The sequence below is a fragment of the Vigna umbellata genome, chromosome 8 (genome assembly GCF_029865625.1).
Source record: "Vigna umbellata cultivar VRB3 chromosome 8, Vumbellata_1.0, whole genome shotgun sequence".
Lineage (NCBI taxonomy): Eukaryota > Viridiplantae > Streptophyta > Magnoliopsida > Fabales > Fabaceae > Vigna > Vigna umbellata.
In genome coordinates this window covers 9,185,351-9,257,439 of record NC_142172.1, presented here as the reverse complement: position 1 = coordinate 9,257,439, position 72,089 = coordinate 9,185,351, and the positions used below count along the sequence as shown (strand labels likewise).

Genomic DNA, 72,089 nt, shown 5'->3' with positions numbered 1-72,089 from the left:
GATCGATCCATATGGAACTTAACTTGTTACAGAGGTTAATTACAAGAGTTGAGTGTCCAACTTAGAGTAAAAAATCAGTTCATACAAACCAGAGATTGTTCCCATATAGAATCTAAACTCAGTCCTTGATAAACCTGAAGTTGGCCTGAGAGCTTTATACTGTCCAACATGCTTCATATAACTTACATAACTTAATTATCTACAAGCTTTCTTTAAACAATCTCATGCTATGGAGTATGGAGCATAAATAATGAACAGCAAGGTAGGTGATGAATAACTAGGAAGAGGATAGGTGAATGAGAGGGTTCAGTTGTTGTTGTTCTAATCCTCTCTCACGAACCTTCACGGGAAGGCCAAACCTAAAGGTAGCAGTGAGTCCAGGGGAGAAATAAGGGTTTCCACAAGATGATTCCACCAACTGGATGTGGAACTTTCGAAGCAGTGAAAGTGCCACAGTTTTGAGCTCCATCAGAGCCATTTCCTTCCCCAAACAAACCCTCAACCCTGCTTGAAAAACCGGGTACTTGAACGGACTTTCGGGGTGGAACACCCCATCCTTCAACCATCTTTCTGGCCTAAACTCCGAACAGTCACAGCCCCATATTTCCTCCAACCTTCCCATCGCATAGGGATGGTAAGTAACCCTAGTTCCACTCTCCACTTTCGTCCCATCGGGTAACACATCCTCCTCCAAACAAAACTTTGAATCAAACTGGATCGGTGGAAACAGCCTCAGACTTTCATGCATCGCCGCTTGCAAATAGTGCAATTGCTTAAGCTCTTCAAAGCTCGTGAGATCCTCATGAGGCCCAACCACTCGATCTGCCTCCGCACGAATCTCCGATTCAACTTCTGGATTTTTCCCTAACAGATAAAAGAAGCTGGTGAGAGCCGAAGCCACTGTGTCACGACCCGCCAATAAGAAGCTCACAACAATGTCTCGTAAATACGTGTCATCGTCGTGGACCGTGCTCATGAACCGCGACAACAAGTCCTTGTTTTCAGAGAAACCCATTTCGCGCCTTTGCTTTATGACCTCCCTGGCCAACCCGTTAATCACTTCAACCGCTTCCCGAAGCCGTTTCTCGCTCCCCACATTGAAAAACCTCTTCACCTTCCACACATAAGGCGACAACGCCATGGCTCTTTCCGCAGAGAGCTTCGACGCCAAGTCAAAGCAAACCGCGAACTTCGACATCGGCAAAGACTTCTCCAAACACTTGGGGTCCAGCCCGAAGGAGAAACGGCAAATGCTATCGAAGGAGAATCTCCGGAACACGTCCTGCAGGTCCAAGACGGCGCCGTTTCGGGTCGACGCGTGAAGGAGCGGGAGGAGTCTGTCATGGATTTCGCTCTTGATGATTTCGAAGGCGAAGAAGGTTACGCCGTTGTTGTTGAGTTGGAGGGCGGCCATCTTCTTCTGGAAGCGCCAGGTGTCGCCATCGACGTTGAAGATTCCTTTGCCGAGGAAGTCACCGAGGATGGTAGAGAAGGGTTTACCCTTGGGAAAGTTGTGGAACCTGGTCTTGAGAATGTACTCAACGTTTTCCACGTTGGCGGTGATGGTGTTGCGCAGCACGTGGATGTGGATGGTTTTGGTGGGGGAGGTTCGGAGGAGGTGGGTGTACCAGTCGCAGAGGTTGTGGAAGTATTGGGACCAGCTTGAAGTGAGGTAGGCCTGACATGTTTCGCAGCTGCAGAGGATGTTCTTTCGGTGAGAAAGACGCGCGATTGCGATGAGAAGAAGGAGGATGGTGAGTGAAAGGAGAAGAGAAGAGAAATAGACGTTGTTTGTGAAGAACTGCAATAAGAGTTGGAGTTCCATTGATGGAAGATTGACGATGAAGGAGAGAGAAAGTATGAAGAGATATGCAACGAGAGGGGACAAGTGGGATTAGCGTTTGCTACAATTCTTATTTATTCTTTGGATCACTTTTCATCACATCAGCTTCAATTTTTTCCTACCTAAAATCAAGAGAAGTATATATGTGGAATTAACTTATGTTTAGTATTTATCCAAAATTATCCATCAAAATAATGGAAACACTTCTCAAGTTTATTAATAGAGATTTTGGTAAAAAAAAAACATATGTCAACACATATTTTTGAATAATATTTATCCGTGTTATTTTCTTATTAGATTTAGAGTATTTCAGTATAATGTCATATAAATAATAAACAATTAAGAAATTGACATGTGAAAATGTTATAAAAAATATGTTCAAAAGATCTTATTTTTAAAAAAATAAACTATTCCACCTTCATAAATAATGCTAATTATTATAAGGAAAAAAAATGTTATTTGACATTTGACCACTTTTATAAAAGAAAAATGATTTTATCAAAAGTTAATTTTTGTATTTCTGAGAAAAATAAATACTAATTATTATAAGGAAAAAAAGTTATTTGACATTGGACAACTTTTATAAAAGTAAAATGGTTTTATCAAAAGTTAGTTTTTGTATTTCGGAAAATAATAAAGTAAACCGTAGTAAGTAGTGTCAAATTGTATTAAAAAAAATATGGAGTTAAAATACCACTGTCCTTATTATAACGTCACCTTCATTCTTGCCACATGTGAATTTCTTAGTTTACCGGACTTTTGATCCTCGGTAATAAAACTTTGTTATGATAAAGTATTCGAATATGTTGTTTAGTGATGTAATTAAATGTGTTTAACCTTTAATGATTAACATGTTTTTTCATTAAGAGAAAAATTGAAACTAATATATTAACACGTCAGACTCAAGTAAGGATGCTATATAAACTTATGCATGTGAGTATTTTATGAACCTATTATAATTTTGATAAGAAATTCTAGTATTGATGGGCATGAAAATGATTATACTCAATTTTTTAAATTAGATATAAGGTCAAGAATAAGTTTATGCATGTCCGCTCCATCTTTTTCTTATTTAAAATTATTAAAACACCATATGGTAGTTGAAAAAACTTATTTCATTGTTTTATTTGATTTTTTATTTTGTTTCTTTTTAAAATGAAACTTTCACAATTTTCAATTCTATCTATATGGTTCATCTCATTCAATATGCACCAAGTTAACTTAAATACATAAGGTATTTTTCCTCTCGTTATAACCTTAGTTGCTTTTTTTTTTCCTTTATCCGGACTTCAAATGATGCATTGCACCTCAGAAAATGTAAACTCCAATTTATTAAATTAAATTATATTATATAACACACATTTGATCATTTATGCTCTTTTGTGATCTTTTTAAAAGAAAATATTTAATTTATATTTAGAACAATTAACAAACGAGTATAGGCGTGAGCACAAGTATATTTGTTATTCAATAAGAAAGCGAATGAAACACAAATTTCATACTTGATGAGGATGGAAATTACATGGATGGATAGATGTAAAATTTTACTTTTGGTATAGGGATAAGCACAGTCAAAGCTCCACTTGCCTCATTCCATTATTATTTCTTAACTTTATTCAAGTCAAGCTAGGCTAGTACCATTTCTAGTTGGTCAAGATAACCTTAGATTTGGCTAAGTTGAGTAGAGACCATGTCAAGTTGATCTAGATGAGCCAAAGTTATGTTGTGAGGGATCGAGTCCAATCATGTCAAGTTGTGTCAAGTTAGGTTAGACTCATGTTGGTTGAGTTAGGTTAGGTTAACTTGCCAGGCTTGACTCAAATTAGGCTAAAAGTTGGACCTACGTTGGGCCTTGTCAAGTTAGGTTGAGTCTAGGTTAGGTTGAGTTAAACTTAGCCCAAGTAAAGATGGGTTGGACTTAACTTAAGTCAAGTTGAGTTGGAATGGATCAAACTCAAGTTAGGATTAGTCAAATTTGGTGAAGCTTAAGTTAGGTTGGCTGAAATCAAACTAAATTGTCCTATACTGAGATCAAATTGAGTCCTATCAAGTCCATGTTAAGTTGAGTCCAATTCAGGCAAATTTAAGTTGGATTAAATTGAATTTAAGTTAGACTAATCGAACTAGTCCTGAGTGGGTTAGGTTGAAGCTCAACTTTGTAATTAATTTACGAATAATAGAAAATAATTAAATATTATTTTGCAAAATAATATAAAATTAAGATATTTTAAAAATAGGTTTAATACATCATTTGGTTCCTACTTTTGGGGGTTTGGTTCAAAATGGTCCTACCTTTTGAAAAAGTTCAGTAAGACCCCATATTTTGTTTAAAAATGTTCAATTCGGTCCTTTTCGTGGACGCCGTTAAAAACATAATGGTGTTGATGCCATTGTGGCCAAATCTGAGGGAGGTGTTATGTTGGATGATTACGTGGCACTGTAAAGTGAAGTGTGGGTTCTTTTATTAAAATCAAAGAAAATTCAAATCTAAAACCCTAACGTTTTAAGAACCCTAAAGTGGAAATTAGAATCAGAAACCCTAAATTGGGAAAAAATCCCCAATCTTTTTATGCATTTTTTCCTTCCTTCCTTCTTCACCAACAGTGCATCGTACATCGAACATGGCTAATCCTTTCACACTTTTAACCCAGTGATCCATGGGTTTTTCCTCTTTCTATCGTGGGTTTCATAAAACCCCAATCTTGATCCCTTTTCTGGTGTGTCGCCATGTTTTCTATCGTGGAGCTCTCGCAAGCAGTGGTGATCATTGGAAACATAATGATTTTTGGTTGCGTTTGAAGTGATGATGGTTTTGATTCTGGTTTTCTTACAGGTCTGGCGAGGCACTCTATTTCTTCTTTTCCCTAACAGAAGCTCCCTCATACATTCACAGCGGAGCTCTTTTTCAGGCAGTGACGTTCCCTTGTTAGTGGTCTACGATGGAGTCGTGGTGGCTGTCTTCGAAAAGCACTTGCGACGGTGGCACCTTCGTAATGAAGGGTCGTTCTTTCAACAACAATGACTCCGGACAACTTCGGGGTGATTTATGATAGAGTTGCGATTGTGAAGCTTGTGAGCGACAACGACTCAAACACATCTTTCTTCTCAAGATTTGGTGGATTTGCACCGGTAAGGTTGTTTGCAACAAAGTGATGGAGATCCTGATGAACAAATATGGTTTTGGGTATAGTGGCCTTCGTTGTTCTGATTTGGCCACGTAATCATCCAAATCTGGTGAGGTTGCTAGCACCAACTCACTTCACTTCACAGTGCCCCGTAATCATCCAACATAACACCTCACTCAGATTTGGCCACATTGACATCAACACATTTATGTTTTTAATGGTGTCCACGAAAAGGACTGAATTAAACATTTTTAAACAAAATATGGGGCCTTACTGAACTTTTTCAAAAGATAGAATCATTTTGAATCAAACCTCCAAAAGTGGAATCAAATGATGTATTAAACCTTAAAAATATTTATGAGTTGATCGATGTGTTCTTTTTAATGTCATAGTATGTTAAATCCATTTTAACTCTATATTTATTAATTCCCTTTTAATTCTAAATCTATCTCATGCTATGTGTACAAATTTTCGGAGTTGAACTTTTCTTCACCCACTTATTTAATAGGTGAATAAAAAAGAGTTATAACGTGACTAGAATTGCTAGATGAAATATGGTGCAAACAAAAACATGCTTCACATTTCTAACTTTTATTGATATACATTAATTAAAGCATTGGCATATGATTAACATTCTCTATCCCTTTACCGATTGTTCATAATTAAACTTTATTTAAAGAAAACGATTTATTATATGTAATGGAGTCTCCCCTCTTAATTATAATTTTCTTACCTACACAATTTAAATTCATCATGAACTTTCTTAACGTGAGAGGATATTATAATTTCGAATGAGTTAATCTTGATTAAATAATTATAAATTTATAATAAGTGAATTATATAAATTAACATAAAAGGATTATTATTATTATTATTATTTATAGTTATATTTTTAAAAATTAATTGATACCACCTTTCACGAGATATACACTGGATATATTAAGTGAAACACGTTTTTTAATTTGATTTACATTAGTCATTGAATGAACATGCAAAGTACATTTATTGATTATAGTTAAAATCGAGATTTAAACTGTAAAATTGTAAGATCCTTCAATTTTAAGTAGTATCTATGAGCTAGATTTCACACATAATTTTAATATAATAAGATAGGTAGGATTTTCAAACAAAATCGAAAAATTGTATAAATCATTGTTTTTTTTTGTTTCTACCTGTTGTGCACCTTCGATAAATGTATTAAGTTTAAATAAAACCTAAATATAATAAAGTTTAGTGTAATTGAAACTTTATTAATACGTGTATTATTAGGCAAACACCTTCCAATAAAAAGTAAATGCAATTAAAATTCAACTTTTTTTTTGCATATATCCTAATTAAAATTTAGTACAATTAAAAGTTTACTTGTTGCTATAGTCCGGTGCAACATCACATTCACCTTCTTGAATGAATTTGAATTAAAATAAAATTTAATTAAATTGATAAATAATATTTTAATTAAAACAAAATTTAAATCTAAAAAAAATTAAATATGTTATTTTCTGCACCATTCATCTTTAGTAAATTTCAATAAATTAAAATAAAATAATATTTTTTGTTATACTCTTAAAACTCTTATGATTAAGATTGTAAAGGATTCACAAAGTGATTAATTTTCTAAACTTAAGTTTGGTAAAGTATTGATAAAAAATTAATTTTAAATTAATAATTTGTCATTTTTATTAGAAAATAAAATCTACAAGATTCATGTTAACAGATTTTACAGATTTATGATTTTATGAACTCTTACTACCTTAATTAACCACAATATCAATTATAACTACCTTAAATAGTAATAACTATACTCTTTTAATTAGTTCATAGTTGAATTTTTTGTACATAAATTAAAGTCAGTAGTTTCTTTTTTTAATAATTGAGAGTAATACATTTTAACTAGGCTAACTTAAATGGATAAGTTCTTACATAGTTCAGTGGTAGACAAATGCTGCAACAAAAAGTGAATGAACTCAGAAGAGCATAAACAAATAAGTTAAAGCAAGCTCGATGAACCCGTGCGCTAGCTTGAACAGAAAACTAAGAGCATAAACTACCATCGGAAACATCCTTGCTGCATCGTCCATGATGTTTTGTATCGTAGCTCCAAACTACAATACCACATCACGTGCTCAATTTTGAGGACACCAACCAACACATCTTCTCTGACAGATTTTGTTCCTTCATTACTTCGGATAATTTATATATATATATATTTTTCTCTCTTTCAAACTGCATTTCCTCTTTTTTCTTTTGGTGACATTCTAGGAGTACCTTTTAATCAATAATTCTTTCATCTTCTAATAATGTGATACAATTATTAGCACTTTAATTATTTACATGATAGGTTTTTGTTGCTTTCGGCTCTCAATTCCAGACTTATTCTTAATTCTTAATTAATAATATAAAGAGTATAATGTGTGACTTTCATCACGTGTGATTTGAATAACATTTTGGGTGAAAATTAGTATGACCAAATCTAGTCTGTCTTTATTAGTTCTGAGTTACTATAATATAAAAGAGGGTTTTGGAATAGTTTATTTCTGCATTCTGCGTCGATTCTACATTTTAGAAAGTGAAAACTTTCTTTATTAATATCAATCGACGAGAACATATTATATTAGTTATACCATCAAGGTAATATATTCTTTTTTTTTCTAAAGAAATATAAACCTTTCTATATCAGTTGCATAATTTTTTTTAAGAAAATTATTTATATTTTCTTTTATAGAGATTTGAAAGACTAACAAAGAAAATCGAGGAAAGTTCAAAAGAAACTATAAGTGCAAAAGAGTAACACCAAGTTAAGCTTTGTGACTTTATTCTTGTTGTTTATGGATGTCTATGGTCTTGAATGAGTTTGGGATGAATAAAGTCATAGTCTTGGCATTCTTGAAAAGGTTTGGACTTTTTGTTTGTCTTTTTCTTTTTAAGAGAAATCCAACTAAGGTTTACATAAACTATAGGATTAGTATTGAATTAGGATTTACGTACACTAGTTTAAAAATCACTTTTTATAACAACTTTTTATACTAGTTATAATCCGTCTACTATAGTAAGTAACATGGTGACAAAATTATAAATAAGATAACACTTATGCCAGTTATAACTATAATCAGTATAGAAAGTGGATGTGTGACATTTTTGTAATAAAGAAAAAAACTTTCTACACAATTTTAGTTGTAATTGGTATAAAAGGTGGACGTAGTGACACTTTTGTAATAGAGAAAAAAATTTTCTATATCAACTTTAGTTATAACTAGTATAGAAGTAGTTTCTTACTATTTTTTATTTGTAAACACAAACATATATAGAGGTTTATCAAATCCCTAACCCTCATTCTCATCTTTCTTCCCACTCTTCTTGCTCTGAGCGTCCCAAATCACAAACACTGTTTGTCTTCTCTTTTCATCTCTTCTATCCCTATTTGTATAGTCGATCTGTTGTTACTTTGAATCTTCTATACTGGTTCTGTCCTTAATTGGTATAGAAAGTGAAATTTTTTTATACCATTTATTTCTATATCAGTTCTGAAATTGGTATAGAAATATATGATTCAAACAACACTTGAAAAACCTTTTTAAGGTATGAAAAACCTTTTTAAGGTATCAATTGATATTGAAATAAATTACAAAAGTAAGAAAGAAATACATATAAAAATGAAAACAATAAAAAATTTTTGTCAAATAATTTATATATATTTACAAATTGAAGACTTAATAAGAAAGGGTAACTTTTATGCAAGGACATCTTTTCGCAAACAACATACAATTAAAGAAATAGTTGTGTGAAGAGTCAAATGATTATCTTATCAAACTGATGAGGAAGATGTTATTTCTGAAGATTAGAAAACAATAATAATCTCTTTAAAAAACTATATAAAAGGACAAGCTTCTTGGATGAACATAACGAAGAGAAACAAACAACACCTACATTTATAGTTCTTTGTTTTAAGCTTCTATAATACTTTCTTTGGTTGGAAAGTGTTACGTCTTTGTAATATTTTCTGACAAAGTTACTCAGTTGTGAAGAAGCCTTTCTTTCGTATTATCTTTGATCTTTCATTGGTTTATCTTATCTAGATTGTAATTAGAAGTGACAAATAAGAATACTTGTTTTAAGTCTCAATAGAAGATTGAGAATGGAAAACTAGGAGTGGTTTGTTTTTCTAGTTATCAAAATTTTGAATATTAAAACTTCTTAAATTTGATTTGAAAAGAGGACTGCACATAATTCAAAAGTTGCAGCTGAACTAATATAAATGTATAATGTATTTGTTTTTACTTTGTTATTATTTGTTAGATAATGTAAATAGTTTATGAAGAAAAGTCTTGAGACTATGTATTCAATCTCATTCTAGAATCTGCTTACTATTTTGCTCGAAACTAGCAATCAAGAAATAATTTATGCTTGAAGGATGACTTCCATTTACCAAATATTATTTTAACATGGGAAAATTGGTATTAGGAGAACTATGTATTTTAAAGAAGAATTTGAATATATTATCTTTTTATTCTCTAAGAAATATGGAAAATTTATTTCAATAAAGAACACTGAATTGTAATTTGAATTATTATCACACTAATTAATATTTAGACGTAAATTATCTCATACGGATAGACATCCGTCTAATCCTTATAACTCAATGAAATCTTCTTAAGAGAACCCATTATTTTAATCATAACAAATAATACTAAGTTTTTATTGATCACATCTACTTTTAAGTGTGAATAAAAAAAACCTTTTTAGGATAAAAACAATTTGAACCCAGAGAAGATCATTAATCTATCTAAAAGCACAAAACGTAGTATATAGTGTGAATCAATGAGAGTTAAACTAGATATATTTTTATTCTTTTATAAGCATTTAATATTAATAAATAATAAAACATAAAATTAAATAAAAGTATTTATTAAAATATTTTTTAATTTTCTTTCATCGTCTTTTGAATTACTCACTAATTATACTTATATCTTATTCTGACATTTTTTTTTTCTGAAAAAGAAAAGAAAATTAGACACAAATTTATTATTTATGCTCTAATTTATTTATAATCTATTCTATTCCATTTTTAAATAAATAAAAAAGGTAATTCTCTTGGTCCCTTGATAGTGAAATATTAGTTTTATAGTATTTTATTTTTATTTCATATACGAATTTTTTGTATAATATTTTTTATGAACCTAAAAAGAAAAGTTATTTACTATGCGTGTTTCGATAATATTTTAACTGTGGCTTAATTATTATAGATTTTTCTTTTAGTGATTACGTTTCTCGATTTTTTATTAGATGTTGATAAATTATTTAAATTTTATTTTTAATAGATATATTGATAAAAAAAATAGATCTATTTTTGAAAATTGATAAAAGGAAATATACGAAGGAGTTTTCTTCTTAATATTTGAAAAATTATAAAACTAGACAAATATCCATTTTTCACATATTCTAAAATATTATATTAGTGATTGGTGTTTTTTTTAATATTTTAAAAATTACGAGTGAGGAATTTCATATATAAATTTTATTATTTTAGTGATAATAATTAAATATATAGATTTTGAATGTATTATTTTAATTTCTTCGTAATTATTGACCATGATCTGCTGTTGATATCACCTTGTACCAGGTTTTAAACGTTTTACACCACCGTTTTTTGTGAAAATCTTTCTAAATAATTTTCTAGCTATTAGACAATCACCCCTAAACATCTCATCTACGTTTTACAAAAATATTTAAAAACCTTTATTAAACTCCTTCTAGAACTAAGAGACTCTTTTAAAAATGTTAAAGTAATAAAATTATAATTGTAATTGAACAAAATGATATGAAAAGATCTGGAAAATTACATCTCAGTTTAGAACCTTTTTAAGTAAAAATAAAATGTGAGTGTGGTAGCACATCAATTTCATGTCTACCAACCGGTCATGTTTGGAATTCTTTGCCTCACATACCCTCATCGTATTTCTCCAAATTTGATAATTGCTACGTTATCATGCTCAAATGTTATGATGTCATGGATGACATCTTTTATGCTTCTCTTTTCTCTTCAACACGTTGCATTATTATTATTATTATTATTATTATTATATATATATATATATATATATATATATATATATATATATATATATATATATATATATATATATATATATATATATATATATATATATATATGGATTTGCTAACATATAAGTTTCTTTTAGTTGGTATATTTTAACAAAGTGTATTAAGTTTAGTAGACAAAAAAATTTTCATTCATTAAAAAGAACATACTTTAAACATATGGTATTTTAATGATTATTATTTTTAATTTAAAAATAAAATAAAAAAAAATAGAAACAATTACCTAATCGTAATTCACCTTCTTCACTTATCCAATTTATTTCTCTCTCATCTCTATCTCCTGTCTCACTCACTCACAACAATCCATGACACCACAATTTGTTGTTCTTGCTTTTTGCGTTTATTTATTTTCTGATCATTCGGAGGAGAGCCTGAGCTTTTGGAAGGTTCCCGATGCGAAAGGAGGTCGTGGAGCGTGGATTTGGTACCCGCGTAGATGAAGTTGCCATGACATTGAACGACTGCCAACATAGAAGGTTCGAGAAAGACGTTAACATCAACCCATAATAGTTATAAAACATTTAGTTTCTTAATAGAAATTTTGATAAAATCGTAGAAATAAAAGGAGTAGAAGTTAAACTATGATGTAATAAATTTGTTAAGTTTAAATTCCAATTTGAAATTCAGTGCGTTTTGGTTTTCTTAATTTTACTTCTACGGCAAATGATAATTCAAAATGACAACATTATGTTTATATCACTAGTACAATATTTGGTTTTAAAATCGCACAATATACATCATTTCATGTGAAAACCGCTGTCTATCAAAACGCGGTGGCAAAAGTGAAATTAAGAGGACCTTATAGACCTCGGGTGCATACAGGACTGAAACAGAAAAGTGCTACGACCTCGGTTGCAGAAAGAACCGGTGCCTAAAACCCACCTACCAGTTGATATACCTCGGTTGCGTACAGAATCGAGGCATAAAGCCTCTGTCACACCTGCAACTCACGCATTGAGCACGCTTCTACGACATCGGTCCCTCTTGGACCCGGTGTCAAAAGCTACTTCGGCCTCGTTTTGACCGAAGCATATAAGCCTTGGGCTTGGACATCCGAAACTTCTCCCCAAATGCTCTTTCAAGCCATGAAAACCCAGCATACCTCTCCCATTTTTCTATACGCCACAATCATTCCTTGAGCTGCCTGCCCCGTCGCCGCCGGAGCCACCACCATCTCAGATCTACAGATTTGAAGAGTAAGCGATGGCCAGTAGCGGTGAAATATCTCAGATCTATAGATCTGGCCCGGCTTCCGCCCGTAAAGACCCCTCCTCCATCCCCAACGTCTCCGAAGCCATAGCCTCACTCAACTCTACCCCAGAAGCCAACTCCCCGAGAGAGAAACGTCGTTGCTTCTTCGCGCCACGTCTTCGCCGAGGCCAGTCATCGGAGCCGCCGTTGCTCACGTTGGAGGAAGTGACCACATGTTTTGTGCTTATTGGTGATTTAGGGTTGATGACGGCGGTGCTCTGTGGTGCGAAGGAGAGAGAGAGAGAGATTGGTGGAGTCGTAGTGGTTCGGTGCGAAGGAGAGAGAGAGAGATTGGGGGAAATATCGCTGCGGCGTCCTGGTTTTCTGGTGGTTCTGTGGTGGTCTGATGCCTTTTTGTTTCCCTGTTTTTGGTGCCCTCTTTCTGGTTCATGTTTCTGATTCCTCTTTCTGGTTCCCTCCTTTCTATTTCTTGCAGGTTGCATCTGGAGAATGTCGTTGGAGAAGAACTAAGATGGAAGAACTAAGATGCTGGCTTCTGAGGATGGTCTGTTTTGGTGGTCTGTTTTGGTCTGTTGATGGAAGAACTAATTGGGGATTAAGGGAAACGTTTGATGACCGAAAAAATGGAGAAGGTGAAAACTCAAGAATGGGAGAAGAACTAAGATGCTGGCTTTTGAGGGTGGTCTGTTTTGGTCTGTTGATGGAAGAACTAATTGGGGATTAAGGGAAACGTTTGCTGACCGGAAAAATGGAGAAGGTGAAAACTCAAGAATGGGATGAGCAATGCGGGCAAATTGGCTGTGGAAAAAGCACATGAATTGAGAGTTGAAAATATGACGATCTCGTCGGCGGTGGTCGGCGGCGTCCTGGGGAAACCAGGAAGACCATACTGCCTCGGTTCAAAGGAACCGAGTTCTAATCCTATATTGCCTCGGTTCACAACAATCGAATCATAAAAATGCAGACTTTTTACCCCGTCCATATATGCTTCGGGTCAAGAACCGGTGCCTATAGGCTAAAGTAACCGGTGCCATTGCCTCTGAGTGCACTAGTGTATTGACCAAACAAATTGGAGATGTGAATTGTTTAAAATAAACTTAAATAAAGTAATTTTCTGATCCAATTGAGACCTAGCAGGTTCATTATGAATAGTTTACTAATTTTTGGTTGATTTTTAATTAGTTGGTATATCTATGGATTTCTTGTTGGAAACTACTCAATATTCTGCAATCTACTCAAATCTAGAAGATGTGTAATTTGTTAGAATATTTTTATTCTTTTTACAAAAATGAAATGAAAACATGCTTATCAATCTGAAACATACAAAAGGAACGATCAGTGGTCTCTTCTCTGAATAAGAGGACAAAATCAACAACAACAATTTTCTCTACTCATAACTTTCTTCAATAATTTGTTCTTGTTAAATTATTTAGTACAATGTGAATGAGCTTCATTTTCTGTGGGCATTTTGTTCCACCCGGTATCAAACCACCCATTAATATTCTATTCTCACGCTCGAGATGTCTATACCTTGGTGTGAAAGAGGTGTGTTGGAAGTCCCACATCGACTAAAGATAAGACCAAATTATAATATATAAGTGGGGTGTAAACCTCACCATACAAGCCGATTTTGTAGGGTTGAGTTAGGCTTAAAAACCACTTTCTAATATGATAGCGGGTGGAACATAATGCCTACATAGATCTCACCATACAAGCCGATTTTGTGGGGGTTGAGTTAGACTTAACCTTAAAAACCACTTTCTAATATAGTATCATAGCCACATCAACTAGAGATAAGGTCAAATTATAATATATAAGTGGGGTGCAAACCTCACCATACAAGCTGGTTTTAGAAGGTGAAAAGTATATTCCGAAATAATGTTTTCAGTGACGGAAAATATGTTTTTAAAATTATTTTTAAGAGCTGACTTTAGAAATCTATTTTCTGGACAATGACTCACCCCTTCCGGAACTCCTTTCTGCAAAATAGTTTTTCTCTTTTGAAAAATATTTCCAAACAATGTAATAGTTAAAGTATCAAACCTCCCTGAAGATAAACTATTTACTTCTAAAATTTAAAAACGAAATTTAATAACAATCAGAAGGAAAAAGATATAACACAATCCTTCAATAAAAATTAACCTCAACATCATCAATTATTTTGTTATTAAAATGACAAACAAATAAATGTACAGAGTAATCGCAACCAATTCGCAACCAATTCGCAACCAATTCGGTGTTGCAGTGTGTGGGTGTGAGAGAAAGGATATTCTTTCCATCTTTTTTTTTCTCCCACTCCAATTCATCATGCAATAATAGGGTAAATAAATTTTATTTTCATTAGGAGTAATATATTTGTATTATTTTACTTTTAGTCAAATAAGACTTCAATTTTATAATTTAGTTTATAAACTTTATTTTTAAAAATTTTTTTTGTTCAAAAAATATATGTCACGACTTTTTAGGTTAATATAGAGATAAACTTTACATAATTTTTAAATTTGATGATTAAATTTATTAGTATAAAATATATAGAAGTTGATCAGGTTTAGAACATATAATGACTTAAAAACAATTTTTTTCTAAGCATAACAAAAAAAAAAAAGACAACCCTGTCAAGGAATCATACAGCCAACCACCGATTACAAAAAAAAAACAGTGTCAAACTCTAGTCAGAATAAATCATTAAATTGAGAACAATTCTGTCCCACCCAAACTACAACGACGGGTTGCTAAAATTCCATTTATAATAACCTAAAATAATAATATTTTAGTTATATTTATTTTCTTAACATTAAATTTTAATATATATTATTATATTATTAAAGTGAGTTTTAAAGTGGGAATAATTTTTGAAGGTGTAAAAACATAATTTTTCCGAAAACTAAATACACCGGCATACTTTATAGCAAGGTCGAGCAATCTAGTGCCAAATCGGCTTTACCAAAACACAGCAAAATGACAAGTGCCCTTGAGTATTTTCTTTTCTCAGCCTCAATTTTTAATTTTAAATATTCACTAGTGCAATCAAGGTATACCGCCTCGGTCATTTTCACTTATAGACACCGGTTCTACGACCGGTGCATATTCAGACGAGGTAAAAAGAATGATTCTTTTGGCTCGGTTCTAAACCGAATCAAAAGGATTTAGATTCTGACTCGGTTCACAGACAACCAAGGCAGTAAAGTTTTTTAATTTTTTTATTTTCAACCGAGATCAGTGTTGTTATTATGTTTGTTTATTCTCTTTGTGGTTAAACTTCTTTCTCTTTTCTGCAATTTTTTTCATCCATGTCTTTGGACAAAATTATTTTGGCAAACAAACTCAGATGTCTAAGAAGGGGGAACAGGAAGCAGAAAGAGCAGACGAGAGATCCAAACCAAAATCAGAGATCCAAACCAAAAACAAAAAAAAAGAGATCCATTTCGCCATCCACCTGCAAAGAAACAGAACTAAAAACCAAAAATCAAAACCCAAAAAATGCAGAAAAGGGTTTCCGCCATTGCAGCCGCCGTCGCGGGCTGTCTCGCCGCACCGTCGCGGGCTGTCTCGCCGCACCGTCGCGGGCTCCCGCCGCACTGTTGCGGGCTCTCGCCGCACCGTCGTGAGCTCCCTCGCCGCGCCGTCGAGATCTCTCTCGCCTCGCCGCGCCGTCGGAGCTCTCTCGCCTCGCCGCACCGTCGCGAGCCATCTCGCCTCGCCGCACCGTCGCGAGATCTTTCCTCGCCGCACCGTCGCTGCACCGTCGCGAGATCTGTCCTCGTCGCACCGTCTCGTCTCATCACCGTCACCGCCTCGTCTCATCTCGCCTCGTCGCACCGTCACCGCACCGTCCTGGGGATGCAGAGGGAGAAGTCATCTGGTGAGAGAATGATGGAGTTGAGGGAGAGGGGACTGGAGAATGGGAGGGGTTGTAGGAGAGGAGGGAGGGGTTGGAGAATGGGAGGGGTTGTGTGAAATGGGAAATGAGAAATGAAACATTTAGAGGAGAAGTAAGAATAATGGAAGGGTTTGAATGGAAAGCCTGGGTCACTGAAAAGGTGCAACACGTTACGCCTCGGTTCTGTTATTAACCGAGGCCGTAGCTCTTTCTGTTAGATGGAAACCCTGCTTTACTGGAAAACGTGCAGGTCCTTGTGCCTCGGTCCTGCATCAACCGAAGCAGTATCATATCCTTATGCCTCGGTCCTCCATCAACAGGTGTCGTAAACTTTTTATGCCTCGGTTCTTTGTATACCCGAAGCATATAACTTCATCTTAATTTCCAAACTGCCACCGCGTCTTTAAATACTTCGGTTTTTACAAAACCGCGGCATATATCACGAGTTAAAAAGGTGTTTTTTTACTAGTGATTTAAAAATTTTCAACTGAGTTACTGTTTTCAAAAATTAGTTTTGAATTTAAAATATTTTTACTTTTACAAATTATAGGATTTGTTTTTCTAACATTCAATTCTAAACAAACGAGAATGATAGGTGTTTTAAGTGCAAATACTAGTCATAATTTATTTAGTAAAATACATCCTTTTTTTTTTTCTTAAATACATTGTAAACAATTGTTCTTTTTTCATCTACATGGTTTCTTCTTGAATTTCCATTGGGTGTGTAAAAGATAATAAAATCCTCCAAGTACAATATTGTTTCTTTACTTTTTTTTTTATGCAATCTAGATTGTTTGATACGTGAATTTCTCATACCGTGGAGTTCGTAAGTTATTATAGATATTGTAACTTATAACATTTTTTGAAAAAGTAATATATTTTATATCGTGCAATATGAAACGCGTTTTTAATCTAAATATATATATATATATATATATATATATATATATATATATATATATATATATATATATATATATATATATATATATATATATATTGTCAACACTCAATTTTGTTCGGGTTGTAAAAAATGTGTTTTTTATTCGTTTTTTTTTATTTTTCTTTTATTTTATTTCATCTTTTTGTTTTATTATATTTTTTATGTATTTAGATTTTTGCTTTTAATTCAATTTCTATCTGCAATTTGTTTTAATAAAGTCAATTAATCAAAATAGTTAAAAAATAAAAAAAATAAAAAATAAAAAAACGGGGGAAATGGGTATGTGAGACGTGTCCGAAAGAGGGGGACCGGGTTTGTTAGAAAGGATTTTTCTAAGATTTTGGAAAGAGAAAAAAGGGGACCAGGTGGTTAGAGGGGATTTTGGGGGCCCGAGATCTTTGGAAGGAAAGAGCGGAGAGAGCGATTAGAGGAGAAAAGAAAGGTTTTAGAGGGTGACGGGAGGAGATCATCGGGGGGAGGCAGAGGAGATCTGAAATGACGAATACCAGAGGAATTCTCAGGTATGTAGCTTATCCTTTATTCTCTTTCTCATGAAGTATGATAAAATTAGAATGATAACGCAGACGAGGATTACCTATAATCTGTTCAAAAACACTATGGTGTGTGGTCATCATCCTTCTCCATGACCGCTTGCTATCATAATCGGTCAGCTTGATTCCATAGTTACCATATACATACATCATACTCTCGTTGGAAACTCAGTAAAAATCACTGCCAAAAAATGCTAACCCAGTAATATCCACTTTACTCATTGCACCATTTTTCGTGAAACCCTTACGTCACAAGACTCAAATGGACCCTCTGAAATTCGAAATCTCCTCCACTGGATTCGCTCTTTCGGTGAGGATGAATGGGACGCTGGAGGCGATGGCTTAATACCCCTACTTTGGGCAGGCTTGAGAGGAAAGGAGTGGCTGGTTGTTTTGTGGTTGGCGGTTTGGAAGTGGTAGTCCGCTGTGTGATGGTGACTGTGTAGGTAGCCGTGGAGGTGGCCGAGGAGGAGGACGAGGATAGGCACGGGGAGCCTTATTGTAGCAGTGTTTGTGTTCGTCATGGATGGTAAAAGTTGATGTTAATGGGTGATGATGACACGAACGGATCGGAGATGAAGGTGGAGGAAAACCCTCCCTAAGAATTGCTGGTTTTCGAAGAGAGAAGAGTGGAGACGGTGGTGTCTTGGCTGACGGTGGTTCTGGTGGCGCGAGGTATCGCCGGCGAGGCCAAGGCGCGTTCTGTTTGAAGCGTCGGTGGCCGGCTATGGCAGAGGTGGCGGTGAGCTTGTGGTGTCGAGCAGGAGACCTTGGGTCTCTAGAGAAGGCGTGAGCTGGGGAGTGGGAATGAGGATGAACCTCCTGAAACCCTAGGAAATTCTAGGTTAGAAACCATTCAACTGGGCCAGGCCCAGAATTGAACGCACGTCCGGGAACCTTAGACACTTTTGGAACGCTCGTTATTTAGTCTCGTATTCAAACGTCCGTTCGGACATTTCTTGGACGGACTATTTGTTAGCCATCTCCCCAACGAACGTCCGTTCGTCATTTCCGATAACGAACGTTCGTCATTAGGCTACACTGTTTAAACGTTTGTTCAATAACGAACGTTCGTCCTTAAGCTTACATTTTTGAACGTCCGTTCGTCATTTCAATAACGAACGTTCGTCCTTAAGCTTACATTTTTGAACGTCTGTTCGTCATTTCAATAACGAACGTTCGTCCTTAAGCTTACATTTTTGAACGTCCGTTCGTCGTGTCAATAACGAACGTTCCTCCTTAAGCTTACATTTTTTAACGTCCATTCGTCGTGTCAATAACGAACGTTCGTCCTTTAGCTTACATTTTTGAACGTCCGTTCGTCGTGTCAATAACGAACGTTCGTCCTTAAGATTACATTTTTGAATGTCCGTTCATCGTGTCAATAACGAACGTTCGTCCTTTAGCTTACATTTTGAACGTCCGTTCGTCGTGTCAATAACGAACGTTCGTCCTTAAGCTTACATTTTTGAACGTCCGTTCGTTGTGTCAATAACGAACGTTCGTCCTTTAGCTTACATTTTTGAACGTCCGTTCGTCATGTCAATAACGAACTTTCGTCCTTTAGCTTACATTTTGAACGTCCGTTCGTCGTGTCAATAACGAACGTTCGTCCTTAAGCTTACATTTTTGAACGTCTGTTCGTCATTTCAATAACGAACGTTCGTCCTTAAGCTTACATTTTTGAACGTCCGTTCGTCGTGTCAATAACAAACGTTCGTCCTTAAGCTTACATTTTTGAACGTCCGTTCGTCGTGTCAATAACGAACGTTCGTCCTTTAGCTTACATTTTTGAACGTCCGTTCGTCGTGTCAATAACGAACGTTCGTCCTTAAGCTTACATTTTTGAACGTCCGTTCGTCGTGTGAATAACGAACGTTCGTCCTTTAGTTTACATTTTGAACGTCCGTTCGTCGTGTCAATAACGAACGTTCGTCTTTAAGCTTACATTTTTGAACGTCCGTTCGTCGTGTCAATAACGAACGTTCGTCCTTTAGCTTACATTTTTGAACGTCCGTTCGTCGTGTCAATAACGAACGTTCGTCCTTAAGCTTACATTTTTGAACGTCCGTTTGTCATTCCAATAACGAACGTTCGTCCTTAAGCTTCCATTTTTGAACGTCCGTTCGTTATTTCAATAACGAACGTTCGTCATTAAGTCACTGTTTAAACGTCCGTTCAATAACGAGCGATCGTCATTTAGCCTCCCCGTCGAAACGTCCGTTCGTTATATCTCTAGACGAACGCTCGTCATTCAGCTCACATTTCTAAACGTTCGTCCTCTCCCCAACGAACGCTCGCTATTCTGAATACTGTCCCCAACGTCCGTTCAGCCTCTCCCATTTCTTTTTTTTTGTTTTGGTTATTTATTTTATTTTGCTTTATTGTCTTATTTTATTTTGTTCTATTTATTTATTTTAAACATCTATTTATCCTTAAATATATATGTAATAATACAATATTTTAAATAAAAGAATTTGCAAAAAAAATATTTTAAAGGTTTAAGCGCACGTGTGACCGCTCGCGTCGTCCTTGTGCTAAAAACCTCTTCTTCTTTCTTATAAAAATTATTACAAAAATATTTTAAAGGTTTAAGCGCACGTGTGACCGCTCGCGTCGTCCTTGTGCTAAAAACCTCTTCTTCTTTCTTATAAAAATTATTACAAAATTTTTTAAAGGTTTAAGCGCACGTGTGACCGCTCGCGTCGTCCTTGCGCTAAAAACCTTTTCCTCTTTTCTTAAATAAAATTTACAAAAAATACGTTTTGAAGGTTAAACACACGTGTGACCGCTCGCGTCGTCCTTGTGCTAAAAAAGCCTTTTCTTCTTCTTAAATAAAATTTCAAAAATACGTTTAAAGGTTGAACACTTGTGTGATCGCTCGCATCGTCCTAGTGTTCAATACTTTTCTCTCTTATTTACGTAATATTAAACGAGGGTATGAGTGCTCGTGCGATCGTCCGCATCAGCCTAGCACTCAATACTCTCAAGTCTTCCTAAATAAGTAAATAACGGTATGAGTGCTCGTGTGATCGTCCGCATCGTCCTAGTGCTTAATATCGTTATTTCTTTTTTTTAAAAATAATTAAACATATTTAAATATCGTTTTAAAGGTATGAGTACTCGTGCGACCGTTCGCGTTGGCCTAGTATTCATTACCTTCTTTTTCTCGAAAATATTAAAAACATAAAATCTCCAAAGATTAAAAACATCTGCTTTTCCAAACAACAAACAATCTCTTACTAGAACTACGTAACCCCGATTTCTCATTTTGAATGAGAATACGTAGGAGCAAGGTCAATCCTTGTCGGGCCCAAAAAACTAAAAAAATATGTTTTGTTTATTTAGAATTTTATTTTAGGGGATAATTAAACATTTTGAAAACCACATCATATTCGTGCATTTAGTTAAAGGTACTGCCTTAGGGTAGGCGTTGTGGGGTGCTAACACCTTCCCCACGCGTAACCGACTCCCGAACCCAATCTTTGGTTTTCGTGGACCGTGCTTTATTGTTTTGAGGTTTTTCCGTAGTTTTCCATAATAAACTATGGTGGCGACTCCAAATCTCTTTTTGAAACCCGTTTCTTTTTGGATCGTCGTCCCGTCGCGATTCCGGTTGCGACAGATGGCGACTCCACTGGGGATGTTTAGAGAGTCGAGCCATTTAATTAGATGCGCGAATTTGATGTGGTTTTGCTTTGTGTTTTTCTTTCCCTTTTCTCTATCTATGCTTGATGTTTGGAATAACTGCAATAACTGTGGAATATTGAACCCTAGGGTAGACAATATGTTTATATCTGCCTGGGAATTTTTCTGGTTGTTTTGCAGGTGAGGGTTTGGGTGTGCATAATTTTCTCCCTTCACACACACACTTTCGGCATATCATGAGTGGGGCCCTATACCCGGGTCTGAGCGTAGCTTAGAATTAGAGGAGTTGTGTAGCGGTGTCACTCTGGGATGTACTTCCTGTTTGGCTATCGTGAGAACTCCAGCTAGAGTCTGTTCTCTTCATATGTGTTTCCACACCTAGTTGATTACTCGACTGTTGTGGAAATGCTATGAAGGGGGTCATAGCTCTAGTAACCTTTGACCTTTAGGTTCAGGGAACCATCCTTGTGAGATTGCATATACTTGACCTTGAACTCAAAGCAGTGAACCTTTGTTAGGGCACGATGGGAGTAATATGTACTTCTGTAACCCTCACGCTGTTCATTTTTTTTTTATGATATTACATTTCATACCATGCATGTGCTTTGTTTCGTCATGTTGTTTTATTATCATGCATCATATTCATACATCATTTAGTAACATGTTAATTTTAAGGGAAATCACAGGTACCTACTTGACTTCATACGAGATGGATGTTAACACAAGATCCGATGCTACACGGCATACCGACTCTTCTGATTTAAGAAAGAAGTATAGTCTAAGGACCCATGTTGGAAATTTGACCGGGCTGATAAACTTGGGCAAAAGGCTTAAGACTATAAAGAGAGAAACCTTTCAGAGAAGATATGGAAATTTGTTGAATTTAATGGAGGTTGAAGTACAAATACCCGCTATCACAGCCTTGGCACAATATTATGATTCTCCGCTTCGATGTTTCACATTTCAAGACTTTTAGTTGGCGCCAACCATAGAGGAGTTCGAGTATATCTTGGGTTTGCCACTGGAAGGCACCACTCCCTATCAACATTTAGAGCATCATGCCTCTATACCCACCATTGCTACCATCATGAAGTTACATCCCAAGGAGCTTGAAGACAGGATGATGATGAGGAATCAAGTGCATGGGTTATCACAGGGATATCTAGAGCAGTATTTACATCACTTGGCTGATAAAGAGGATTGGGAAACTTTCATAGATGTATTAGCCCTTGCCATATATGGCATTGTCTTGTTTCCAAAAATAGAAGAATTCCTGGATTACACCGCGATAGACGTCTTCGTGGCGAGTAAAACCAGATCAGAGAATCCTGTAACAGCAGTTCTTGCGGATGTTTATGGGACCTTGAGTTTTTGCCATGAGAGAAAGGGAAAGAAGATTCTTTGTTGCTTACCGGCGTTGTATACATGGATGACAACGCGCGTGTTTAAGGAGATGGTCGACGTTAAGAGTCTGTCGGAGACTTTGTCACATCAAGGGCTTAAAGGTAAAGGAGGAAATGATTGGGCTCGATTCCTTGCTAGCTTGAGCGAAAGAAGTATAAAATGGCGCCTTGCTTGGCTCGGAAATAAACTGGCTATACAGCATTGTGGTAGTTTTCCTAATGTGCCTCTCATAGGTGCCCGGTACTGTATCAATTACAACCCCCTTTTGGTGCAAAGACAATTTGGGTATCCCATGAAAGGGGCACCTTCATCAGATTACCTTGCTACCCTATTCATTTATTACGAAGACAGGCATTTCATCGAACTGTTAAGAAAGGTTAAAAGCGCCTGGGAAAATGTTGTTCGAGCAGAGAAGGACTTGAGGGATGAAGTAGTGGATAGCAGGGTTAGTTATCACACCTGGATTCTGGAGAGAGTGAAAGTAGTCAAGTTGCCTTTCAAGCCAATCAAGGATCAACCACCTAGTGAAAGACCATCTCAAGCCCCAGAAAGTGAAGAGGTGCAACAATTGAAGGCTGAGATGGAGAAATTGAAGGTGAGAAATGCTAGGTTGGAAAACGAATTACAAAGGGCGCGTAATGATCTTGTGGATATGAGAAATGATAATGAAGAAAAGTCGCGAGCTTATGAAAACATTATCAAAAGCCAGAAGGCTGAGAGGGATTATACATTTCGAGTAAAACAGGATCTAGCGACCGCGAGTAAGGAATTATCCATGAGGGTAAATGAGAAGAAGGTGGCTTTAGAAAAGGGAAAGCAGTGGAAGCACCTTTACGAAGAAGCCAAAAGAGATAAGCGAGAAGCCCTGAAGAGACTAAGAGAAGCGCAGGTTCAGGTAGAAAAAGCGGGGCATGAGATGAAAGAGATGGCCATGTCGTTTGAGGCAGATATGAACCGGGAGCGTTGGAAGCTAGCAGAAGCAGAAGAAGAGCATCGAACTCTGATAAAACAAATGGAGGAATATATTGAGGAACAAGAGGAGCGATGGAGGTCGATAGAATTTGAAGAAAGGCATCAGGCCTTGATAAAGCAAATGAAAGAGCACATCGCAGAGCAAGAAATGGCTGTAAAGCACTGGAAGGAAAGCTTCTCTCAGTTGGCTGCTTTGGCAAATGGGGCAATTGAAGAAATCCCCAGAATGGTGTCGAATGCTGAAGCTAGTACTCATTTTCGTAATTCACCAACGGAAATAGAATTGTTTATTAATCATTGTAAATGGTTGGTGGGAGAGATGAAATCTTTCATTGCCCGGGCGCGGGATTGATGTACATCAGAATTATGTGTTTTATTCCTTAGACTATGTAATGGATCAAATTTTCTTTAAATGAAAGATAAGGGATGCTTTTTTGGTATCGGCTTGTGTTAATTTTCCATCAATATTGTCGTCGTTATCCTGTGATTTCCACTTATCACTAGCATGCATCATGTTTTCTTTTGTTTTGCATTTTCATCCTTATCTAATTTAATTTAATAAAAAAATAATCAGCAGTACAAGTGAGAAAACAACGGCAAATTTTCCACGACATCCGTACAGGACCAGAGCTAACTCGAAGGTCATGGAGAATTGGGAGCAGTCACACGAATCTATTAAGGCTGATGTCACCCAGTTGAAGGATCAGATGGCCCAGATTTTGGCGGCTCTCGAAGCCCTAAAGACTACGGGAGGGACGACGCCTGCGCAAGTTGAGGGAAGTGCTCAATATTACCCTCCGGTGTTCAGTTCTGGAAGCCAATCTGTTCCGTTCCCAATGTATGGATTACCTCCAGGTTACACCCCACCTGTGGGAGAATACACAGAAGGGGAGCAGGCTTCATTCTCTTTCCCTACCACTGTCAACATACCGCCAATCAGTACTCAGGGACCTGTTGTAATGTCCGCACCTATGGTAAATGAAGGAATGCATGCAAACATGTCTGATGGAATACGAGTAACTCCGGTGCCACCTGTGATTACCGGAGAGGGCTTTTCTACAGGGGCTGCACTACATACCTCGTTTCAGGGGGTAATTAGTAATGTCGACGGAGCAAAGGATAAACTTGAGAGCCTAGAGGCAAGATTGAGGGCTGTTGAGGGGTATGAAAGTTATGGATTCGGAGATGTTGCCAGATTGAGCTTGGTTCCTGGTGTCAAAATACCACATAAGTTCAAGGCGCCAGATTTTGAGAAGTATAAGGGAAATACGTGCCCTAAGAGCCATCTGACCATGTTTTGCAGAAAGATGGCTGCATATGCTTATGATGAGCAGCTGCTCATCCATGTTTTTCAAGATAGTTTGGCTGGAGTGGCATTAAACTGATATACCCATTTGGAGCCGACTCGAATTCGTTGTTGGGCGGACTTGGCTGATGCTTTTGTGAAACAGTACATATACAATACACATGTCGCGCCAGATCGTTTACAGCTGCAAAACATGTCGAAGAAAGACAACGAAACTTTTAAGGAGTATGCTCAGCGGTGGAGGGAATTGGCTGCACAAGTTGAGCCACCTTTGTATGATAGAGAAATGGTGGCAATGTTTGTAAATACGCTCCAACCACCATTTTATGAACATATGGTGGGAAATGTATCTTCAAATTTTGCCGATATCATCGTGATAGGCGAGCGAATAGAGATCGGGTTGAAAAATGGGAAGATTGCATATGGCTCGTCGGCGGGTGCAAATTCCAAAAAACCCAATTTCAACTCAGGGAAAAGAAAAGAGGGAGATGTGCATGCAACATCTGCAACCCCCGTGTGGAGAGGTCAGGCTCCCACTCATAACTATCGACCATACTGGGGTCAACATTCACATGCAGCTAACGCGTCATTTGGTCATCAAATTAGGCCTCAACAACAACCAAGGTACTATCAACCACAATACATCCCGACGAATAATTGGAGGGGAGGGGAAAATGTAGGTTCCAATATGAATGTGGGTCCAAATACTTATCCAAGAAGGAACCAAGAAAGAAATTATGTTAATTTTACCCCAATTCCTACAACTTATACGGAATTATTGCCTCATCTTATCAAACAAGGTTTAGTTGTTGTTTGTCCCCTGAAGCCTTTGCAGCCTCCGTACCCAAGAGGTTATGATGCAGATGCAAAGTGTAGTTATCATGGAGGGGCCGCCGGTCATTCCACTGAGAGGTGTCTGGCTTTCAAGCATAAAGTGCAGACTCTAATTGATTCTGGGTGGTTAAAGTTCCAAGAGGATAAGCCTAATGTCGAGGCCAATCCTTTATCAGGGCATGGAAGTGCTTCCACGAATGCTGTCGAAGTGAAAGAACATGAGCTGGTGAGAAATGTGAAAGAAGTCAAGAGCTCTAGGAGGTTTATTTTGGAGGCGTTGCTGAAAGTGGGTATCTTGAAGGGTGATTATGATGAGAGTATGGCATGCGCGCTCCACCCATATGCTGAGCACTCTATTGAGGAGTGTATTAAGTTTGAAGAAATTCTGCAAGACCTGCTAGATCGTGGCCTGATGCAGGTATGCTACAAGAATGAGGAGGGAGATGTATTTGCACAAACTGGTGATGAATCTGACATGATTTTACCAGAACCATTGGTGATTCGTTTCACTAAGACTACCTCTATCCCACCAACTCAAGGAAGGTCGCATGTAGTTATCCATGTACTAGCCCCTTTTCCTTACAAGAACGAAAAAGCCGTCCCATGGAGATATGGGACGCATGCGTCAGGCGAAACGCAAAGCGTTGACCCTGTCGTCAAAAACATATCAGGGATAGGGGGAATGACTAGGAGTGGTCGAATTTTCACATCACCATAGTTGGCTCGAGAAAGGGTTAATGATAATGAAGCAACGATGGCCGCGAAGGCAAAATAATTCTTAAAGGGGAAGGGTGCACAGACAGAGGAAATCCCCGACAAGGAAGAGAGGAGAGAGGTTTCTGAAGAGGAGGCTTGTGAATTTTTAAAATTTATACAACAAAGTGAATATAAGGTGGTGGAACAGTTAAACCGTATGCCTGCTCGTATATCCTTGTTAGACTTGCTCATGCATTCGGCATCACACAGAAAGTTGCTAATGAAGATACTCAGTGAGGCTCACGTGGAGCAAGGTATTTCGTTGAATAAATTCGAGGGTATTGTTGGCAATATTGTTGCTAATAATTATCTCACCTTTACGGATGAAGAGATACCTGTTGAAGGAAGAGGGCATAACAAGGCTCTTCACGTCTCTGTGAAATGCTTGGATCATATTATAGCGCGTGTTTTAGTGGACAATGGGTCCTCTTTGAATGTTATGCCGAAAGCAACCTTGGAAAAGCTACCTTGCGAAGGAATGCATATGAGGCCGAGTTCAATGATTGTGAGGGCGTTTGATGGTAGTAAAAGAGAAGTGATGGGAGAGGTGGAATTACCAATGCAAGTTGGCCCGTGTGTCTTTCAAATAACATTCCAGGTTATGGATATCCTGCCAGCTTATAGTTGTCTGTTGGGGCGCCCATGGATCCATTCGGCTGGAGTTGTGCCTTCTACACTACACCAGAAGTTGAAGTATGTGATGGGAGATAAGCTGGTGATAGTATCAGGAGAAGAAGATCTTCTTGTGAGTGGGCCATCATCCACGCGCTACATCGAGGCGGCTGAAGAAGCTCTCGAGACAGCCTTCCAATCGTTGGAGATTGTGGGAAATGCTTGTGTGGAACCGTTTCCAGTAAATCCTCGTCTATCATGTGCTTATATTATGATGGCCAAGATTATGCTAAAAGAGGGCTATATATATGGGGAAGGTTTGGGAAAATATCGGCAGGGGCGAGCATTCCCTCTAGAAATCGTTGAAAACAAGAACAGATATGGCTTGGGGTACAAACCTACCAAAGAAGACAGGAAAAGGATGATTGAAGAAAGAAAAGAGCGCAGTCTGGCCCGTGCTGAAAGACGAGGGCCCAGAGAGAGCAAAATTCACATTGTTGACATCAAGGAAAGTTTCCGCAGTGCTGGGTGGATCAATACTGGTGAGGTAGCAGTTGTGGAAGATGAAGAAAGGCCTCAAAGTTTGAGCTTTGTGTGGGCTTGCTCTCCTGATACTCAACTCGACAATTGGGAAACACTGGATTTACCTATGATGCTTAATGTGAACAAAATGTAATAGTTTTAATTAAGCTTATAGTTTCGATTGGGGCTTTAGAACTGAGGTTTCGCGGATTGATTCTTTTTACTTTTCACTCAGCGTGATAATAAAGTTGCATTTCATCATCATTTGGCATTTTTCTTTGTTTATCTTATTTATTTATACTTTTTCATAATTTTAAATGATGCAGATGTAACAATGATTGTTTTGAAAATAACGATATCAATGTTCCTAATTTTGAGCACCCTATCAATAATACGGAAGATGATTTCGAAGATGATGTGGAACCCTCTCCAGAATTGTTGAGATTAGTGGAACAAGAATCTAAGGAGATAAAACCCCATCAGGAGGAGATTGAAATACTCAACTTGGGAGAGAAGGACGAGATAAAGGAAGTGAAAATCAGTACTAGTATGAAAACGGAAGTGAGGGAAAGATTGCGTGCCCTATTGAAGGAGTTTAAAGATGTGTTCGCATGGTCTTACAATGACATGCCGGGTCTGGATACCGATATTGTGCAGCATAAGCTCCCACTCAAGCCAAAATGCCCTCCAGTCAAGCAAAAACTAAGAAGAATGAAGCCGGAAATGTCACTAAAAATTAAAGAGGAGGTCCAAAAGCAATTTGACGCAGGATTTTTGGCTGTGGCAAGATACCCACAATGGGTAGCGAATGTTGTACCAGTGCCTAAGAAGGATGGGAAAGTTAGGATGTGTGTTGACTATCGTGATTTGAATCGTGCAAGTCCGAAGGATAATTTCCCGTTACCACACATCGATACTCTGGTTGATAATACAACCAAATTTTCGTTATTTTCGTTCATGGATGGATTCTCGGGATATAATCAAATTAAAATGGCACCGGAAGATATGGAGAAAACGACCTTTATCACGTTGTGGGGAACATTCTGTTATAAGGTGATGTCTTTCGGACTCAAGAATGCTGGGGCAACATACCAAAGGGCAATGGTGACACTTTTTCATGATATGATGCATAAGGAAATTGAAGTTTATGTGGATGACATGATTGCAAAGTCTGAATTAGAAGAGGAGCATATTTTCAATCTAAGGAAATTATTTGAGAGGCTAAGAAAGTACAAACTCAGGTTAAATCCTGCCAAATGCACGTTTGGAGTAAAGTCTGGAAAATTGTTGGGCTTTATTGTCAGCCAAAGAGGGATAGAAGTTGATCCTGACAAAGTAAGAGCGATAACGGAAATGCCTGCGCCCAGAACAGAAAAGGAGGTTCGAGGTTTTTTGGGAAGATTGAACTACATTGCTAGGTTCATCTCCCAATTAATTGCTACTTGTGAACCAATGTTCAAATTACTACGGAAAAATCAGGCCGTAGTCTGGAATGAAGATTGTCAAGTTGCTTTTGAAAAGGTCAAACAATACCTGCAAGACCCTCCTGTATTGCGTCCACCTATGCCAGGAAGACCGCTCATTTTGTATTTGACTGTATTGGATAATTCAATGGGTTGTGTATTGGATCAGCATGATGAAGACGGGAAAAGAGAGCATGCTATATATTACTTGAGCAAAAGATTCACAGATTGCGAACAACGATATTCGTCGTTAGAGCGAACTTGTTGTGCACTGGCGTGGGCTACTCATCGTCTAAGGCAATACATGTTGAGCCACTCTACTTGGTTGATATCCAAGATGGATCCTATCAAGTATATTTTTGAAAAGCCTGCTCTCACTGGAAGGATAGCTCGATGGCAGATGCTATTGTCAGAGTACGACATTGTATATGTTACTCAGAAATCTATCAAGGGTAGCGCTTTAGCGGAATATTTAGCCCATAAACCCATTAGTGATTATCAGCCGATGCAACCTGAATTTCCTGATGAAGATATCATGGCTTTATTTGCTGAGAACAAAGAGGACAAAGATGAAAAAGCATGGACGGTATTATTCGATGGGGCCTCGAATGTAATGGGGCATGGAATAGGGGCAGTGCTTATCTCTCCTAAGAATCAATACATTCCAATGACGACAAGGTTGTGTTTTAATTGCACGAATAATATCGCAGAATATGAAGCCTGTGCCATGGGTATTCGAGCAGCAATAGAGTCTAAAGCAAAAATTCTGGATGTATATGGAGATTCAGCTTTGGTCATCCATCAATTGAAGGGAGAATGGGAGACTAGGGATACTAAATTAATTCCATACCAAGCTTACATCAGGGGATTAATTGAGTATTTCGATTCCATCACGTTTAATCATATACCGCGAGAAGATAATCAATTAGCAGACGCATTGGCTACCTTGTCATCGATGTTTGAAGTTGATCAAGATGCAGAATTGCCAATGATTGAAATGAAGAGTCATGCGAAGCCAGCGTATTGTCATTTTATCGAAGAGGAGGTAGATGGTAAATCTTGGTACTTTGATATCAAGCATTATCTTAGGACCCGAGAATATCCAGAGAAGGCATCAGAAAACGATAAAAGGGCGTTAAGGAGGTTGGTTGGCAGTTTCATTTTGAGTGGGGATATTCTATATAAGAGGAATCATGATATGGTTCTCCTTAGATGCGTAAATGCAAAAGAAGCCGAGCTGATACTAAAAGAAGTACACGAGGGTACATTTGGCACGCACATGAATGGGCACTCAATGGCCAGGAAGATACTGAGAGCGGGGTATTTTTGGTTGACTATGGAAAATGATTGCTGTACACATGTGAGAAAGTGTGAGAAATGCCAGGTATACGCAAGTAATATCAATGTTCCACCCACGACCTTGAACGTGTTGTCTACACCATGGCCCTTTTCGATGTGGGGAATAGATGTCATCGGAGCTATAGAGCCAAAGGCGTCAAATGGACATCGTTTCATATTAGTCGCAATCGACTACTTCACCAAGTGGGTTGAGGCCGCTTCTTATGCTAATGTGACCAGAAAGGTGGTGACCAAGTTCATAAAAAGGGAGTTGATTTGCAGATACAGGCTCCCTAACAGGATCATCACTGATAATGCCACTAACTTGAATAACCAGATGATGACAGAGTTATGTGAGGAATTCAAAATTCATCATCTTAATTCTTCTCCTTATCGTCTAAAGATGAATGGGGCAGTGGAGGCTGCTAACAAAAATATCAAGAAGATTGTGCAGAAGATGGTGGTCACATATAAGGATTGGCATGAAATGCTTCCTTTTGCTTTACATGGTTATCGCACTTCTGTACGAACATCGACTGGGGCAACGCCTTTCTCGCTTGTATATGGAATGGAAGCAGTACTTCCGTTTGAAGTGGAAATTCCGTCCTTACGAGTTTTAATGGAAACCCAATTAGAAGAGGCGGAATGGGTTCAAGCTCGTTTCGACCAGCTCAATCTCATCGACGAAAAAAGATTAACAGCAGTATGCCATGGACAATTGTACCAAAGAAGAATGAAGAAGGCATTTGACAAAAAGGTACACCCAAGAGAATTTCATGAAGGTGAGCTGGTGTTGAAGAAGATTCTACCCATACAAAAGGATCATAGAGGCAAATGGACTCCAAATTATGAAGGGCCATTTGTAGTGAAGAAAGCATTTTCTGGTGGGGCACTAATTCTCACGAGAATGGACGGAGAGGAGTTACCATTGCCAGTTAATTCTGATGCAGTAAAAAAGTTTTACGCATAATGATTCCGTGATAGTGGTTGCTATTAAAGGGATGTTGATATTATCTTTAAAGCTTATTGTACTCTGTGTTTTTTCACTAAATAAAGTTCACGTGATTTCATTCATATTTTGGTTGTTTGCATTCCATCTGAAATATTGCATGTCACGCTGAGCTGTTAAGTAGTTAAGGGGAAATGAAAATGAAAATAAGTAAATGCGTGTTGATAAAAGCATCACAGGTATATCAGGTTGGCGAGCTCGGTCCTGGAGGATGTCGAAAAGGAAAAACGGAAAAAAGGTAACAAAAAAAGAAAGGTCACATGTTGAATTTGTTGATAATAAAGTTGTCAAGGACATAGTATTTTCGAAAAAAATTGTGAAAAATACAGTTGGTGAGTACTTCCCTGATTCGAGGTTTTGGGAGTAACAAGTGTTCTTTCTTGATAAAGCATCTGCATTCACATTACTTGAACCCTAATTTTTTTTTTCGTTTCCCGTAAGATGAAGGATTTCGCCATACGCCTAATATTGGGGCAGTTTTCATTATGTTACATATCACCGATAATCCGTTGATCAGGGAGATACAAAAAAAAAAACAAAAAAAAAACAAAAAAAAATAATAAAAAAAAAAGAGGAGAAAACAAAGGAAATAAAGCAAAAGAAAAATGAAGGGGATGTGTCAAACACTACATAGTTTTGTTTCAGGTTTAAATTCAAGAGAAAGTCAGACAAACAAGATTCAGAGTGACGTGTGGCCATTTTTTCGTTATCCAATCGTCAAAAGCAGTTCATCCAATTGCACCCCTTTTGAGCCAAAATTCATAATTGTTTTCATCACCCTAGACAAGAATCATTAGCATATCGACGTCAACTTAAAAACATACATCATAAGCATCCAAAGTTGAGGAGGAAATCTCTAAAAGGAAGAAAGAAAAACGAAACAAAAATGAAAAGGAAAGTATCATAAAGGACCACAGCAGGGGCAACAAAAAGAATGATCCAAAGGGAAAGAAAAAAAACAACAATAAAGGATGCCTGAAGTTCAAATCTCTAAAGACAGTTGACTGGGCACCTTGCAAATGATTCTTGTTTAAAGACTTTAACCGTCAAACACTTATTTGGGCCTTCATTATCCTTTCTTTCAAAACCCTTTGACCTTTAGCCACGGTACAAGTCAATAAAAGTCCACGCTGACTGAAGACTGTTTGTCCTAATCTTTCTCACGAATTTAACTTGGAAATAGAATGATGTGGTGAACGACGCATTCAGTTTAAAAAAAAAAAAAGAGGATCTCCCTGTCAATCGAAGGTTATCCAATTTGGGGGAATCTTTCATACCCAAACCTTTTCGCTTTTCCAAAGCATACTTATTGTGCAAAATTGGGGCAGTATGGGAGCCCAACATGTTAATAGCACTTTCCCCCAAATAAGGGACACGCATACGTTAATATTTGCTCACAGAAAATCATTATTCATCTGCTTTTCATAACCATTCTTCCACATCCTATAGGGTTCAAGTTAATTTGGATTGCAAAAAGCGATAAAAAGAATTTTAACTCAGGGTTACACTTTCTTCCTGCTCATCAAAGGGTTGTACCCCTATCAACGTTGTTTTTAAGGAATGCGTTTTGAACGTACATCGTGTTTGATGACAATATTAACAATGGATTCCAAGCATGGAATTTTCAAAAAAAAAAAAATAAAAAAAAATGATGATGATGAAAAGCGAGAGCAAAAAAAACAAACCAAATGAAAGTCTCATGTGTCTATGCATCCACGCATCATCATGACATAACATCATCTTAGAGGAAGCGAGGAGAATTGTTTGCAAAATCTTCATGTTTTACTCGGCATTTATCAACTTTTCAAAGCTGCAAGTCAGGTTTTAGTTTTCTGTTATCGACCCTCTGCATGACAATGGTCGGATTTAAATTTCTGTTCTATGAGTTTGGCCCTCTGCGAGGCAATGGTCAAATCCAAGTTTTGGTTTTCTGTTATCGACCCTTTGCATGGCAATGGTCGGATTTAAATTTCTGTTCTGTGAGTTTGGCCCTCTGCGAGGCAATGGTCAAATCCAGGTTTTAGTTTTCTGTTATCGACCCTCTACATGGCAATGGTCGGATTTAAATTTCTGTTCTGTGAGTTTGGCCCTCTGCGAGGCAATGGTCAAATCCAGGTTTTGGTTTTCTGTTATCGACCCTCTGCATGGCAATGGTCGGATTTAAATTTATGTTCTGTGAGTTTGGCCCTCTGCGAGGCAATGGTCAAATCCAGGTTTTAGTTTTCTGTTATCGACCCTCTGCATGGCAATGGTCGGATTTAAATTTCTGTTCTGTGAGTTTGGCCCTCTGCGAGGCAATGGTCAAATCCAGGTTTTAGTTTTCTGTTATCGACCCTTTGCATGGCAATGGTCGGATTTAAAATTCTGTTCTGTGAGTTTGGCCCTCTGCGAGGCAATGGTCAAATCCAGGTTTTAGTTTTCTGTTATTGACCCTCTGCATGGCAATGGTCGGATTTAAATTTATGTTCTGTGAGTTTGCCCCTCTGTGAGGCAATGGTCAAATCCAGGTTTTAGTTTTTTGTCACTGATACTTTACTTGACATTGGTCGTTTGACATCGTGACTTGAACCATTTTGTCTGTTTTCTTTCATGATTGAAACCCGGACAAAATTAGTGTCTTTATCTTTACTTAGCCTTACTTAAATAATACGAAAAGATTAAATTTTCATATTATTTAGTAATATCTAAGTAAAGAGGGGCAGCTGTCAACACTCAATTTTGTCCGGGTTGTAAAAAATGTGTTTTTTATTTTTCTTTTATTTTATTTCATCTTTTTGTTTTATTCTATTTTTTATGTATTTAGATTTTTGCTTTTAATTCAATTTCTATCTGCAATTTGTTTTAATAAAGTCAATTAATCAAAATAGTTAAAAAAAATAAATAAATAAAAAAAACGGGGGAAATGGGTATGTGAGACGTGTCCGAAGGAGGGGGACCGGGTTTGTTAGAAAGGATTTTTCTAAGATTTTGGAAAGAGAAAAAAGGGGACCAGGTGGTTAGAGGGGATTTTGGGGGCCCGAGATCTTTGGAAGGAAAGAGCGGAGAGAGCGATCAGAGGAGAAAAGAAAGGTTTTAGAGGGTGACGGGAGGAGATCATCGGGGGGAGGCAGAGGAGATCTGAAGTGACGAATACCAGAGGAATTCTCAGGTATGTAGCTTATCCTTTATTCTCTTTCTCATGAAGTATGATAAAATTAGAATGATAACGCATACGAGGATTACCTATAATCTGTTCAAAAACACTATGGTGTGTGGTCATCATCCTTCTCCATGACCGCTTGCTATCATCATCGATCAGCTTGATTCCATAGTTACCATATACATACATCATACTCTCGTTGGAAACTCAGTAAAAATCACTGCCAAAAAACGCTAACCCAGTAATATCCACTTTACTCATTGCACCATTTTTCGTGAAACCCTTACGTCACAAAACTCAAATGGACCCTCTGAAATTCGAAATCTCCTCCACTGGATTCGCTCTTTCGGTGAGGATGAATGGGACGCTGGAGGCGATGGCTTAATACCCCTACTTTGGGCAGGCTTGAGAGGAAAGGAGTGGCTGGTTGTTTTGTGGTTGGCGGTTTGGAAGTGGTAGTCCGCTGTGTGATGGTGACTGTGTAGGTGGCCAAGGAGGTGGCTGAGGAGGAGGACGAGGATAGGCACGGGGAGCCTTATTGTGGCAGTGTTTGTGTTCGTCATGGATGGTAAAAGTTGATGTTAATGGGTGATGATGACACGAACGGATCGGAGATGAAGGTGGAGGAAAACCCTCCCTGAGAATTGCTGGTTTTTGAAGAGAGAAGAATGGAGACGGTGGTGTCTTGGCTGACGGTGGTTCTGGTGGCGCGAGGTATCGCCGGCGAGGCCAAGGCGCGTTCTGTTTGAAGTGTCGGTGGCCGGCTATGGCAGAGGCGGCGGTGAGCTTGTGGTGTCGAGCAGGAGACCTTGGGTCTCTAGAGAAGGCGTGAGCTGGGGAGTGGGAATGAGGATGAACCTCCTGAACCCCTAGGAAATTCTAGGTTAGAAACCATTCAACTAGGCCAGGCCCAGAATTGAACGCACGTCCGGGAACCTTAGGCCCTTTTGGAAGGCTCGTTATTTAGTCTCGTATTCAAACGTCCATTCGGACATTTCTTGGACGGACTATTTGTTAGCCATCTCCCCAACGAACGTCCGTTCGTCATTTCCGATAACGAACGTTCGTCATTAGGCTACACTGTTTAAACGTTTGTTCAATAACGAACGTTCGTCCTTAAGCTTACATTTTTGAACGTCCGTTCGTCGTGTCAATAACGAACGTTCGTCCTTAAGCTTACATTTTTGAACGTCCATTCGTCGTGTCAATAACGAACGTTCGTCCTTTAGCTTACATTTTTGAACGTCCGTTCGTCGTGTCAATAACGAACGTTCGTCCTTAAGCTTACATTTTTGAACGTCCGTTCATCGTGTCAATAACGAACGTTCGTCCTTTAGCTTACATTTTGAACGTCCGTTTGACATTCCAATAACGAACGTTCGTCCTTAAGCTTACATTTTTGAACGTCCGTTCGTTGTGTCAATAACGAACGTTCGTCCTTTAGCTTACATTTTTGAACGTCCGTTCGTCGTGTCAATAACGAACGTTCGTCCTTTAGCTTACATTTTGAACGTCCGTTCGTCGTCTCAATAACGAACGTTCGTCCTTAAGCTTACATTTTTGAACGTCTGTTCGTCATTTCAATAACGAACGTTCGCCTTAAGCTTACATTTTTGAACGTCCGTTCGTCGTGTCAATAACGAACGTTCGTCCTTAAGCTTACATTTTTGAACGTCCGTTCGTCGTGTCAATAACGAACGTTCGTCCTTTAGCTTACATTTTTGAACGTCCGTTCGTCGTGTCAATAACGAACGTTCGTCCTTAAGCTTACATTTTTGAACGTCCGTTCGTCGTGTGAATAACGAACGTTCGTCCTTTAGTTTACATTTTGAACGTCCGTTCGTCGTGTCAATAACGAACGTTCGTCCTTAAGCTTACATTTTTGAACGTCCGTTCGTCGTGTCAATAACGAACGTTCGTCCTTTAGCTTACATTTTTGAACGTCCGTTCGTCGTGTCAATAACGATTTTTCGTCCTTAAGCTTACATTTTTGAACGTCCGTTTGTCATTCCAATAACGAACGTTCGTCCTTAAGCTTCCATTTTTGAACGTCTGTTCGTTATTTCAATAACGAACGTTCGTCATTAAGTCACTGTTTAAACGTCCGTTCAATAACGAGCGTTCGTCATTTAGCCTCTCTGTCTAAACGTCCGTTCGTTATATCTCTAGACGAACGCTCGTCATTCAGCTCACATTTCTAAACGTTCGTCCTCTCCCCAACGAACGCTCGCTATTCTGAATACTGTCCCGAACGTCCGTTCAGCCTCTCCCATTTCTTTTTTTTTTGTTTTGGTTATTTATTTTATTTTCCTTTATTGTCTTATTTTATTTTGTTCTATTTATTTATTTTAAACATCTATTTATCCTTAAATATATATGTAATAATACAATATTTTAAATAAAAGAATTTGCAAAAAAAATATTTTAAAGGTTTAAGCGCACGTGTGACCGCTCGCGTCGTCCTTGTGCTAAAAACCTCTTCTTCTTTCTTATAAAAATTATTACAAAAATATTTTAAAGGTTTAAGCGCACGTGTGACCGCTCGCGTCGTCCTTGTGCTAAAAACCTCTTCTTCTTTCTTATAAAAATTATTACAAAAATTTTTAAAGGTTTAAGCGCACGTGTGACCGCTCGCGTCGTCCTTGCGCTAAAAACCTTTTCCTCTTTTCTTAAATAAAATTTACAAAAAATACGTTTTGAAGGTTAAGCACACGTGTGACCGCTCGCGTCGTCCTTGTGCTAAAAAAGCCTTTTCTTCTTCTTAAATAAAATTTCAAAAATACGTTTAAAGGTTGAACACTTGTGTGATCGTTCGCATCGTCCTAGTGTTCAATACTTTTCTCTCTTATTTACGTAATATTAAACGATGGTATGAGTGCTCGTGCGATCGTTCGCATCAGCCTAGCACTCAATACTCTCAAGTCTTCCTAAATAAGTAAATAACGGTATGAGTGCTCGTGTGATCGTCCGCATCGTCCTAGTGCTTAATATCGTTATTTCTTTTTTTTTAAAATAATTAAACATATTTAAATATCGTTTTAAAGGTATGAGTACTCGTGCGACCGTTCGCGTTGGCCTAGTATTCATTACCTTCTTTTTCTCGAAAATATTAAAAACATAAAATCTCCAAAGATTAAAAACATCTGCTTTTCCAAACAACAAACAATCTCTTACTAGAACTACGTAACCCTGATTTCTCATTTTGAATGAGAATACGTAGGAGCAAGGTCAATCCTTGTCGGGCCCAAAAAACTAAAAAAATATGTTTTGTTTATTTAGAATTTTATTTTAGGGGATAATTAAACATTTTGAAAACCACATCATATTCGTGCATTTAGTTAAAGGTACTGCCTTAGGGTGCTAACACCTTCCCCACGCGTAACCGACTCTCGAACCCAATCTTTGGTTTTCGTGGACCGTGCTTTATCGTTTGGAGGTTTTTCCGTAGTTTTCCATAATAAACTATGGTGGCGACTCCAAATCTCTTTTCGAAACCCGTTTCTTTTTGGATCGTCGTCCCGTCGCGATTCCGGTTGCGACATATATATATTTATATATATATATTTTTTTGAATTGTATAATTTAAAACGTATATTTCCATGAATGTAATACATTCCAAATTATACAACCATGATATATTTCTGATTCCAAAAAAAGTTATTGATTGCACAATCTCATTTAATACACTCATGAAAAATACGACATAGATAGTAAATCCAATAATGTATTTTTAATTGAATTTATTATGTTTTTTTAAAAGTATATTCTACTTCAAATAATGCATTTTAAATAGAAAGAATTAGATAAACATTTATGGTGCGCATGATGTAGGAGTGTGAGATATGTGGTCCTCCATATTCATGATTTTATGTTGGATAGAAAGGTTTTGAATTGAAAAAGGAAACGCAATTAACGTGCTATTAGGGTTGAATGGGACCCATAAATACATATGTGTATAAGCTGACGTAAAAGGCACTGAGCCATGCAAGTGCGCGAAGCATGATATATTCATCGTCTGGGTCCATGTGTCTCATTACTTCCATCGCAATATGATGAATAATGAACAACAATTTCATTCCACTTTCATGCTGATATAAACTACCAGAATTTGTTCATTGGCTGTCAGTCAAATGAATACTGTTAAGTTTACCCTTATGGGTTAGGAGTCTTATATTTGAAAGGATAAGCTATTTGAGGTGATGTTTAAGTCTTCAAAACCTTTCATTTAATAGATTAGTATTTTCCATTGATTATGTTGTTCGACTTTATCCTAATCATTCACGTTTTCCTTAAGTTTAAACCACAAAAAGAAAAAGTATTACTTAATTACCGTCAATTGAGTGAAACTTTTGTCAACGTGGATTTAAAGGAGAAATATTATTAAAAGTTCTAGGTTACATAAGAATAATAAAAATGAAAGAAACAAATTGTATTACATATATATATATATATAAAAGATCTTTATCTACCAGTGCATATTTGGTTTTTTAATTTATGATATATTTTAGTTTTGAAGAAAACAAATAGTGATAATGTTAAAATACCCGATTGCATACAAATCAAAGTCATATACTTCTTTTGATTTCAGCTATTCCAGAACTGAAATTGAAAACTACACAACTTTTACAATTTTTCAAAATTATTATTATTATTTTTAATTATTTAATAACAAGATTTGGTTTTAGTTTTCAAATAACCAAAACTATATATAAGATTTCAGTTATTATAGATCCGATGTTAAAAAGTGCCATAAAAATTTCAAAATTTTTAAAAAATCCTGCTATTTATTTAAAAATTTTATATTAGAAGGATATATGGTCTTAATTTTCACAAAAGTGAAGCCATAATATATCTTTACGATTTCGATTTTCCTGACAAAAAAGTTATAAAAAATTTCAAAATTGTAATTTTTTCTTATTTAATTTTTTTATCTTGAAAATAGCACATGATCTTGATTTTTCGCAAAACCGAATCCATATACATCTATGACTTAGTTTTTTGTAGAACTGAAGTCATATATATTTATGGTTTCATAGACACGAGACTAAAAAGTTGGAAAAAATTTCAAAATTGTCAATAAAAATAATATTTTTATTATTTTATTCAAAGACATTATGCTTCATATTTTTACTTAACTAAGACAATATATCTTAATGGTTTTGATTTCTCTCTACTCAAGGCCAAAAAATTAAAAAAATTAAAAAAAATTAAAAATTGCTACGAAAAATATTTTTCTTTTATTCGTAGACATTATGCCTCAGTTTTTAATAGATGTATTATTGCTTCAATTTTATTAATAACTAAACCCAAATGTCTGCCTAGGATAAATTTAGGCAAAAAATTTACGAACTCATCACCGTGCTTTGTCCTTGCATCATCGATTTTGTGAACTTCTTTGCTCCGTTCACCACTGCAAATTGTTGCGTTCACTAGTGCTGTCATCTGTCTTTCCTTCCCTTTTTCGTTCCACTCCCCCATTTTGATTCACCACGGTCTACAACCATTTTCATTATGCCTTCAGCCACCACTATTCGTAGTTACCACTACCATTGTCCATTGTTCCCAACTTATCTTCCTTTTCCTTAATCTCCTTGAGACCCTGTTGTCACCCACCATTGTTACCGGTCCATGTGATTTTGTTTTTTCATTTTTGGTATTTTATAAAATGTTTTTGTATTTTTTTCTTCAGGTTTTTAGTTCCTCACTTCATACGTTTGGAAATCGGTTACAACTAGTTTCGTGCTCTCTAGTTCATAAAAATTTAATGTATATTTGTATATAAGTATATTTTTTATGTTTAACATATTTATTTTGCATGTTTGATATATGTTGCATTATTTGTTTCTTTAATAATTCGTAATTATATGCGCTCGTATTTTGTTTATTTACGAATTGTTATTGAGTTAGTCTTAGTTTCACATTTGAGATTTGTTTCGGTATGTGGGGTTAAGAACTATACCTTCACACTTTGTGTCACTTCCTTGATACAGATTGTCTATCTTTCTCAATGTCTTATCAAATCTTCTTCTTTAAGGTCCAAGTCCAAGCGGGTGGGTACCTGTTAAAGGCACTCCAACACTTAAGTCAGTTTTCAACTATACCAATCGATTATCACAATTAAGTCTTAAAGGTCTAATAAATGCAATCACCTACCTTACTTCTGTATTTATATGTTTCAAAGGGGGCTTTTGATTAAGGTTGGCTCAATCACGACCCAATATCTCATAAGCATGGTTTTACCTTGTTAATCAAATTATGGAATCTTTAATGTGCAAAATACCGAACGGTTACCAAGTCGATCGACGATTGTTCGGCTAACATTGTTTTGGGGTCACAGGGATGACTTTCTATGTGGTTAACCGATTGGGCTACATAGACCGATCAATCTATACAATATAAGACTTAATACAAAAATTATATACTACCTCCATGTTTTATGAAAGACAATATATGTATTGAATATTGAATTATTCGGTTAAACAATTTAAAATGATTAATCACTTTATATACATATATACATATATATATATATATATATATATATATATATATGTATACATATATATATATATATATATATATATATATACATGTATATATATATATATATATATATATTTTATAAAAATAATGTGCATAACAGAATTGCAAAATCCATTCGTGATTTTCTCGCGAACTTTAGGGTTGTTTTTGAACGTTGCTTTTCTCTCTCCACAACCACCGAATTTTTTGCTTTAGTTTTTTTAATGTTGGAAGTTTTTTGCCAGCTGGTGTCACTCTTTACGTGAATTACTCCTCAAGCTAAGGAGGGTTAGTTCCATCATAGGCTCTATACATAAAGCACTCCAGTCACTCAAAAATAATCATCAGAAATCACTCTTCTCTTATTCTCTATTCTCTTAGTTTCATTCTTACTCTTTTCTTCTTTTCCTAAAAATATTCTGGGATTATTTTATACTCTCTTTAGAGATCCTTACTAGTTCTGAGATCCTCAGAAATGTTATGGGAAGTTCCTGTTGTATCTTGGGGGACTTGCACAATACACTGTGGATAAGTCCTTAAGGACAGTGAAACTACACGCCTCAGGAAATTTTGTTCGTGATTCTGTCAGCTTTTTACAACAATCTTAAGGACTTATGGATGACATCAACAACATGCCTTCGAAGAGCCAAACCATTGTTTCTGGAACTCAAACGGTCTTCGCGAAATCACTTTCGGACATGTCAAAAGTCGAGGTCTTCTCAAGACAGAACTTCCGGAGGCTGTCAACGCGTTCGCAGCAGCGGTGACTTCTAATCGCATTTGTAGGGACCATGGATGAGGATGAAGAAGAGGGAGACAAGGCGACAACTTGGAGTTCGTTGGAGTTAGGATGATGAATCCTAATTTTCATGTGTCGTGCCTTTGTAATGTTTGAGGAAAGGTGGAGAAGATTTCTCTCAAGAGAAAGAAAAAGAAATAAGAAGATGAGGCTAGGTACTTGAGTAATTTTTTCGTATACTTACCTACAAATGAGAGAAGCACAACTAGGTATTATCTTGTTTACCAATCTTAAATATTTTAAAATTATGGGGGTATAGGTAATTTTACTTAATTACTCAAAAAAATAAATTTGGCTTTTTCACCTAATGATACTAATAGTACTCTAAATATGAAAATAGAGAATATGTCATTATATATTTATATGTGAATGACATGTTAATGATTGATACATGCAATGAGATTTTCACTAGAACTACATTGTTTCTAGGATCAAAATTTGAAATGGAAGACATGGGTGAAGCCAATGTGATTTTAGGTATTAGAATTATAAGGAAGGGAGATAGTATATTACTATCTCAAGAACAATACATTGAGAAACTTCTTAAGAAGTTTGGGTTTTATGACCTGAAACCAGTGAGTACCCTTTATGATACTAACTCTAAATTAATGAAAAATAGAGGAGAATCAATGTCCCAATCTCAGTATGCCCAGATAATTGGGAGCTTACTGCACTTGATGAGTTTTTCTAGACTTGATATTGCTTATGCAGTAGGTAGACTGAGTAGGTACACTCAATGTCCAAATCAAGAACATTGGGATGCACTTTCCAAGCTTATGAGCTACTTAAGAGGTTCAATGGATTATGCCATTGAATATAGTGGATTTCCCGCTGTACTAGAAAGGTACAGTGATGCTAACTGGATCTCTGGATTTTGCAATCTGTGGATTGTGGTTTCCCTATTGCCGGTGGCTAGGAAGAGAATGTGAGGTTTTGGTTTCTTTGAGGAGTGTCTCAAAGGGTTTCTACAGAAAGATGATTGTTCTTTTTGTGTTTTATTCTTCTATATTAGATATGGAGTTGGAGAGGAGATGGCATTGAGAAAGGGTCTCTGTAAACATTGTTGTATAACTCAATCTTTATAGTGAAGTGGCTTTCAATCTTAGTGTAAGAAGTTTTATGCCTTGTTTCTCAACACCAAGAGGGGGGGTAGGGGTGAATTGGTTTTTAATAAAAATGCTTTCATTTCTATCATTTTGGAAATCTTTAGAATGATCTTTAACACATAACACAATAATGAAAATAATGCAGTAAAAGAGTTTAAGGATAGAAAAAAACAAAGCATTTTATACTGGTTCGGCCTCAATGCCTACATCCAGTCTCTTCCAATCAACCTTAGATTGAAAGACCTTCCACTATAAAGATTTGAGTTTTCACAACAAGGCTTTACAGAGAACACCTCTGAAATGTAATCTCCTCTCCAACTCACCAATTTTAAACACAAAAAGTGAAAAAACAGATTCCAAATTCAAAAAATAATTCTACAGGAGTGAATTAAAAGACCAAACAACAAGGACTCTAGGAATTTAAAATACTTAGACGCTTAGTAATGATCTAATACTAAGCTGAATTTCACTCCCACACCAGAAAAATCAAAATAAGGCCAATTCTCGGTGAAAATTGTTTCAATCACTTACTGCTGTGTTTTCACAAAGTGTAACTAAGCTATGCTAGGCATTTCATTGCTTATATGGTATACACTTGCCACTACTTAGCAGTTCAACTGAAAACCAGACTTCATTTGTAATTAACACAAAAACTGATTTTGATGGTATACCCCTTGCCATGACCTAGCATATTCATGAAGAATTGGAGACATCTATGGAAGATAGGCCTATACTCTTTCTCTTGGGCCATCTTAAGCCATCATGAAGATTTACTAGAGTAAGAATAATTTTAGACCTTATATTTTGGGCCAAGTAGTCTAGATTTTATTTGAGCTTTGTATTATGGGTTAAGTAGTCTAGGTTTTATTTGAGCTTTGCATTATGGGCTTGGTAGTGTAGTATTTCAATTGGGCCTTGTATTTTGGGGCAAGTAGAATAAGATTTTGACCAAATAAGCCAACAAAGGGCAAAGGCCCAAAGTTGACTATGGTTTGACATTCAAAATGGTTGTATTGACCAAGGAGTCAACATTTTGGCTAAGCTTGGAGAACAAGGGAGAATAATTTCGTCCTAGACATGTGGAAGCATCCCATTGGAGAGTTTTCCTCCTAGTTAGTGGCCATGTATCACTCTATGAATGGAGATTTTTTCCATAAGTAGTGGCCACTTGTCACTCTCTCATTTGAGAGGATTTTACCACTTGTCTCCCTCCTATTGGAGTGGATTTCTCATTGCTCTCCAAGCCAAACAAGGTGGCTCTTTTAGGTTAAAGTTTCAGCCCATTTTGGGACACCTTAGCTCATAAATAGAGTTGATGTTCATAATGTAATCACCTTTGATTTAGAGTAAAGTTATGCTGTCATTTTTGTGCCATACTACTCTTTTAGGGTCACCCTAGGCTAGAGCAACCCAAGTGGCCTCCTCTAGCCACCTTCCTCTAAGAGTTGGCCCAACCTCTCTTAGAGAACCACCAAACACACCTTCCATCACCATTCAAACACCCAAAACCATGACAACCTTCACCTTATACCACCACCATTTCGCATTCCATCTAAAACCTTTTGCATCTTGTTCTTGCTGGCCTCGTTGCTTCTAGATTTGGCTTGTCCTAGTTAGAGAATTGCCATCATTTGGTATCAAGAGCCTTGGTTCTTCAAAGAGCTAAGTTTCTTGGTCTTTATCCTTTGTTATTTCCTTATTGTTTAATGCTTTCCTTTCTTGTCTTTTTTTTAGTTTTTACTTGTTCATTTTTTGTGTTTTATGGTTCTAGTTTCTACTATCCTTTGGAACCATTCCATTTTCACCAATAAGGTTTCCATTTTGTGTTAATAAGCTTTTGTTGGGTCTTTTATTGATTTATGTTTGGTGCATTTCATTGATTGAGTCATTTTAAGTTTTTAATCCATCCATGTTTGTCTAGAGTCATGTGTAGTTCTTTTCTTATCAATTTTCTCTAATAACTTTGAAAAATCATCAAAAAAATATATAACTTAGTTTGCAAAACTGCATCATATACAACCATTTGAGGGTTTTATCTTTGATGTTTTGGGTTCATACTTGCCATTAGGTCATTGAAAAGCTCTTAAAATATTTTTTCTCTATTGATGTTTTTAGTTTTCAACTCCATTTTTGATTATAGTAGGATCCTCTTCTATTTTGTGTTTCTTGTCTTTGTGGCTTTTAAAACCCATATATCACCTCTGTTCCAAGTGTGTTGTGGTCTTATTGTTCACCTTAATAGAGTGGAAAAAGAAGTTCTAAAAGATTTTAAGCAAAAGGCTTCAAAAGAGTACCAAAAGAGAGCCTATAAAAAGTGCTGAAAAAAAATTGTGTGCTTGGACCACTACCACTGTTTTTTGTGCAATCTGTTTGGAAGGTTTTGCTCACTATTTTTGGGATTTTTCTCTTCACTTTCTAGTGGCTAAAATTCTTTGCTATGATGTTAAAAGACAAGAACCACCAACTTTTTTTCTAGTAATTTTTGTTTTATAAATCTATTCTATCACCTTTCATTAGGATTTCTTTTGAGTGCTAACCTTTCTTTCTTAAACTTTAATTTCTTGCTTGTCTTCTTGGATATCTTAGTTTTTTCATAATTAAATTCCTTTTGCAAAGCCTTTCTTGTTTTTGGACCTTTTTATTGCTTTTATTCCTTGTTTCTTCTTGCACAATTTTGGTTTTGGTTACTTTATGTGGTGTAGGTTCTCTTTGTGAGGTGATCCAATATCTTAGAGGTATCCTTCTAAGTTGTGGAGACCCAAAGGGAGCTTGAAGTCTAGAGTGTTAGCCAAAAGGAAAGGAGAGAAACACCTTGGGAGGTAGCCTTGATTTGGTTGTAATTTTTGGCTTTGTAATCTTTCTTTCTTTTTTTCTCTTGTAACTCATAGCCTTGTTAGGTGTCTTGGGGGAATCTTTAGTGCTCAATCCCATATCCTAACAAGAACCTTTATTTCTTAGTAAATTTCGTTTTTAGTTGGTTGGTTGGAGGAACCAAAGTTCTTCTAACTTAATCATTATAGCTAGTTTATTTTCTTTCTTTAATTGTGATAGCTTAGTGCGTGTCAACTTTAATTTCAACTTTAGTTCCCTTTGAGAAATTTGGTTCAAGAGTGCCTAAGGTAAACTTTGGCTAGAAAAGGTTTGGTATTTAAGAAATCCATTGTGATTCACCTCCCTTTCCAGGAAGTGAACTTAGGTGTCTTTTGCCTCCTTAAGTCTCTTAAGGAACTTTCTTTGAAATTTAAGTATTTGTTTGTTGTATTGCATATTTTTGAAAACCTTTAAGGATGTCTAAGACTAATTACTTTGAAATAAGAAGTAACTCTAGTGAGGATGTAAAACCCACTTTGAAAAATTTAGCAAAAGAGCTAAAGTCGCTTAAAATTTGGCATACAAGGAGGATTTCTAAAACTCCAACTTAACTTACACACTATGAGGTAGATAGTAGGCTTGTAAACCAATACTGTTAATCTCACCCACATAGAATCCATGATAGAGAGCACACTCCAAGAGAGGTAAGAGTAGACCTCCCCTATTTCCATGGTAAAGAAGATGTTGAGGAATACTTAGATTGAGCGATGAAAGTTGAACAAGTCTTTGAGTGTCATCAAGTGAGTGAGGAAAGAAAGGTCACATTGGCCACATTGAGTTTCCAAGGGAATGCAATGTATTGGTGGACCTCCCTTGTGAGAGAGAGAAGACTCTCTAATTTTCCCTAAGTCACCTATTGGAATGACTTGAAAAGTGCCATGAGAAGAAGGCACATTCCCTCATACTATCATAGGGAGCTAATGGACAAACTCCAAAGGCTCCAACAAAGAGACATGAGCATTGAGAGCTATAGGCAAAATATGGAGCTCTACATGTTGAGGGTAAGAATTAGGGAGGAAGAAGAGACCATCATCTTTAGGTTTCTAAGTGGTCTTAATCTTGAGATTAGGGATAGAGTGGAATTGTTGCCCTACCAAGACTTAAATGACTTGGTACAAATTTGCATTAACGTAGAGCAACAACTCTTAAGAAAGGGTTTGAAAGCTTTCCACTCTAACTCTAATGTTAAGAAAGACTACAAGAGGAAGGGTAAGTAAGTGGTAGAAAAATAACCCTCTAGGAATCTAGGGAGGGAGAAGAGAAAGAAAAAGAGAGGCTAAGGGTGGGAACATCATCTCATACTCGCATTAGTGAAATTAAGTGTTTCAAGTGTCTTGGTAGAGGTCACATTGCATCACAATGCCCCACCAAAAAGACCATGATCTTAAGGTGTATTGATGTATATAGTAGCCAAGATAAGGAAAGTGAGAGTGAAAGTGAGAGAAGTGGTGCAAAGAAACAAGAAGAAAGCACAAGTGAGGATGCCCATCATTGTAAGGGAGAAATTCTTATGATAAGAAGGGTTCTCCATAATCAACCTAGTTCACAAGAGCACACACAAAAAGATAACATCTTCCACACTAGATGTAAAATCTTAGAAAAAACATGTTCCCTTGTTGTGATAGTGGCTCATGTTCAAATTGTTGTAGCACTAGGTTGGTTAAAAGGCTTGGATTAGCTACTTTTCTTCATCCTCAATCTTATAAACTTCAATGGATCAATGAGGACAAGGAATTGGAAGTTAATCAACAGGTGATGGTCAAGCTATCCATAGGGAATTATGAAGATAGTGTGTTATGTGATATAGTACCTATGGATGCTTGTCACATTTTATTGGGAAGGCCTTGGCTTTCTTATAGAGAATCTCTACATAATGGCCACACCAATGAAATAATCATCACTCACCATAAAATGAAGTTTGTACTTCATCCTCTCACACCTTCTCAAGTGGAAGAGAAACAAGCACAAATGACAAAGAAAATAGGAAAAGAAAGAGAAAAAGAAGAAGGTGAAAAGAAAATAAAAGACACCTTTTGTTCTAAGTGTCAAAGCATGATGCACAAGTCTGAAGAATGCTCCAACAAGAAAATTATGATGTTAAGGGCCAAAAGCTTGTGTAAAAGTGTAAAGGTCTCCTTGCCATCTTCCTCTAGAAGCAAGGAAAGACCCAAAACATCCTTGTGTGGGAAATAAATTTTCAATCCAACTTTCCAAGACCTTAATCATTCATTTGATTTAAGGTGTATCCTTACTGGGAGCTATATCCTTCACATACTCACTATTATAACCGTTAGAAAAGAATTTGCCTTGTTTCCTTTACCAAGAGGGAAGGGGGAGGGGGAGGGAGGGCGAGGCTTCTGGAGATAGGTGATCAATAAAAAAAATTTCTTTTCAAATCTTTTTGCAAACTTAGAATGTTCTTGAATCTATCTTGCAATCCAAGTACTAAACACATTCAATTGAAAGTAAAAGAGATAAGGAAAGAAATACAAATAGAGGATTTATATTGGTTTGGCCTCAATGCATACATCCAGTTTCCTTCCAATCAACCTTAGATTGAAGGTTCTTTCGCTATAATGATTTGAGTTTTACACCAAAGGTTTTACAGAGAACTCTCTCAAAATGTAAACACGTATCCCACTCAACAATCAAATTTAGAAAGATAACACCTGCATAAAGAACGACACGTCTCCATTGCAAAACCCTTTGAGAATCCACTCTCAAAGTACCAAAAGCTCCTCACTCTTTTTCCTGGCCGCACACAGGGAACAACACATTCCAAGATTGCAGAATCACGTTTCTAATCAATGTAGAAACACCTCAGTAGTGTAGAGAATGATCAGTCAATACGTTTACAGTTCGTCACCACAAGAATCCTTAAAGTTTCTTCCAATTCTTTTAGTTATTGATTCTTGGAGCATTTCAGCACACCTGTAATTCTTTCCTCAATTCACAATATCAGATATGAAAGTTTAGAAATGATAAATAATTCTTTAGATGTGTGCAATGCGTCAATTTATAGTTATCTCATATCATACACAAATCAATCGATTACGTTAGTAATGTAATCGGTTACATTAATAGCTGATGTAACAAAATTACAATTAACACAATTCTAATTGAATCCACAATTAATGTAATCGATTCACAATAAATACTAGTCAGCATATTTGAAGAATATGACTGTTATTACAGTTATGACATATCTTGAAAATAATTTTCAAATGATAATAGACCTAATTGATTACATAAATAGTGTAATCAATTAAGCTCTACACTTAAACAAATTTTGAAAACTTTTTCACTTCAAAAACTCATCACAGCATATTTCAAAATGATATATGCAAAGACACGAGTTTTAATCGATTTTACACTTAATGTAATCGACTAAAACTTGTTGTTTTGCCACAGTTCAAAACATAAGCTGTCTGATGAACTTAATTGATTACAACTTCATTATAATCGATTAATTCATACATAATTGCTTTGTGCTTGTGGTTTTATCACAATAAAACATTTAGTATGCATACAGAAGATATAAACAATATTATGATCACGTGCAGACCAATCAACATATCATCATATGTTTTAATCACAACAAAACATTTATATACCAACATATGTATCAATCATAAATACATATTTCTGTTGTGTCATGAAAACATATATTTTGTTACAATCAATGTGTTGTGATCATAAAAAATAAACACATCAGGGAATGAGTTCAACACTTATATTGCTCCCCCTATCAACAATCTTCCTTTTTTTTTTGATGAATCACAACCATGATGTATAAAACAACCATGATGTTCAATGCACATCTAGAAATTGTTTTCAATCAGATATAGATAGATACACAGTCCTAAACATGTTAACAATCAGTATTAACAATTTCAACTATCTAATCAATTTCAAACAATTTCAACTATCTTTCTTGTTGATTCAATCAAGAAATTTCAACTATCTCATCAATTTCAACTATCTTTTCCCCTCAGGGCATTAGCAAAAAAGGTATAAGTGCACAATGTATATGTAAAGCACAATGTATGTGTAAAGCACAGAGACAATGAATCAAATTGAGATACATCAACAAATTTATACAATAATAAAAAATGATGCTCCATTGTCAATAATCAGCAGTACAAACAATTTCCATTTCTCCCTTATTCTTATCAATCCATGTAAGATGGTGATAGAAATGAATTTTATCAATATGATATTTAAGCTCCCCCTATCAATATGCAGTATCTCTAAAGCCATTCAAATACATAGATCAGTATCAAAGCAAAAGATAGAGATGTATCAGAGAATATATATCAAAAAAATAGTTTCAAGCAGGTATCATATGAAATGGTAGTAATCAGAATGCTTGAGGTCACTGAACTTATATATGTGCAACATTTAAGAATAGCCATTCACAGCAGATATAAAATGATAAGTCTCAGAATGTATAAACACATATTTCATCAAAATAAGTGATTCAGAGTAAATGAATTAACAGTAAGGAGTTTCAAACCACATTTGAACATATTAATCGATTCTATTGCTTTTGTAGTCGATTAAATTTCATAGAGTAGCTCTTATCCAAATTAGATCATTTGCTAATTCCTGTAAACACTTTTTATACAGTCACAGAACTGCATATCACATTTTTCTCAATCTTTGTTGAGTGTCAGTATAGTTTAAGTATAAATGTGAAATAACAAAATCATCAAGTCAAGTATGATTATGCAAAAAGAAATACGACAGTGAATAACACAATTTTCAATCATACAACAAATTCAGCAGATATAATCAATCAATATCAATCCATCACACAATACTAATGTAACTCAAACTTAAATGATTTCATTCATTGATATTGCCAAAATGATTACAAGTAGAAACCAAAATACAAATGGCTTAATAGCCAAAATTGAACTAGACACCTAAATTTTTTCAAAAGATAGATAAAAGCCATCAATAACATAATAAAAGATAAATTTTAAATTTTTGAAAAATTTGGAAGTCTAGTATAACATTTCAATCAATTTGATTAGTTTTGAAATCGGTTAAGTTCTAACAGTCTCAGATTTTTAAACACACAAAAATACAAAGAACAAATAATCGATTTCATTACTAATGCAATCGGTTAAAAGTCGTGAACATAATTATTCAGTCAATTTTGCAAAGCAGACAAGCAAACATCATATACACACATCAATACACATTCACAAATAAGAACAATGATGCATGTGATTCAGATTTAACAACAAATGTTACCAAAGATGATACTCAAGTGATTTTTGATGAATCCATTGAAATTTCTCCTTGAGTGCTGTCTGTTGCAAGTCCAGTTCATTTTCTTGCAAAACTTTCAAAAGGTTTTGAAGAAGGTACCCAAATGAACTTGAGGCCTTTCATGTTAGTTGCAGGGATCTGTTCTTTGGGAATCCATTTAAATTTTTCCTTAGGAACACCAACCTTTCTATAGTAACAATTTCTAACAGTATGCCCAATAGAGTTACAATAGAAACAGGTAGTAATTAAAGGTTTACTTAAATCAATAAATTTTTTCGAGTTAACTCTTTCACTTTTAGCTTTGTATCCTATTCCCAGTCTATTAATTACTCTCCCTTGTGATCTTAGTACAACATCTAGATTTGATCTACCAAGAGTGAATTTTGCTAGTGTCTTAGTTAGATAATTGATTTTCTCCAAATAAGCATGATAATCCTTGTAATCTTTTTTACAATCATAAGTTTCAGATTTTACATTAATAGCAGATTGTAAAGGTTGATCAAGTTCAATTTTCAGCTTATCATTTTCATCAACAAGGTTATTTATTCGATATTCAAAATCTTTCCTTTCAGAGATTAATCGATTAACCTTGTATTGGAGTTTCATGGCTTATGCATGAAGTTCCTGGAATGCATCCAACAGCTGATCATATCTAACTTCTATAGGCTTATTCTTCCTTCTATCCTAATTATGCTTTCCATCAATTTTCTGCTTCATTTTCAACTCTAAACAGTCAGGTTTGATGTGTCCTTCCTTTCCACATTCATTACATGTAGGAGTTCCAACTTTTCCTTTTCTCCTACCTTCTCTAGAACTGCCTGCAAAATTAGATACAACATTTCTATTTTTCATGAACTTTGTAAATTTCTTTACCATCATGTTCAATACTTTCTTTTGTGACATGTCTGTATCAAAGTCAACATCTGATTCAGTTCTCCTAGAGGTTTTCTTGCTGGTTGCTTTGAGAGCTATAGACTGCTTTTGTTCAGTCTCCTCTTCTTCTTTCAGTCTTCCCAGCTCCAACTCATGTTCCCTGAGCTTACCAAAAAGTGTAGCCATATTCATAGTGGTTAGATCTCTTTATTCATATATATTTGTTACCTTTGGTTGCCAACTCCTATTCAAGCTTTTCATAATATTTATGTTGATATCCTCGTTCTAAGAGGATTTTCTAAGGACAATAAGGTGGTTTACTATGTGGGTGAACCTTTTCTGCACATCATAGATATTCTCTCCAGCCTTCATCCTGAACATCTCGTATTCCTAGATTAGAGAATTCTTTCTGGCTCTTTTCACCTCATTAGTGCCTTCATGAGAGTCACTTCTAGGACTTCCCACATTTCCTTGGCACTCTTGCATGTTAACACCCTGAAAAACTCATCAATGGTAAGTGCAGAAGAGATAACATTTCTAGTCTTTATATCATTTTGAGCTCTTCTATTTTCCTCTTAATTCCACTCAGAAAAGTTTTTCAAAACAAGTTTTCCATCAACTAATTTTTTGGTACAAAAGGACCATTTAACACAGTATCCCATACACCTTTATCTACAAATTCAAGAAAGATTCTCATTCTGATTTTCCAGAAAGCATAATTTTCTCCCGCAAACTGAGGAGGTATATTTGTAGAAGCACCTTCACCGAAGGTCTAGGAAACAGAGGTCATCAGGATCAATTAATCGATTTCACAGAAAGAGTAATCAATTGTTTTTCAAATAACTTTTGAAAACCAGCTCTGGTACCAATTGTTAGAAAAGATTTTGCCTTGTTTCCTTTACTAAGAGGGGAAGGGGGGTGAATTGGTGATCAATAAAAACAATTGCTTTTCAAATATTTTTGTAAACTTACAATGATCTTGAATCTATCTTGCAATCCAAGTAATAAGCGCATGCAATTGAAAGTAAAAGAGATAAGGAAAGAAATACAAAAAGAGGATTTATACTGGTTCGACCTCAATTCCTACATCCAGTTTTCTTCCAATCAACCTTAGATTGAAGGTTATTTCACTATAATGATTTGAGTTTTACACCAAAGGTTTTACAGAGAACTCTCTCAAAATGTAAACACCTCTCCCACTCAACAATCAAATTTAGAAGGATAACACCTGCATAAAGAACCACACGTCTCCACTACAAAACCCTCTGAGAATCCCCTCTCAAAGTACCAAGAGCTCCTCACTCTTCTTCCTGGCCGCATGCACAAGGAAAAACAAAATCCAAGATTGCAGAATCACATTTCTGATCAATGTAGAAACACCTCAGTAGTCCAGAGAATTATGAACCAATACATTCAAAATTTGTCATCATAGGAATCCTTCAAGTTTTTTCTAATTCTTTGAGTTCTTGATTCTTGAAGCCTTTTAGCACACCTGTAATTCTTTACTCAATTCACAATATTAGATATGAAAGTTTAGAAATGATAAAAAATTCTTTAGACGTGTGCAGTGCGTCAATTTATAGTTATCTCATATCAGACGCAAATTAATCGATTACGTTAGTAATGTAATCGGTTACATTAATAGCAGATGTAACATAATTACAATTAACACAGTTCTAATTGAATGCACAATTAATGTAATCGATTCGCAATTAATGTTAGTCAACATATTTGAAAAATGCGACCGTTAATACAGTTATGACATAGCTTGAAAATAATTTTCAAATGATAACAGTCTTAATTGATTACATAAATAGTGTAATCGATTAAGCTCTACACTTAAATAAATTCTGAAAACTTTTTCATTTCAAAAACTGATCACAACATATTTCAAAATGATATCCACAAAGACACGAGTTTTAATCAACTTTACACTTAATGTAATCGGTTAAGACTTGTTGTTTTGCCACAGTTCAAAACATAAGCTTTTTGATGAACTGAATTGATTACAACTTTACTGTAATCGATTAATTCATACATAATTGCTTTGTGTTTGTGGTTTTATCACAATAAAACATATAGTATGCATACAGAAGATATCAACAGTATTATGATCACAGTAGTATGCAGGCCAATCAACATATGATCATATGTTTTAATCAAAACAAATCATTTATATACCAACATATGTATCAATCACAAATACATATTTCTGTTGTATCATGAAAACATATATGTTGTTACAATCAATGTGTTGTCATCATAAAAAATAAACACATAATCAGGGAATGTGTTCAATACTCATATTGCCCCTTATCAATAATAACACTTGTTCTAAGTTGTGTTATAAAATGGGTATTTGACCCTGGTGGAAAACTAAGGAAGAATTGAAGATTATGAAGAAAGGAAGTTGTCTTTAGCCCATGTTGAAGATTTGAGCGCAGATCCTTTTTAAGAGGGAGGGGATGATGGCATACCCCTTGCCATGACCTAGCACATTCATGAAGAATTGGAGACATCTATGGAAGATGGACCTAGACTCTTTCTCTTAGGCCATCTTAAGCCATCATGAAGATTTAGTAGAGTAAGAATAATTCTGGGCCTTATATTTTGGGCCAAGTAGTACATATTTTATTTGTGCTTTGTATTATGGGACTAGTAGTCTAGATTTTATTTGGGCTTTGTATTATGGGCCTAGTAGTGTAAGATTTCAATTGGGCCTTGTATTTTGGGCCAAGTAGAATATGATTTTGACCAAAGTAGTCAACAAAGGGCCAATGCCCAAAGTTGACTATGCGTGGAAATCCAAAATGGGTGTGTTGACCAAGGAGTCAACATTTTGGCTAAGCTTGGAGAACAAGGGAGAAGAATTTCGTCCTAGACTTGTGGAAGCATCCCATTGGAGAGTTTTCCTCCTAGTTAGTGGCCATGTGTCACTCTAGAAATGGAGAGTTTTTCCATAGGTAGTAGCCACTTGTCACTCATTTGAGAGGAACAATCGGTACCGTTATAGAGTCGCGCAGCGGAATAAAATATTCGGAAAGCGTGTTACGGTCACAAATCAAGTTTAATGGTCCGTTTTAGAAAAACAATTTTCTTAGAGAAAATTTATCAAACAGTTGATATGCGTAAAAGATAAAGAGTGTAGGGAATAGAAAATCACACAAGCAATTTTTATCCTGGTTCGATTCAAAAGAATCTACGTCCAGTCGTTAATCATTATAAATAGTGATTAACCTTTTTCACTAAAAAGTTATTTAACAGATTACAAGAAATAATGAATAAAGCAGATAAATAAATCTTCCTTCGACGAACGAACCGGAAGAAGAACACTCTGCCAACTCGAAGAGAACTGCTCCGACTATCAACAAACGAAACACGAGCTTCTCCTATTCACGAGACCAGGCAGAGCACCTTGCTAACTCGAAGAGAGCTTGCTCCGACTATCGACACACGACACGCGAGCCTCTCTTGTTCACGAGACCAAGCAAGGGAACTTGAACTATAGCTTCTGAGAACTTCCTCTGACAAACAGTATTCTGCAAGAGCTTCTGTTCAACAACGTTACCTTCTGATTTCTCCAAATCAAAATATATAGCCAAGTACACTGAATGCCAAAGGACAGCTCCCAACTGCCATGAATAATCGATTATTGTAAGTGATAATCGATTATTCAAGTCCGTTAAAGGTTTTCAAAAATGTGATAATCGATTATATGAAGTGATAATCGATTATTCAAGTATGACTTGTGATAATCGATTATTGCTTAATCATAATCGATTATTGCAGGTTAAAAATGCAAGTTTTACAAGGTTTACAAGAATTTCCTACTACATTTAATTTCTACAACTTGCTTTTAACTAATTCTAATATCTTCTTCAACTAAAACTTCTTGTAGCATCATCAAAACAAATTTCTTCAAGATTTACCAATACTCCTTATTGGTAACAGATTTCTCCTTGCTCTCCAAGCCAACCAAGGTGGCTGTTTTAGGCTAATGTGTCAGCCCATTTTGAGACACCTTAGCCCATAAATAGAGATGTTCTCCATCATGTAATCACCTTTAATTTAGAGTAAAGTTTTGCTGTCATTTTTGTGCCATACTACTCTTTTGAGGTCACCCTAGGCTAGAGTAACCCAAGTCGCCTCCACTAGCCACCTTCCTCCAAGAGTTGGCGCAACCTCTCTTAGAGAACCACCAAACACACCTTCCATCACCATTCAAACAACCAAAACTATGACAACCTCTACCTTATACCACCACCATTCAACATTCCATCTAAAACCTTGAGCATCTTGTTCTTGTTGGCTTGGTTGCTTCTAGATTTGGCTTGTCCTAGCTAGAGCATTGCCATCATATTTAAGCTTAATGCAATGGCCAATTTAGATCTATACTGCTGCCAAATAAACTTGCTCCCGAGCTCTTAGTCATACTTTTCATGGCTCATATGGTGTGCAGTTGTGAAGCAAACAACAAGACTCACTTCAGAATTAAGAATCATGAATTCAAGGCATAAACTAGAAATTAAATGACAAAATAAACAAATAACATGACTGAGACTTAACACAAATGGATTTAGAAATTAAAATGACTCAAACAAAATGAAATGATCGAATAAAATGAAAATAAGATGCAAAGCTTAGAACGACTCAACACACAATTGCAGAACAAACAAGTTTATGGAAACCTAAACACAGAACTTGAGATTCATGAACAAACAAACATATGTGAATCTTATTTAGACATTAAAAAAAACAATATGAGTAGAATGAAACATATTGCTCAAGACAAGACAAGACACTCAAAATGAAGACATAATCAAAATCAAACATTACACAAACAGAGACGGGAATCAAATGAGAAAAAAAAAGTCGAAACATAGAGAAATACTTAGCTTGAAGCATGGAAGCAACCTGAAGCTCTGAATACCACTTGATGGAAGATGCCTGAGGAGAAGACTGATTGAAGTTGTGGGAATGTTATTTGAACTCCTCAAGTTTCCTTCGAAAGTGAAATACGCAGCGGAATATGATGATCTTGAGAGAGAATGAGAAACAGAGAGCAAGCAAACCAAATCTATTAACAGACTCAAGAAAACCCTAAGATCTAAGGTTTGTTCAATGGAAAAAACCTAATTGCAAAGAGAGATCATGAAGTTGAAGGATAAACCCTAAAATAGAGAAGAACACGATTTCGAACCAATTAATCGGATGAAACATGAGTTTAATTAGTAAGAATGGTTCTAAACGAATAATCAATTGGTAGAAATGGACGAAAATGGTGAAAGAAGATGGAAAACATAGAAGAGGAGAGGGAACTAGCTTTGGATGCGAGCTATGGCTGAAACGAGAAATGAATCTCGTAAAACAGTGAGAAACACTAAACATGAGGGAGTGATCTCGAGCAAATGAAGATTTTGGCTCAAGAGAGAAAAACGTAAAATGACGATGTGGTTTGTGAGAGAGAATGCCAAATAAAGATGTGGCTCTCGTGAGGAAGACGTGGCGAAGCCTTACGCATGGTTGAAGGAACGCGCCATGTAGAGGAAGCAGATTGGTGAATAAATACACCATGGAGGAAAGAGAAAGCTATGGAAGCACCATGGAGAAAATGCAAAATGAAGAAATGGAGGATGGTGTTTTGAAGGTGGCTAGAGGAGGATCTCTAGGATTCGCTAGCGTGACTTTCAAGGAAAATTGTATCTGGAATGCTCTCAACAGAAATCAAATTCTCATTCTCAAAAGTATCTAATATAAGGGGTGGAGTTGGGTACTTATAAGGCTCATGCTCCTTACAAGCTAAAAAATACGATACACGTAAAAATAAAATGACAACACTAAGGAAGGTATGTTAGGATGAATTCCATCAATATATCAAAAGCTCGATAGCGTGCTATATCAGAAGGGTTTGGAAAAAAAGTTTCCATTAACACTATTCAACCCCCCGTTCTGGTGTTTTTCGAGTACTTCAAGAGTTAAATGTTATTTAGCCAGTTGGGTTGTTATAAACGAGGATTGGTGAATCTTGTTTGTAACTTTTTAAACTTAGTGAAACCCTAAAGGAGAATTGCACATAACTTAGGTTGTGTCTACCAATATAAAACAAGCTTTTATCTCTGCTCTCTTTTTAATGTGTTTCCAAATGCTTTTAAAAATCCTTAAGCGTTCAACAATTTCTGTAGACTGTCTAACACCGACAAACAACGCCCAATACTTCTTGCGAAATGTTTTCCAACTCTATTCGAATCCCCATCCCGTTATTTGCTTATTATTTCGAAAACCATCAAATGATTACAAAGCCAAGGAGGAGAGACCAATGTTTCTTTTTTCTATTTCATAAGCTTTTAAACCATAAAAGAAGTGATATTGTTTAAAAGTCAGTGTAGTTTTGGTAAGACTGATTTAAAAAAAATTATGTTCTCCTTTTCTGCCATATGTTAATTGATGTTTTGGATAACTGTTTTTTCTTAATAAGTAGGTGCCAATAATTATTTTATGCATGTTCGTCTTTAATAAAAAATAAAAATATTTCACTAAATTGATTATCTTACATCCAAAGTTTTTTGTTTTATTTTATTCGTCAGTTGTGCATTTTACTGAGTCACATTACAATGCGCAACATGTATACGTGAAATTTACTTTTTCAACATTTCATATAAGTGATATCACAATCGTAGCACTTGCACATCGCAAATTGTACAACCTTCTTGGTGCGTGTTGTATTATTTCTTTATTTTTAATTAAAAAAATAGGTTATAATCTTGGTATTAGTCTTGCTATAAACAACTTTGTTTCCGGTAGTTATGATTCAAGCACACAACAATTCAACAATCAATTTTTAAAGTATAATCTTAATATATATTTAACTTATATAAATTTAGAGGTATGTAAAATATTTTTAAATCATATAGACTAAAATACTATGAATAGTAATAAACTAAATATAAGTATACTCAATCAACACACACTATCTCTCTTTATATATATATATATATATATATATATATATATATATATATATATATATATATATATATATATATATATATATATATATATAAATTACTAAGAAGTTTCCTTTAATATATGATATTCATTAAAGTACCATTAATTAATATTAAATAATATGTTTTTGCCTCTTTCTTATAGGTTTATTTGAACGAGTTTCTTTTTGTGTAATTTCTATGACTCATCTTTTATTTTCATCTCATAAGTAATTTAAGTCAACATTTTACTGTCATGAAATAGGTAATTACGTTTATTTAAGGAAAAAGAAAACCTACAAAAGTGAAACCATGTCAAGTTTGCTCAAACAAATCATTAGTAAGTTGCTTTTACATCTATAAATAGTTGTAAAAGTTTTCAAATAGTTCTGTAATATGTAAAACTAGGTCAACACAAGTTAATTTAGGTTTAAATACATTACCAAACACCTTATACATCCAACTAAAAAGAGACAAACAACATCAATTTAAAATTTAGTTATGACACATATATCATTGTTTAGGTATCCACCATATATATAAAACCAGTAATTAGTTTCATATACGTTTAAATTTATTCCCTTTAAAATTTGAACGATCATACATCTTCGAACAAATCATGGCCATGATCAACACATTATCTTTTTCTTATATGGTATGAACTTTTTATTATCGATGTTCTATTACTTTACCTTTTCATTTCAATGTTATTCAATTCACATGTTTTCATTATATTTTAAGTTACCTACATGATTATCAAAAGAATGTCCCTATATACATATTTTCATGGCTAATGGCAACGATTTCTATGTAGGTTAATACAAGGACTATCTCTAAAGTAGCTATGATTTTATTATCAATAATGATGTTTCTTTCTGACACAACCCACTCAGTTGTTTTAGAGTCTAGCGAAAATCATATAAAGTCAGCTACTTTTTTTTCTGAAAAATTTGAAGTGGGGCCAGGAAAAATTGCGGTGAAAACATTATTAGATATTAACTTTCCAAGGGGTCACATTGGGGTCAAGAGTTTTGATGTTGAAGTAGTTGATGAAGTTGGTAATTCAGTACCTTTGTATGAAACATACCTTCATCATTGGTTTGCTGTAAAATATATTGAAAACATTACCATGTCACACTACATTAAACAATCTCACGACCTTAGCAATGGTATCGAATTTGAAAGAAATGATGGTGCATGCCAAGGGTTTTTGCTTCCACATTATTGGGGCTTGGGAGGAGAATCACGAGGAACACATTCAAATCTTCCAGATCCTTTTGCAGTTGAATTAGGTAATGCTGCAAAAATAAAGCGTGGGTTTAGAGAAAAATGGTTGTTTAGCATCATGGTTATCGATACACGTGGAACACATGATAGAAAAGGTTGTACAGAGTGCAGGTGTAAGCTTATGAATCTCCCAAAGGACTTTTACAATGTCACGACAGGCATTAATGGTCAACTGTTGTCTAGAAATTATAAAGGAGGACTCTTTTGTTGTCAAGATAACGTACAATGCAAATTAAGAAATGGTTTTAGTGGCCCAACGAGAAAGCTTTCCCTAAGATACAAAATGAGGTGGGTTGATTGGGATGAACACCAAGTGCCTCTTAAGTTTTACATACTTGATTCAACTGATCGTGTAATATCAAATGGTTCTGCACCAATTCATGATTGTCAGGTAGATTATTTATTCAATACATACTATACTTTACAAATTATAAACAAACTTTTGAGACTAATTTATTTTCCCAACATATGTAAGTAAAATAAATTCCTAAATTTTTTATAGGCAGAGTACACAATCCCGAGAAATCATGACAATGACTTCCCTCATGTTAAAAAAGCATACATCCCAATGACAAAAGGTGGTTATCTTATATATGGCACTGCTCATATGCACACCGGTGTCGTCAATGTTACTCTATATGGACAGGTAATATTTGATATTTGTTGTTCCCATATAGGATATATCATGTCGATAAAGTTACGTTAAATTTTTTTTAATTCATATATTCATCAGGAATAAATTTTGTTGATACTTATATATCTTTATAAGAAATTAAATAGTTTATTGAATCATGTCTATTTTATGATTATGCTTAACTTAGGATGGAAGGGTTTTATGCACTTCAAATCCAAAATACGGAACTGGAAAAGAAGCAGGAAATGAAAAGGGTTACCTAGTTGGAATGTCAGTTTGTTATCCAAAACCTGGTTCCATCAAGATCGAAGATGGAGAAATACTAACACTAGAATCCATATATGAAAACAAGTTTCGTACTGGAGCTATGGGGCATTTCTATATTTACTTGGCAGAACAAATACCAAACAAATATTTGAAGGAAATTTGATGTGAAATTAATTACTTATCTTTCTATGATGACTTAAAGAACTTGTAGTATAATTGGAATACATAAAAACCAATTCTAGACAATCACTATTGTGCTAATGTTGTTTTATTTTTAATCCACTACTTGGTTTATGATTGTGTTATGTTTGTATTATTGTGTTTTCTTAATGCGTTATATGGGACGTATACAATCATTTTTATGTTAATTTAGCTTATAAACCAAAAATAATTTTTTTGTGATCAAAGGGTCAATTTTAATCCATTAACAACAAAAGACTCTATAGAGCTAAGTGAAAATCACACCAAAGTGAAGAGGAAGAAAAAGAAATAAATACAAAACCGCAAATGAATAAATTTTCTCTTGTATTATACAAGCTATTGTTTTTGTACATCTGTCTAAAGGTTCATATAATTAACTTTTGTAAAAGGGAAATCAAAATATCTAGGATGATTGTTCATATAGATAAACTTACGTTACACTTATTGTATTCATTAGTAATAAATTTTTTAATATCCTTTAAAAAAAATTAACTATCTTAATGCAGCATTGCTAAGATTAAGTTTTACATACTTAATATGGAGAATAGTTGTAATACACAAATATATTCTTCGAGTTATTGCTATGTGTATTAATGTTGTTTTACTATTAACCAACAACTTAGTTTATGACGGTGTTATAGTGTTTGGTTAATGTATTGTTTGGAATTTATAAAATTTGTTAGGCCAATAATACACTTAAAAAATGCAGCCTTAGCTTATAATTTAAAAGATGTTGTGAACCATGTGCAAATTTGAGTTCCACAACAATAAAAAGACTTGTGCAAAGTCAATTGAAAATCACACAAAAAAGAACATGAATAAAAAGAAGTACAAAATTGAAAATGAATAAATCATCATCTTTTATATTAAGCAAGTTAAATATTTTTTCTTTAGTTCTGTTTACATAAATACATTTTTTTGTTAGCAAAAGTTTTAGTGTAGAATAATATTGTTATTGATTTATATAAGATATTGAATAATTTAATTTCATATACAAATTTGTAATGATGCAGTACCTTCTAATATTTATCTTATGTATTGAAACTACTCATGAATATTCTTACAATGGATACGCTAATTATTATAATCTTTTGTAAATAAAGTAATGACTTAATAATCAAGTCAGTCCTAATGACTTAAATAATTAAATAGTCCTTCTAAAATTTACTGTCGTATATTTTAAATTTCAATTATAAAATTTTAATTAAAATTATTTATTTAACTTCATTTTTAAAATTAATTTTAATATTCATAATATCAAATTTAAGCATCTATATAACATGTTATCAAAGCATCATGATTGAGGTCACCAGAAACAACCACAACGCATATTTAAATGACAAAATAAATGTTTAAATCATTAACTTCAATGGAACTAATTAACCCACTATCTAATCGAACATAAAAATCCAATACACCAAACACTAAGACGGAAGATAAATGAACTTTACATCACCAATGTACTTAGGAACACTCTGGTTGGAGCTACAACTAGAGAAGATAGCCAAAATGTTTGAAACACAAAGGAGAAGTGGGGAAGAGAGGGGTTTCACGATAAGAAATAAACAAATAAGATGTCCTATGGTTCGACATAAATTTTAAATTTTATGACGGACGGTGACGTCATGCATTGTATATTTTGAAATTTACATTTCAAGCTTAGGACGTTGTGCGCAAAAAAGTTACTCGTAATCACAAAAATATTATTGCATTTCTTTTACTTTGCGTTCTTTTATGTTAGTCAGTAATTCTGCTAGGTTACTCTTTTTTTATTGTTGTTGGTTTGAGTTTCGAGGTTAGTCATACTTTTTATGTATGAGATGAAAGAACACTTAGAAATTTCAAGCATTGTTTTTTCGTTAATGGTGATATGATCAGTGGATTAAAAAAAAGTTTCATACAATGATTGTTTTTTTTTGTTAGAGATTAAGATTTAGGCTGACGGTGTTTTCTTGTGCAAAGTTTTTTATGAGTGCCTAAAAGTATTTTAGCTTGATTTAGTATATAAACACGAATTTTCTTATATTTTTAAAAATTTTTTAGAAGAAATGACATGAATCTCATCCACTAAACATAGATATTCATAGGATTAGGTATGAAAGTTTGTACTTGAGAGTGGAATAGAAACAATGGTAAAAAAATGGTGTATCAAAATAGTGTTCATCACAAATACCCTCTTGGATAACTCGTTAAACATTATCCGACTAAACACTATCGTAAACTCTATAGTAAACAATCTATTGTTTAGATCTAATGTGCCTAATCATAAGAAAAATAGTTATTTTGTATATTGTGTAATGCTCCTTTATCTGTGCAAATCCTATCAAGGATGAAGTGCTTTGTTCAAGTTCTTTACTGATCCAAAAAGACGTTAAGAGATATAGGAATATGCTAGGATTTTTTTCCTCATTGCTTTTTGTGTGATCATCCTTACAACAAAACAATATTTCTCTCCAAAAACACAATATCTAACACAATAAAAAAGGTTACAACAACTTTATCAAAAGTAAATGGCTTAAGTGTAACAGATCTTTCTCGAAGTTTTCTATAAAATGGAGACCTCATGAAGAAGAGAACAAGAACGGTATAATTGAACATACTCTTACGTCGTTGAAATTCTCTCTCTCTCGTTGTGCATCATGTATCGTTGGTAGTTCATGTTTGTAACAAGTTTATGAGATCTTTATTATTTTGATCATAATATCCCTCCTAAGAGAGTTATATTTCTGTACTAGCTTTACACATACTGTTGCTTTTCGATATTGAGAAGTGATTCAAAATTATCGGTTTGCTTAGCTTAGTGGGAGTTGTTAAAGACAAAACCTTCTATTCAAAAAAATGCTCTCTATTTTGAAGTTTAATCAAATAACATTAAAACGAGTTAACAATCAGAAAGTAACCTAGGGTGAAAACACAACACTAGAGCCTAAACCCCAAACAAACACAACCTAGAACTTGAACTCCAAAAATAGAAAAACATAGGAAAACACTTAAGTCTTAGGAAATAGAAAAACATCTAGGCTAAAACACCCAAACGCAAGGCTAAACGATGTTTTGTCTAAAAGCGTCCAAGAGAGATTGAGTTAAACGCTCAATGCTTATAATACCTGGATTAAGAATTTGGCTTCTCTCGAAAACAAAATAGGTTGAGACAATGTCTTTGATAAAATACATTAAAAGACTTAATCATTAAAATATAAAAGAAAGCTTAAGCAAGCTAAACACTATCAGTCTAAAAAGAGAAAAAAGATAATGAAACGTTTACTTGATCAAACGACACCATTAGCTAGACAAATACCTCATCCTTTGGTGGAGTATTTTTCTACGCTTGGTATCTTCAGATAAAAAAACTTAATTACAAAATGCTACCTAACGGTAGGAAATCAAAAAGCATTTTGTTGTTCTAATAAAGCATTAAATGACATTAAATTGTTCAACGTTCAAAAACAACAAAAAGTGATAAGAGAAGTCATATATATTGCATGCACATTTCACTCCAATTTTGTAGATAAGTTATTCTACTCGCATCCATAGTGCTATAAATCAAATATCAAAATGTGGACGTTAGAGACAAAGGAGATATTCACGGAATGTTCCTCACTTGAAGCAAAGTCTAAAAAGATCGTACAACCTACTTCAAGCAAAGGACTGAAAAAGTATGCATGCTCTGACAAAGTTGACTGATACAACGACTACTGCGAAAAGAAGGAAGAGAAAACACAACCATAAAGGCATACTACAAACTCAGTCTAACGGAAAAATATCTAAGAAGCCTATAAATAGAAGATCTTTCAAGAACAAAATCAAGAGGATAGCTCAAAAGCACAAGAAAAGCTTACAACGAAATATCCATCCTAAAGAGAAAAAGAGAAAGAGCTCATGAAAAATAATACATCTGAGCAGAAGAAAAGAGAAGAGAAAAGAAAAAAGAAAGAGATACTCTCGAGCTTATGCGTCAAATTTCTAACTACTATTACAAAGAAGAGAGAAACACTTGCGAGTATTTAGACTGTGTTGTATTGTAATCAAATCCCCTTGTTGAGAGATATAGTTTTAACTACTTGTAAACAATCGTTGATTGCAATTCTGAAGAGAATTAAAACACTTGCAACTAAACTTTGTTTGAGTTGAGGAATCTAGGCGCGGTAGTCTAGTACCAAGAGTGGTTTAAATACTCAAAGGAAATCTCGGCTAAGGTTGTTGAGTACTAGGAGTGGTGTGAATAATCAAAGGAAATCTCGACAGGGTGTTGAATATTAGGAGTGGTGTTAATACTCAAAGGACATCCCGACGAGGTAGCTAAGTACTAGGAGTGGTGCTAGTAGTCATTTGTAATCGTGTGAAGATTATAGTGGAACCCTCTCCAGAGAAGACTGAACGTAGCTAAGTTGGAGCGAACTAGTATAAAATCTCTTGTGTTGTTTTCTCTTCTCTTACCTAAACGATCCTCTTACAAAACCTGCAGTTAAGTTTTATATTTCAAATACAAGAACTTCCAAGCTAAACGATAATTTCTTTTTAAGTAAGTTCTTACAAAATACTACAGTTGATATATTTTGAATAGTACGACAAACTTATCAACGCTTATACATATATTTCAAGTCGAACCTCAAATCTTTTTAAAGAATATTCCAAAAGCTCGATAGAGTGCTATATCAGAAGGGTTGCGAAAAAAGTTTTCATTAACACTATTCAACCCCTTCCCCCCTTTCTGGTGTTTTTCAGGTACTTCAGGAGTTAAATGTTATTTAGCCAGTTGGATTATTATAAACGAGGAATGGTGAATCTCGTTTGTAACTTTTTAAAGTTAGTGGAACCATTTAAGAAGTCTTAAAGGAGAATTGGATCTAACTTAGGTTAAGTGAACCAGTATAAAACAAACTTTATCTCTACCCTCTTTTTAGTGTGTTTCCAAATGTTTTTAAAAATCCTCAAGCGTTCAACCATTTCTTACAGATTGTGTAACACCTGCAAACTGCAAACTGCGTCTAACACTTTTTTTGAAACGTTCTCAAACGCTATTCTACACCCCCATCCCGCCATTTGCTTATTATTTCAAAAACCATCAAATGATTACAAAGTCAAGGAAGAGAGACCAATGTTTATTTTTTCTATTTCATAAGCTTTTAAACCATAAAAGGAGTTATATTGTTTAAAAGTCAATGTAGTTTTGATAAGATTGATTTACAAAAAATTATATTCTCCTTTTCTGCCATATGTCAATTGATGTTTTGGATAATTGTCTTTTCTTCATAAGTAGGTGCCAATGATTATTTTATGCATGTCCATCTTTAATAAAAATAAATATATTGCAATAAATTGATTATCGTACATCCACAGTTTTTGTTTTATTTTATTGGTATGTTGTCCATTTTACTGAGTCACATAATAATGAGCAACATGTATATGTGAAATTTACTTTTTCAGCATTTCATATAAGTGATATCACAATCGTAGCACTTGAACATCGAAAATTATACAACCTTGGTGTGTGTTGCATTATTTGTTTATTTTGATTAAAAAAATAGGTTATAATCATGGTATTAGTCTAGCTATAAACAACTTTGTTTCCGGTAGTTATGATTCAAGGACACAACAATTCAACAATCAATTTTTAAAGTATAATCTTAATATATATTTAACTTATATAAATTTAGAGGTATGTAAAATATTTTTAAATCATATAGACTAAAATACTATGAATAGTAATAAACTAAATATCAAGCATACTCAATCAACACACACTCTCTTTATACAATCCCGAGAAATCATGACAATGACTTCTCTCATGTTAAGAAAGCAGACATCCCAATGACAAAAGGTGGTTATCTTATATATATGACACTACTTATATGCACACTGGTGTTGTCAATGTTACTCTATATGGACAGGTAATATTTGATATTTGTTGTTCCCATATAGGCTATATCATGTTGATAAACTTACGTTAAATTTTTTTTAAATCATATATTCATTAGGAATAAATTTTGTTGATACTTATATATCTTTATAAGAAATTAAATAGTTTATTGAATCATGTCCATTTTTATGATTATGCTTAACTTAGGATGGAAGGGTTTTATGCACTTCAAATCCAAAATACGGAACTAGAAAAGAAGTAGGAAATGAAACAGGTTACCTAGTTGGAATGTTAGTTTGTTATCCAAAACCTGGTTCCATAAAGATCGAAGATGGAGAAATACTAACACTAGAATCCATATATGAAAACAAGTTTTGTACTGGAGCTATGAGACATTTCTACATTTACTTGGCAGAACAAATATCAAACAAGTATTTGAAGGAAATTTGATGTGAAACTAGTTACTTATCTTTCTATGATGACTTAAAGAACTTGTAGTATAATTGAAATACATAAAAACCAATTCTAGACCATCACTATGTGTGCTAATGTTGTTTTAATTTTAATCCACCACTTGGTTTATGATTGTGTTATGTTTGCATTATTGTGTTCTCTTAATGGGTTATATGGGACGTATACAATCATTTTGATGTTAATTGAGCTTATAAACCAAAAATAATTTTTTTTGTTATCAAAGGGTCAATTTTAATCCATTAATAACAAAAGACTCTATAGAGTTAAGTGAAAATCACACCAAAGTGAAGAGGAAGAAAAAGAAATAAATACAAAACTGCAAATGAATAAATTTTCTCTTGTATTATGCAAGCTATTGTTTTTGTACATCTATCTAGAAGTTCATATAATTAACTTTTGTAAAAGGGAAATCAAAATATCTAGGATGATTGTTCATATATATAAACTTACGTTACACTTATTGTATTCATTAGTAATAAATGTTTTTAATGAATTCTATATCCTTTAAAAGAACTAACTATCTTAATGCATCATTGCTAAAATTATGTTTTATATACTTAATATGGAGGATAGTTGTAATATGTGTATTAATATTGTTGTACTATTAACCAACAACTTAGTTTATGATGGTGTTATAGTGTTTGGTTAATGTATTGTTTGGAATTTATAAAATTTGTTAGGCCAATAATACACTTAAAAAAAAATGCAGCCTTGGCTTATAATTTAAAAGATGTTGTGAACCATGTGCAAATTTGATTTCCACAACAATAAAAAGATTTGTGCAGAGTGAATTGAAAATCACACAAAAAAAGAACATGAAGAAAAAGAAGTAAGTACAAAATTGAAAAGGAATAAATCATCATCTTTTATATTAGCAGGTTAAATCACTAGTAAAAAAACACCTTTTTAACTCGTGATATATGCCCCGGTTTTGTAGAAATCGAAGCATTTAAAGACGCGGTGACAGTTTGGAAATTAAGATGAAGTTATATGCTTCGGGTATACAAAAAACCGAGGCATAAAACATTTACGACACCGGTTGATGAAGGACCGAGGCATAAGGATCTGGTACTGCTTCGGTTGATGCAGGACCGAGGCACAAGAACCTGCACATTTTCCAGTAAAGCAGGGCAGAAAGAGCTATGGCCTCGGTTAATAACAGAACCGAGGCGTAATGTGTTGCACCTTTTCAGTGAGCCATTTCTACTCTAAACGTTTCATTTTCCATTTCCCATTTCACGTTTCACTTTCCCTCATCCCCTCCCTCCTCTCCTGCAACCCCTCCCATTCTCCAGTCCCCTCTCCCTCAACTCCATCATTCTCTCACCAGATGACTTCTGCCTCTGCATCCCCAGGACGGTGCGGTGACGGTGCGGCGACGGTGCGGCGAGGCGAGACGAGACGAGATCTGACGAGACGAGACAGTGACGGTGACGAGACGAGACGGTGCAGCGAGGCGAGAGAGCTCCGATAGCGCGGCGAGGCTTGAGAGATCTCGACGGCGCGGCGAGGGAGCTCGCGACGGTGCGGCGAGAGCCCACGACGGTGCGGCGGGAGCCCGCGACGGTGCGGCGGGAGCCCGCGACGGTGCGGCGGGAGCCTGCGACGGTGCGGCGGGAGCCCGCGACGGTGCGGCGAGACAGCCCACGACGGCGGCTGCAATGGCGGAAACCCTTTTCTGCGTTTTTTGGTTTTTGATTTGGTTTTTGGTTTTGTTTCTTTGCAGGTGAATGTCAAAATGGATCTCTGATTTTTTATTTTTGGTTTGGATCTCTGATTTTGGTTTGGATCTCCCATCTGCTCTCTCTGCTTCCTGTTCCCCCTTCTTAGACATCTGAGTTTGTTTGTCAAAGTAATTTTGTCCAAAGACATGGATGAAGAAAATTGTAGAAAAGAGAAAGAAGTGTAACCACAAAGAGAATAAACAAACGTAACAACACTGGTCTCGGTTGAAAATAAAAAAATTAAAAAACTTTACTGCCTCGGTTGTCTGTGAACCGAGTCAGAATCTGAATCCTTTTGATTCGGTTCAGAACCGAGTCAAAAAAATCCATTATTTTTATCTCGTTTGAATATGCACCGGTCGTAGAACCGGTGTCTATAAGTGAAAATGATCGAGACAATATATCTTGATTGCACTAGTGAATATTTTTTCTTTACTTTTGTTTAAATAAATACATTTTTTTTGTTAGCAATAGTTTTAGTGTACAATAATATTGTTAGGCTAATAATATACTAAAAAAAGCAGCCTATTAATTTAGCTTATAATTTAAAAGATGTTGTGAACCATCTGCAAATTTGGGTTCCACAAAGATAAAAAGACTTGTGGAGTGTGAATTGCAAATCAAAGAAAAAGGAAAATGATGAAAAAGGAAAATGATGAAAAAGAAGTAAGTACGAATAAAATACATTCTTTTGTTAGAAAAAGTTTTTGTGTACCATAATAATGTTATTTATTTATGTAAGATTTTGAATAATATAATTTCAAACAAAAATATCATTGCATCTCTTTTACGTTGCGTTCTTTTATGTTAGTCAGTAATTATGTGACGTAGGTTACTCTTTTTCTGTTGTTGTTGGTTTGTGTTTCGAGCTTAGCCATACTTTTTATGTATGTGATGAAAGAACACTTAGAAATTCCAAGCAATGTTTTTTTTTAATGGTGATATGGTGGGTGGATTTAAAAAATGTTTGATACAATGACTCCTTTATATGAGTGTCTAAGAATATTTTAGCTTGATTTAGTATATAAACTGGCATTTTCTTATATTCTTAACATTTTAAAATAAATTACATGAATCTCAACAACTAAACATAGATATTCACACGAACAGAAACAATGGTAAAGAAATCTAAACACAATGATATAAAGAAAAGATAGGATAGAATTTCTTAAAATCATGCCACCGACACGAGTAAAAATATAAGATAGAAATTCTTAGAATGATGCTAGCGAATTGATGGTTAATACTTTGCTTACATTAATCATGAACAATTATTTTGTTTTAATTTTTTTTTCCTAACTTATAATTTATCTACTCTGAACAATTTTTACCTTGAATCTTACTAAATGTTGTTGTAAACAATGTCTTGTTACTAATGGGGAGTCATTTATCATACATACACACTTATATTGATTATCTGTTATATGCTTAAATTTTTCTTTTTTCTGATATTCTATATGCATAAACTACTAGCATAATATTTGTTAATCATTGAAAGGGAGAAATTATTAACACAAGATCGTCCAGGAACCCCTTATTTTGAAGTTTAACAAAATCGTCTATCAAAATAGTGTTCATCGCAAAGGCCGTCTTGGATAACTCGTTAAACGTTATCCGACTAAACATTATTGTAAAATTTATAGTAAACAATCAATTAAACGCTGCTCTCACCCTATTCCTACACCAATTGATCAACTAAGCGAAGATTAATTGGGTTTTCCTAAAACGAAATAAGCAAACGAATTGCACACATTTGAGCAGTTATGCACCAAACAGATTAATTAAGTAAGCGATAATCAACCCAAAATAGACCACTAAGCGTGTTCTAATCGACGATGCACAACAAATTGAATGAAATGTAGATTCAATGCAGCAGATTCAACAATACAATTCAAAAACCTCATGGAAGCAATGCAACGTCACTAATCACCAACCCAAAACAGATTAAGCTATCATTTTGACCGAAATGAAACAAAAAAATGAAATGGGTAACATAACAGCAGAGGCAATGTGAACAGAACTGGAAATGTGAAACTTAATGCAGAAAAACGAAATCAAACAGAAAAATGTTATGCTATATAGAAACGAAATATAGAAGATGAAATGGGAAAACCTAAAACGAAATTGCAGTGCATGGAATTGAAAGTGCAGAAACTAAATTGCAAGATAAGAGTCCAAAATGAAATTGTAGAATCAAAATTATATTGTTGAAATGTAATGTGCTGGAAAACGTAAATAAAACCTAAAACGCCAAATGGGTCCAAGAGCCAAAACACTCCCCAAAAACGAGAATGAAGGGTATGGGACGTTTTCCCCCCTTTTGATGCTAAAACCCTTGTCCCCAAGTCAGCCCACAAATTAGGCTTTTACAACTTTGACCCAAAATGGCCCAATGGTGTAAATCTGTCCAAAAAATACACAAAAAACTATAGAATTAAATCTAAAACGCTTATGTGGAGAGTGGTTGTTGACATTTTTGCCCTCTTGAAATCCTAAAATAATATTCCAAACAATTCCCTGAAATTAATAATGGA

General features: G+C 35.2%; 2 protein-coding genes and 2 pseudogenes across 2 annotated transcripts; 3 read left to right on the top strand and 1 right to left on the bottom strand.

Moving 5' to 3' along the window:
* LOC124832855 (cytochrome P450 94C1 pseudogene) overlaps positions 1–1,922 on the bottom strand; it is a 2,683-nt pseudogene extending 761 nt beyond the window's left edge.
* Positions 1,923–22,748: 20,826 nt separating this feature from the next.
* Positions 22,749–27,879, top strand: LOC148193992 (uncharacterized). The gene is made up of 3 exons (XM_088097083.1): positions 22,749–22,824; positions 25,382–26,478; positions 26,620–27,879. The coding sequence occupies exons 1-3, from the start codon at positions 22,749–22,751 to the stop codon at positions 27,877–27,879; spliced, it is 2,433 nt and encodes an 810-aa protein (XP_087953209.1).
* A 2,297-nt stretch (positions 27,880–30,176) lies between these two features.
* On the top strand, positions 30,177–48,165 carry LOC148193991 (uncharacterized; annotated as a pseudogene).
* Positions 48,166–52,563: 4,398 nt separating this feature from the next.
* LOC124844182 (uncharacterized) lies at positions 52,564–61,459 on the top strand. Its single transcript, XM_047321066.2, has 5 exons — positions 52,564–52,638; positions 52,811–52,866; positions 60,018–60,786; positions 60,898–61,041; positions 61,217–61,459. The coding sequence occupies exons 1-5, from the start codon at positions 52,564–52,566 to the stop codon at positions 61,457–61,459; spliced, it is 1,287 nt and encodes a 428-aa protein (XP_047177022.2).
* The last annotated feature ends 10,630 nt before the right edge of the window (positions 61,460–72,089 follow it).

Excerpts from the sequence above, each read along its gene's own strand:
- LOC148193992 (XM_088097083.1), top strand. The coding sequence starts at position 22,749 with ATGACAACGCGCGTGTTTAAGGAGATGGTCGACGTTAAGAGTCTGTCG. Across the intron at positions 22,825-25,381 it reads GTCACATCAAGGGCTTAAAG|GCGAGCGAATAGAGATCGGG; the intron begins GTAAAGGAGGAA and ends TCATCGTGATAG. Across the intron at positions 26,479-26,619 it reads CGTCAGGCGAAACGCAAAGC|GGGAAGGGTGCACAGACAGA; the intron begins GTTGACCCTGTC and ends TAATTCTTAAAG.
- LOC124844182 (XM_047321066.2), top strand. The coding sequence starts at position 52,564 with ATGAGAGTCACTTCTAGGACTTCCCACATTTCCTTGGCACTCTTGCAT. Across the intron at positions 52,639-52,810 it reads CCCTGAAAAACTCATCAATG|AAAGATTCTCATTCTGATTT; the intron begins GTAAGTGCAGAA and ends TACAAATTCAAG. Across the intron at positions 52,867-60,017 it reads TTCTCCCGCAAACTGAGGAG|CGAAAATCATATAAAGTCAG; the intron begins GTATATTTGTAG and ends TTTAGAGTCTAG.